The sequence below is a fragment of the Mytilus californianus genome, unplaced genomic scaffold, assembly GCF_021869535.1.
Source record: "Mytilus californianus isolate M0D057914Y unplaced genomic scaffold, xbMytCali1.0.p SCAF_7, whole genome shotgun sequence".
NCBI lineage: Eukaryota > Metazoa > Mollusca > Bivalvia > Mytilida > Mytilidae > Mytilus > Mytilus californianus.
This window is the reverse complement of record NW_026262723.1, coordinates 67,398,889-67,455,169: the sequence shown is the minus strand read 5'-3', so window position 1 is coordinate 67,455,169 and position 56,281 is coordinate 67,398,889. Positions and strand designations below refer to the sequence as shown.

Below are 56,281 nucleotides of genomic sequence, written 5' to 3'. Positions count from 1 at the left end.
CGTAGACAACCACTGAAAAGGTTCCTGGCTTGAAACAGGCACAGGAATATGTGGCAGGGTGAAATACTTTTTTTCTTCAAAACTTTCAAAAGAAAAATTGGCATCTTTTGCAAGTAAGACTATTTCCATAATGGGATTGGATTGTCTCATGGCTGATAACCACAAAATGACTTGTACATACATATTAAAAATGAAATATACATTAGTGCATACATATTCTATAAATGAATCACCAATCCTTACATGACTTTTAAAAAAAGTATTGAGACTTGAACATAACCGAAAAAATTCTAGGAGTGAACTAAGGTGACCTGGATATTTGCTTGCCTTCTTTGTTTTATTGCATCTTATCTCTTGCATTGGAGATATTGTGAGTTGGGAGTTGATAGATAATATTTTTTGTATTGTTTAGGATCAAGAAAGTAAAATATAATGGAAGTATGAACACATAGTCAAGACCAAGAAGAATATTTATATATATCAAAATAGAATGTGTACTAGATTAGCATTAACTTATCTAAAATATGCTCAAATACTGTGAATTTGTGTGATTGATGCTCAATTCACCTTAATTTCATTTTGCCTGTGTATATATAGAGAAAACACATGTATAACGCATGTGTAAGAAAAATGTGTTAGAAATTGCATGCATTGCATCATATTCCATTATTGAAGTGAGATTTGAAAATAAGAGTTTTCCACGGCTGTAAGCTGTAAAGTATATTTCAGATTATTATCCTTACTATTTCCTAAATATAAAAAATACTTATATGGAGTTATGTCCTGTCAGAAAGATGGGTCATTCTATTGACGAAACAACCTGGATAATACCAAGTTGCAATGAACTGTGCCTCAAGGGTTAACATAATGACCTGTTTACGGTCAATTTGTACACCGAATAAAGAGCAAATTATAGTTTGCTAAAACATTTAATTCATTTGATAGTAACCTTGTATTGTTGCCAAATGGGTGTTTTCTGTTTAATTTTCCATTTTGAATATTCTTCAACGGATTGAAAAAAAACCACTTCATTCCTCCATTTAATAGATTGAAATATTAGTACCAGAAGACGTCTCTGACGGACAGTTTAATAGTAGTTTTTGACACACAAAATGTGAAGTTCTGTCAATTTACCGCTTCAAAAAAGGGCCATTATGAGAGATAAAACCATAAAATAGAATATTCTGATTCTTATTTTGCCAGGAAAAAGAAAGACAACAATTATTCGGAATAAACTCCTTTTAAATTGTTGAAAACAAAATTTGCTTTTCCGCGATAAAAAAAGAAATCATGAAACCAGAGAAAAAACTTGTCACCCAATGTTATAATGTTAATATAATAAGTTACAATGTACTTACCAAGTGACTTGTATTTGTCATATACTGAGACAATTGTTTTGTTTCTTGCTTCATGCAATTGAAGTCAAGTTTTGATTTAACTGGACAGTGAATCTAAATCAGTGAGTTTTATTTCATCGTATAATTGAGCAGTTGGGTGTCGTTATATCTATGCGCCTAAGAAAAGAATATCCCACTTTGATGTGATTTACAACTGGTGTCATGATTGGAGTGCGGTATTGCCCAACAGAAAGATATCCATACGGTCGGTCTTTCGTCTGAACACTCTGACACCCCTCGGTGTGTTGTTATACGACAAGAATATTTTTTTAAACCTTAAAATATGCATTATCTGTAATAAAATATTATACGGTGTAAAGCCATGCCAACAGCTTTCAATTCTAAATAACTCACGATGACTTTATTTGTTTAAATTGTTAAAATGATAAGACATTTAGACTAGACGACAGCCGAATATGCATGGATGTAGATAATTAAAACACTAATTTGATGAACTGTAAGAACGAAGTTAAAGTTTGATGCGGTCTTAACGTTTTACTATTCCTATACAAATGAAATGGATTCATAATTGTCAAAACATATATTATATCTGAAAATAATCATAATCAAAAAATCAAATAGTATCCAGCATTGTCTCCCTTAGTAATGTTTATTCATTTTTCCACTTATGTATATCTGATGGAAGTACTTTGACAACACAATGCCAGTTGTATTTACAAGGGCAATGTTTCTTGGAAGACAAATGGTTTCATTTTAGTTAACATGTGCATGTAGAATGAATTACTGTGACTTGACTGTAAGTGTTGCTCTCCACCTATTGCAGTTTATTCAAAATTCTGACCAAATTGCAATTTATTTTATCAAACAAAACTGTTCAGACATTTTAACAAACTGCTGTTGAAAACTACAGTAAAGTCGTGAAAGTACAAGGTGATAAAATAAAGCATAGTTACAATCCTATTAGACATTAATTCCACTTTATTGAAATTATGAAAATGTTTACAAGAATTTCTATAAATTCTTTTATTGTAATTGCCAATCGAAAGGTGGTACATGTAGGTAGTAATTTTTGAACTGCTAACAATATGTCAAAATTTAAGTTTTTGAATTATTTCTTCTATGTATATGTGACAGGGCAAAAGTGGACATCACGTCTTATTAACTTATTTATAAAATTTACAATTAAATTTTATGTCAAATAAATAAATTCAATTATTTAAGGAAAAAATGGGTAAAGAAATAAATGTCTCAATTTTATTAACATGTAACAATTTTTGTTTACAAAGCTTTTTGTGTTTAAGGTTACAAATAAGTGTCAAATATATTTTCAGAAAGACGGAAATAAGACTTTTGATAAATAATAGATAAAGTAACAGCTTTACATAGTCTTAAGATTTCTTATGTAAAGAATAATTAATCCTGTAGTCTTTTCAATTAGCTTTTATTCGGCCTCAAACCCAAGCGACAGATATTTATGATGTAATGAGGCATGAGGACCGTCAAGGGGTCTCAATCAGTTAATTCTTTGTTAAATTGAGAAATAAACTTTCTTGTGCCTCACCTGGAAACAAAGTCACATGACTTTGGTATTTTTGGTAGCGTTTGTGGTCACTTGCAAAGCGACCATCAAAGAATAAAGTATTATATTTCAAATTGTCTGTATTTTTCCAGGTGAGTGCAAATATTAATAGTTATTTAATATTTCAAATGTAAGAAGTTCATTTATATTATGTTTAGAGAAAACTAATATTCTAAATTATTCAGAAACTGATTTTAAAAGATTTCATATCTAAACTTAAAAGAATCAAGTCATTATATAAATCTCTGAAAAGATAAGTAGCGTGGCGTCATCATAAAATCTAAATAATGTTAAATAATCAAAGAAATAATTGTTTCACATTTCTATCTAAGTAATTCAAGTTAAGTCTTTTAAATATTCAATTAAATCAAATGTTTAAATAGAGTTGCAGTCGTAACGTATTTGTTATGTTCAGTCTAGTTTTACATTTAAAAGAATAATTTCAATCTACAGCTAAGGAAGTGTTTCAGTTATTAAATGTACATATGTAATTATTGTTTTATGTGTGTGAAAAGGACAAGCTAATTGTCTTATTTTAGCTTAGTTAGTTTTCTTACTTTATTCAATGTATTTTATTAATGAAAGTATCAGTGCGCTGCTGCAAGGTATAGTCAAGTTTTTAGGCAGTTCAAATATAGAGTTACCTCCCATTTGAAAACAGCGTTTTCAGTCAAATCAGATATTCAGTCAACATGGGATTCCCTTTATTAAGTTCTTATATCATGTATATCATAGACTCTGAAGGTAAATTCAATTTATAATTTAAGCATAATCATGCAATCAATAATCTTGACATGTCGAAAGGTTGAGATGTCTCCTCATCGAGGGTGAACCCAAGTCAAACATATGAAATTGCAGCAAGCCACTGTTTTTGTGTAAATAGCACATGTTTGGTTAATTATTGTAATGTTTTATAGTGTCTTTATTCTTCATTATCACAAGTCACAGTTCCTATATTCATGTTAAAGCTATCAAAGCAAGTTTTATAAAATGTGTATGCAAAATACAGTCAGTCTAAATTGAGCATTGAAACTTATAGTCAAAATTTATATTTGGTATTAAATGAGCTAAAATATATTGGTATCTGTTTTATTAAGTAAGGCAAATAAATTCAGTCATTCTTTTATTATGTTTCGAGTTAGTTTCCCCCGTCGTTCATTAGTCTGCTAGTTTCCCCATTCTATTTCATAAATCAGTCATTAATGATGTCATATCATTATTCAGATTAAATGTGACTTTTGCTTGGCCCAATACAATGTTTCAGTCATTTATTTGTATCCGTATAAAGAATTGTGTGATTGCTATTCATATGTCATTATATTGTGTATTATATTATATATCATTCTATCATGTCTATTGTGTATTGTATAATATATCAACACTTGCAAAGCGACCATCAAAGAATAAAGTATTATATTTCAAATTGTCTGTATTTTTCCAGTTAACCAGTCAGAGGTTATTGTAATCAGAGTCATCAACCAATCAGTGGTTCTCAGTCTTTACATCAGTCAGACAACAATTGGTCGCTCACATTATATATGCACAGTCGCAAGTAGTTCAACAAAGCAATTCCACACATCAAACGAATATGCCAAGTTTAAAGCTCACACATGCTTCAAAGCTTTCTTTAAATTAATCTCTAAAATACTTCGTCAACGAGGGAAGTTTTTAACGATCTTGACTACCCATGAGGGTCTTGCACGGTCGGAAATACATCGTGAAATGTACTTTAAGCTTAAATATGTTCTCTTGAAGTTTTAAATGGAGATAAGAGCAATAGCCAAAACGGTCAATGATTTTGATTTATCTTCCATGGAAACTTATTAACAATTTATCGTAGTTTCAGATATCTTTTACTAAATATAACATGGTTTAATTTAAACTGATGTCTTATTCTTATGAATTTAGAAGATTTTTTATAAGAAAAAACGCATGAAAGCTTAGTTTGGACATTGTTTTAGCAATTTATAAATCAGTACCCATCACCTTTCGAATGACAATTACAACAAGAAATGATTGTAACAGGATGCTGTTACGAAGTCTCCCAAACGAAGCTCCCATAATTCGTAATTCCCAGGGTCGCCTGACATTGGGCAAAGTCCAGTGAAAATTGGTTTGGTCCAGTAAAGTTATATGCAATAATGATGCCTGAGGACTAACCCTGTATATCATTCAAATCATATTGGCATGACAAACCAGAATATATATGGTTTAGGGGTGGGGATCTCAATCATTTACAAGATACAAGAACAATGGGGGTGAGGGAACCCCTGTGGACTGACCCCATACGTCATTCAAATGTTCAAGACATGACAAACAGGAATATATATGGTTTAGGGGTGGGGATCTCGACCATTTACAAGATACTAGAACATTGGGGGTGGGGGGAACCCCTGGTGACTGACCCCATACGTCATACAAATGTTCGAGACATGATGAACAGGAATATATATGGTACAGGGGTGGGGATCTAGACCATTTACAAGATATTAGAACTTTCTCAAATGGCAGGAGGTCGGGATGACCCCTGGGGACTAACCCTGTATATCATTCAAACCATCTTCGCATGACAAACCAGAATATATATGGTTTAGGGGTGGGGATCTCGACCACTTACAAGATATTAGAACTTTCTTAAATGGCAGGGGGTGGGGGTGACCCCTGGGGACTAGCCCTGTATTTCATTTGATGTGCTTTATCATGACAAACCAGAATATATATTGTTTAGGGGTGGGGATCTCGACCATTTGCCCCCTGGGGACTAACCCTGTATATCATTCAAACCATCTTCACATGACAAACCAGAATATATATGGTTTAGAGGTGGGGATCTTGACCACTTACAAGATATTAGAACTTTCTTAAATGGCAGGGGGGTGGGGTGACCCCTGGGGACTAACCCTGTATATCATTCAAACCATCTTCGCATTACAAACCAGAATATATATGGTTTAGGGGTGGGGATATCGACCATTTACAAGATATTAGAACTTTCTCAAATGGCAGGGGTCGGGATGACCCCTAGGTACTAACCCTGTATATCATTCAAACCATCCTTACATGACAAACCAGAATATATATGGTTTAGGGGTGGGGATCTCGACCATTTACAAGATATTAAACCTTTCTCAAATGGCAGGGGGTCGGGATGACCCCTGGGGACTAACCCTGTATATCATTCAAACCATCTACGCATGACAAACCAGAATATATATGGTTTAGGGGTGGGGATCTCGACCACTTACAAGATATTAGAACTTTCTTAAAAGACAGGGGGTGGGGTGACCCCTGGGGACTAACCCTGTATTTCATTTGATGTGCTTTATCATGACAAACCAGAATATATATGGTTTAGGGGTGGGGGATCTCGACCATTTACAAGATATTAGACCTTTCTCAAATGGCAGGGGATCGGGATGACCCCTGGGGACTAACCCTGTATATCATTCAAACCATCTTTGCATGACAAAAGCAGAGTACATATGGTTTAGGGATGGGGATCTGGACCACTTACAAGATATTAGAACTTTCTCAAATGGCAGGGGGTCGGGATGACCCCTGGGGACTAACCCTGTATATCATTCAAACCATCTTCACATGACAAACCAGAGTATATATGGTTTAGGGATGGGGATCTGGACCACTTACAAGATATTAGAACTTTCTCAAATGGCAGGGGGTCGGGATGACCCCTGGGGACTAACCCTGTATATCATTCAAACCATCTTCACATGACAAACCAGAATATATATGGTTTAGGGGTGGGGATCTCGACCATTTACAAGATATTAGACCTTTCTCAAATGGCAGGGGGTCGGGATGACCCCTAGGGACTGACCCTGATTATCTTTCAAACCATCTTAGCATGACAAACCAGAATATATATGGTTTAGGGGTGGGGATCTTGACCACTTACAAGATATTAGAACTTTCTTAAAAGACAGGGGGTGGGGTGACCCCTGGGGACTAACCCTGTTTTTCATTTAATGTGCTTTATCATTTAGACATTCAATTAAAAAGATTGTTTATAATCAATTGAAAATTTTAAAAAATAAAATCCCATAGGGTTCTATAGTAAAACCCTCCTTTCTGTTTGCCCCTCAAAGTACCCCTTTATAAACCCCATTGCACAAAAAAAACCCTGATTGCACCACTAGACATGTTAGTCTAACATATTGTGAAACCCTAAGTTAATCTGACAAGCGGTTTTGGAGAACGGGTGCGGACAAGTTCAAATTTAAAAGCGGCGGAAGAGGAAGAAGAAGAAGAAGAAGAACAATAATAATAATAAGAACTGAGCAAAACCAATAAGTCTTCCCAAACTTCGTTTGGGAGACTTAATAAAAGAATGTATACAAATATTTTCATAATATCAATGAAGTAGAATTACAGTCTTATAGGATTGTAAATATAAATAAGAAGATGTAAGTATGCTTTATTTTATCATTTTGCACTTTCACGACTTGACTGGTTCTCTACAGCAGTTTGGGAAAATTTCTGAGCAGTAGAACAGTTTTGTTTGATAAAACAAGTTGCAATTTGGTCAGAATTATGAATAAACTGCAATAGGTGGAGAACAACACTTACAGTCAAGTCACAGTAAAAACTATCAATAAAAAGGTGACACATAATTAAAATAAAGTAAGACACTGGTTACAGAGGGTCCGCTATTGTAGAATAACTCCCACCAAGAACACTTTTGGCAAATGCTTTGGAAGACACATATAAACGGTTACTCATAAGCACAACGAAATAGCCTGAACAAAAGAACTATACATTGTCTCCGTAAAAACATATATATATATTGGTCTAACAAAGACGTCGGCAAAAAAGTTGTAGTTGATTTGACAATGATGTCAACGAATGCTTTTGTAGTTGATAGTATATTGACAAAGACGCCGATAAAAAAGTGCATGTGGTTGATAGTACACACAGTATATAGTATATTTACAAGGGTACACAAAATGGAAACAAAACTGCACTTAAAAAACCTCTTGTGTCCGAATCATTCCTCAGAACCCACCTGCACCAGGAACGCCCATAGTAAAAAAAACCTATAGTGTGATGCATAAATACCGAGTCACGTCAAAAGTCATAAGTCCAAAAGAAACACAATAGCACGAAGACAAACAAACGGAAAACAGTTACGAAAATAAAAAGACACACAACTATTGCACTCATAATTATAACTCAAGACCACCTTGTATTATGTGTGCAGAAGACATTGAATATCTATTATGTCTTTCCGATGACCTTTTTGAGAAAAAGGACCAGAAGTTCTATGACAAATCCTGGCTCAGACACCGGTGACGTTTTATGATATCTGAGTAGCAGTAAATCAGAATTGATTGCATAAAATAAAGGACATCACTATAAGTACATAATGACTATAACATTTTGTCCACATGAATTTAAAAGGCCAACCTTCCTTTTTTATTGAAAAAAGCTGACTCGTCATTTATAAATATAATAGGATATTTTCATAATTTGTGTATGATACAAATGTTAGCCTGCATCAATCAACACTGCCAATATGTGTACGCTATACTGGAAATTATATGTCGGTTTCAGTAAATTTCGTAACTTAGGATATATTGTATATATAAATAGAAGATGTGGTATGAGTGCCAATGAGACAACTATCCACCCAAGTCACAATGTGTAAAAAAGTAAACAATTATAAGTCAAAGTACGGCCTTCAACATGGAGCCTTGTATAAATATAAATGAGAGCCTAATTGTTTATACCATTTTTGTCGTGTGTAAATAAGTGAGTCGACATTTCTTCTTTTTATTCAAAATACTGAATTTGTCAGTAGTCTTGGTATGTCAGGAAATATTGTATTACTGAGTTTTGTTAATCCCTTCTTCCTATGTCAATGTTGAAGAGCTGATACAAGAAGATTCAAAAGTGCTTCAAAAAATTTATTAATATCTTCTGAATCAGGGCATCATAAAACTTTTGTTTTTGAATATTCCGTCGAAAACATTATCTTAAATCTCAGACAAACAAAGTGAATTACGATGAAACATACATGAATGGCATATAATATATTTAGAAAGAGACTGTGCACAATTGGGAACAAAGCAACATAAAAGAATGTTGTTACTATCCCAACATATACATTTATTTTTTCAATTCGTTGGACAACTTTTATATCCGTCTTCGAATCAAAACAAGAGTTTTCCTTCTACGATGATACCTGCATGTATATATAAAGTGATTAACACAACAATCTGTCTGAAGCGTAATAAAATGGTGAAAAGGCATTGAACAATTGTAGTGTTCATGTTACAATATTTTCACACAAATCAGGACATAACATTTAATAAATAGATTTCAATAGCATTATTGTAGTAGTTTAATGTTAACAATGAGACAAAACTATCTGACGTCAAAAACCAATAACTTCCTGTACATCTGGAAACTTGAATAAACCGACCAACTGTCAGAAAACTGCCCTTTTCATAATGGCATAGCCAGCTACATTTGTAGTTTATACATGTTTATTGTACTTGTTAAAACTTAAAGGTAAATCGAAATAGAGATAAAAAGCAAGTCAGAATAAAATCCTGATCAAAACAAAACAGATCAAAATAAAACGAAACGGAACAAATTAAACTAAAGACACAGTGTGTATCGCTGTTTCAAATTGCAGGCTTGTTTATAGAATTTTAGAAATTAATAACTAATAAAATTGTGTTCCCACGCGGTGATTTATTATCATAAAGTCATAATTCAGCTACATCTTTGAATGTTTTTTTTTAAACTAAAAAAAATGTTTAAAACATCTTAAATGTGCCCTCTTGTTACTGTTTCCCCCATTAGTTAACATGATTGTTTTGTCCTTAGATTCGATATAAGAGATGCCCCCTCCAAAACAAGAAAAATTGTCAGAACATATACAAAGGACTGTGAAAGGTCATTTGAATTTGTTCTTTATTCAGTCGTATCTCATTGTACTCGTACTATGAATTATGAATAATTATAATTGATTTGATAAGTTACCTTCAAGATACTTTAAATATAAAATCAGGAGATGTGGTTTGAATGTCGATGATAAAACTATCTACCAGAGTCCAAATGACGTGGATGTTATAAGAAAATCAAAAGGTACACAGCTTTCGCACACACATTTTTTTTTAAAATTTCGATTAAACTTGAGAACTTAAAATACAATCCAAAATAATACTTACTTGATGATAGTAGTGTGCAACGAAGTAAAACACACATACGAAACCAGAAGTTTACTTCCATTTTCGTCTTTTCAAATATTTCTTCAAACTTTTTTTGTATAACAACTGTTAACATGAATTTTTCGGTTTTTATATCAGTAAAATAATGTGTTTTTTTACGCGAAGTGTTCCGGCATATTACTTATCACTAGTCACAAACTTTTTGTGCAGTTGTCATTGTTATTCATCACGAAATAATTATCTAAGGTGCCTAGGATGATCTCATTTTTGAAATGATCTCTTTTGTTTACTTATTGTACCGTAACTTTTCAAACTGGAGTATGTCTTTAGGTTGTGGTTCTATTTACTAAACTTAATTAAGAATGACACATAAAACACATCCCTTTAAAATCCAGACCCAAAACAGGATCGAGGAAAGCCTCAAGCAATTTTTTTTTTTTTACAATTTCAAGGAAGTAAAGTGCATTGGGTTGATTATATATAGTTAAAACTCAGACGGAGTGGAAATTCAAACTTGTCCGAAAAACGGAAAATGTTTGCTGCAATGGGAATGTGTGTACAACATAAAGACATTTCCTGTTTACCAATAGATGACCGTCATTGCCTTTAAATTCCTTCTCGATTTTTTCGGGTTTTTAATCATTTGTATTCCGTTGAGGAAAAGAAAGGGGTTATACCTTACTTAACGATATGGGTCATAGTTCAGCTTTATTCTTTTAAAGCGTACCTTTTTGAGTTGTGTCACTCTAATTTTGATAACGTTTGATGTCGGTCGACCCTTTCGCATCTGGTTTTAGATATGCATATTTTTTTGTGCAACAATCACTGCTAAATTCATGTACAAGTAGTCTTCTCATTTGAAATATGCAAATTTACACTTGCCTTTCTTCGAATCCCGTTTATTGACTTCAATCAATATCTGTTAAAAGTGTTGTCGGATTACAATAATAACTTTATTTCGTAAGCAATACAGCACATAGAATAGATTATTGTAGTACCATATTTGAATTTCCCTTTGAACAGGGTTTAAATTGTATCATATTTATCCAAACTAGGGGAAGAGGATTGGAACAAATTAAAGGATTGAGGGACAATAACTCCTTTATAGAAGCGAATTACAATCGGAAAAGAAAATATGTGCATTTGTGTTGTCGAAAGATCTTTAATTGGTTTTTATTTTTTTTTCCGCCACTTTCATTTCTTGCGAAATCATTTCGTTTTGCAAGATGTTAATTATATATTTAGTATATGTTTTCAGTTTGTTCGCTTTTGAAACTGACACCGTTTAACTGAACACTTTTCCTTGTAAGAGTGATCTCCCAATTCATTGTTTTCCTTGTGATTGCTACTCTTTTGCAACTGTAAAGGAAACTCAAAATCATTTGAATAAATTGCTCATAACATCCTCAAGACAAATTTGACCGAAGCGATCTGGAGACTACATTTTAGAGTCTTTTACTCTTATGTATTTGATATAAGTAGTATGTATTTGGAACTGGTAAACCAGAAGTGAAAGAGACCTAGGGTTTTGATTTTAGGTCCAGAGTCCACAAAAAAAAAATGGGGTCAAATTCAAAGGGTAAGGTCATGATCGGAATTTAGATTTTTGCTTATTATAGCTTCTCAGAAACCGTGTACGATATCGACAACATATTTGTATTGAATTGTAAGTTGCGACATGTCGTAATACATACATTTTGGTTGAAAAGGTAAGTTTTTTCTCCTCATATTCAAAATTAGCTGTATGGTGACATAACTCATTAACCATATATGGTAGAGACCTAGGGCTTTTTGATTTGAGGTCCTTGCTTTATGATCTTGAAATCTAGGTCAAGGTCAAAGTAAATTTGACAGTTTTAGATTTTGACCTTTGCTATAAATTCATATTTATACATGATAAAGCCATTGGGTGTTATGAACTAGGTTGGAAGACATAAGACGTTAAAAAGGTCAACTAGAAGTGACCTTTTATAAACCGGAAGTAGCCTTTTCCTGCACTGATTTCATTTAAAGGTACCTGATCGGTTGTCAGGTGGAATTTTCGAAAGTTCAAAAATATTTAAAAAAATTCTAATTAAATATTTCGTGGAAGGGCAGACTCAAAATTTTCAGAGGTTGAAGACTAATTACCCTGGATAACACACACAAAAAATGAAGTTTTTTGAAGTTATGCATTTTTAAGATCCACTTGAAAAGTCTGTCGTCAAGTACTTTTAGTAAAAATTTTTAGTACTGTAAATTTTTAATTTAATTATATCAACCTAGAGCCTAAATATATGAAAATAATAGAATCTGAAGCGAGATGATGTATCAAATCAGGGGCGGATTCAGGCGGAGGCGCGGCAGGCGTGCGCACCCCCTAAAATTTGCAAAGCATGGGTTGTCCTTAGCTTAATAAAGAATATTTGGATAATTCTACCTCAAAAAAATTTAAGTTTGCGCCCGTCCCCCCCCCCCCCCCCCCTAAAATCCTGGATCCGCCCCTGCAATATTTTTTCTTTAATACGTTTTCAAGACAGAATAGTCAACTCAATCACGCCTAAACATGAACAGATGTACTCGACTTTTCTCTTTTCGATGAAATTATTGCTAATTTTGGGGATTTTTTCCCAAAAACTGTCGCCGGGGGCAGAGATGCAAATTAATACGTTAAAAAGATCAATCTATTATCTTTCTTTGGAATTTTTTTCGGCGGAATTTATGCTTATGCACAAAAAAGATCCACATGTATTTGCACCTACCACAATCGACTGTTTTGTGAAAATTTGTCTATAATTTAAAAGTTTACAAATATGTCGAAGCTCCATACCATAATTTAAGTAAAAACACAAACATAAGACGCATAAAATCCTAAATTAGGCGCATTCATTTAATTTTTAAAGCCCATAGAAACAGATGTAAACAATTCAAATTTACCAACTTGGTCTTGTTTACCTTCTCTAACAAAGAGTTCCATTTCTTTTGTTTAATTTCAACTGGGTTTCCGCCTGATCAAGGTAAGTAAAAGTATCAAAAATTCTTTCTTTGAGGATTGTTAGCACCAAATTATGTATTGCACGGAAGGAACCATACCATAATTTATTTCCAGCAACCAGAAGTAGACGTTTCCAGTCCTCCGTTTTCTGAAACACTTCTCCCCGGTTTTCCGTGTTGCCGATTTTGAGACTTCATATGCAAGTTTCAGATTAAAAAACTACTTTTGACGATTTTTTCCCGTATTATTTATATAGAAATGAATTCTTATCATGGAATTTTACCAAATGTCAGCATCTTAGACAAAATTTATTGGCTTTATAGTTAATTTTTCATCGAAATGTAATATGTCGCTCTTGGTATCAGATTTTGCGACTCAAGGGGATGAAGCATTTATTAAAACTAGAATAGATTTGCCGATCACTTGGCGTTTTTGTTCACTTTTATAAGAGTTTAGTGCCTTTCCTTGACGTGTTTTATAGTATATTCACAAATAAGGAGATGTGGTATAATTGTCAATAGACAATATCCACAAGAGATCAAAGGACGAGGATGTACGGTACTGCATGACCTTCAACAATGAGCAAAAATCATATTGTATATTATTGTTTCCGTTTGCCACTGCTAGGAGACGTTTCGTCCCCGAAGTCATCACTAGCCTAGTCGTTAGCACTTTTTGTTGACCTGAAGTATCACTGATATTGTAGTTTAGTTGAAATTTTATATGTATACAATTTTAAATTTTGAAACAAAAGGTTTTTCTACCCCCAGATTGCCAAATTTGGCCCATTTTTCGGTGTTGTTTTGTTTGCAATACCTTCGTTACTCATTACCTTCGTATTCAGTTAGTTTGACCTTCCAACTCTTTTTTGTTCGAGCGTCACTGTTGAGTCCTTATGAAGACGAACGCGGGTCTGGTGTAACAAGTCTGGTATCGTTGAAATCATGAAATATTTCACGACATTTAAAAGACTATTTTGGAATTTGAAATGTTTTAGTGTTGTTAAAATAAGACTATTGTCGTAATGTTAACGTATGATACCAATTTAAGTGGACACTTCGTGTATTCCGTCATGTTCTTTCGAATCGGAGAAACTAAAATATATGATGTCATTTCTGAATTATTTCAATATCATAGTTCAATATAAAGCAACTTCCAAGTTTAGCAGAGACATCCTGATGGTTGAAATCAGCGACTCTTTTCACAAAAAAATCTTACAATTAAAATTGATCGTAAGTTATACTGAAATGTGTATGACTATTTATATGAGTATTTTTACTCTTAAGATTTTTTGTGAAAAGAGCCGCAGCTTCTTATCTTTCTGTGAAAAGCATGACTTTTGGTTTGTTCATCCTGTATACACGTAAATGTCTTTATTTAACATTTGCATGTTAATTATAACTTCTTTAAAGCTGTTGCATAAAACTATAACACGATATCGGAATTATATAAAGTAATTTTTTGATTTCGAAACGCTTTCATTGTTACAGTTTACCTTGTTTCTCTGTATTTAAGATATCATCTACCACACAGTCCCTTGTTCCCTGTTTTCCAATGCATCTTTTTTTAATGTGATATAGCATGACCCTCACAAAACAAATACGACACAATAAATTTAAATGCGTTGGACATGTCATCCTTTGGTTAAACAAGCGTATGTTTTGCTCCTACAAAATGTACAATTAAAGATACTGTAAATTTTAGCATTTGTTTTACCCAACACGATGATTACAATGCATATAAAATGTGAAATTCAGATTAAAATTAAACACTGCAAGGGAAAAGGATTGTCGACTCACCTCAAATTATATTAAATAAAAACTTACGTTATGAAAGTTATCGCTAAGCGTCTGGATTCACCATAAGCATGCTATTTTTAAGTCAAATATCAATTTCAACATGTTTATGAAGTCACAGTGTCATCGCAATTGACATTTATGTACTTAAAATTGTTCAGAGCATAGTATCAAATAATCGAAGAATGCTACTATGTTGTTAGTATAATGTCAGGGCCTACGGATATAATCTAGACATACGTTTCAGTAATATGATGTAATAAACAACTCACTAGCGGTCGCAACTTGTCACTTTTTTTAAAAAGTTAAAGCAAATCTTCTAAACGGTGAGTTTTTGCAATAATACATATGTCTAGGAAATCAATTATAATGGAAGTGATGTAGCTTTGTAAAGTTTACACCATAATTTAATAGACATTGACAACAAGGTGAAAGCATTAAATGAAGAAACACTTTAGTACAAAAATATGTTGACCTTTTTATTTGACAAATACTTTTTTGGTTGAAACGTTACATCGCAAAGTAATGTTATTTTCTGATATATCATGGTTTGAACATGGGAAGAAATGTATGTTGTACACGACACAGACAAAAAAAATAAATCGATGTATAACAAGATCATTAGCTAAACAAAATCTTAATTGCTCATCGTAAGTTGATAAAATAATAAGTTGTATTAATTTGACCTAACTGATTGTCATAATTAATGGCTCATCTTATGATTTTCAAACAAAGGCAAGGATGGGAAACAGGTTTATTTTTTATCTACTTTATTTTGTGATGTACTGTGATTGCCAGTTTCCGATAAACCAGAAATTTTCAGATCAATTTGGTTCTGATCCTGGACGGTTGCGAGTTCTTACAGAAGCAACAAACCAAAGAATTCTGAGCCAATTTCAAAATCAGCCAATACTACCAGCACTAGACTCTATAATGAACGGTCTCTTTCCAAATGTGGAGAATTCGGTAGCAGGAAGGTCACCATTTTTTTTGATGAATATGCAAGCAGAATTGGATAGATTAGGAATCAGGAATACCGATTCAATAACAAAGTCGCATGTGCCAGCTGTAACAAGAGGTAGTCTAGGAAATTTTGGAATTACAGATTTATTCAGCGGTCAGAATAGTCAGTTCACATCGTCAATTAAGGACCAGAATCAACAAACCGGGAATGATATACAAAGAGACAGGAAGTCATTTGTAAACCAGCAACAAGATATTCCATTTTTTTCAACAGTGGTAAATCGGCCTAGAATGAATACTACCAATGAAGGCCCAGCACAAAAAATAACACCTATCATGGCGCCAAAAAATCATCAACCGTTTGGAGATTTAAATTCACTTAATGTTCCATCATCTAATAACAACCAAGACGCTAGCGCAGACACCGTGTTATCGGAGGCGGCTCTTCTACAGATGGGAACCGATGAACTAGCGGCTCTTGGAAAACATGGAATTAGTTTAAACTCTATTGTTGACACAAATTCTGACTTTTTTGGGAAACAATCAACATCAAATTCTTCTACAGAAGAACAGTTGATAACAGCATTGCTAGAGAGGCTGATTGAATTGAAAGATAATCGTGCGCGACATCAACAAACAAATATTATGCGTCCACCAAGTTTAGACAATTCAATGTTAAATCATCCCGAATTAAAAGACAATCGTGGTCGACACCAACAAGCAAAAACTATGCGTCAAACAAGTTTAGACAATTCAATGTTACATCGTCCTGAATTAAAAGATAATCGTGGTCGACCCCAACAAGCAAACGCTTTGCGTCAACCAAGTTTAGATACTTCAATGTTACATCACCCAGCAAGTAGATTTGGTGATGTTAATAGTAACCAAAACGCAAAACCAATAGGCGACGCAGAATTGGACAGAACATTTTTCGATAGCCGATCGACTGGAAACACATGGGACCAAACTAACGTTCCAAATTCAGGGAACACTCACGTTCAAAATTTACCGTTTCTATCGTGTCAATACAGGTTAGTCTTTGCTTTTTGTTGTGATCAGTTGTCTTAATACCACAGTTACTTTTTGGTTACAGAAGCTTCAAATAATTTAACCTCTTCTTGTTAGTTGACTAATTCAGTGTATTTCTTTTGTTATGAAATTGGTCTTGTTATTTCAACCTTTTACAACCATTCATCAGCTTTTTATGATATACTTATCAATGTTTGTTAAACTGTTCCTTTTAGATAACAAACATGCACATTTTCTGCTAAGGAATAAGAAGCTATTACTAAATTCTGTAGTTCTGTTTATTGATTATTATTCTATCTGATCTTAGTATCAATATTTTGAGCATTCAAATAATAGGTTTTCATTGTGTATTTTCATAGCTCCTTTCGCATTTTCCAACACACTTGCTGTTTCTTTAGTCATAAGTTATGAGCACAGCATATTGCATGTTGTTTAAATATCTGTTTTTCGTATATATAACAATAAGGAGATGTTGTATGATTGCTAAGGAGACAACTATCCACCAAAGTTGAATTTAAGTGTATGTAGTTCACTGTTAAAAAAGAGGTTTTTAACTTGTTCTATTTAATGAAATACATTTGTTACATTAATTTATTTGTAAATGCATTATTTCAAATGCATTTCTATCAATCCTTCAATTCCAAAAAATAGTTATTAAAATACACATCATTCTGTCCTAAATAACACACGTCACGTGCGAGTCCATTTTAGACAAACTGGTTCCATTTCTATAAAATCACAAATACTTAATATTCTGTGACTGTAACCAATTTTTATTGCACAACGGATAAGTTTGGTGATATGTAGCTTATGTTAAGTGTCGTCTTCTATGTTTTAAAGTTTGATATTAACCTGACAATTGTTCTAATACTTTTATGTACATTTATCTCATTTGTATTCTTACAGAGGATGTAGTGCTGGCCAATATTGTATAACCATGGCTATATCAGAACTATTTGCTGACTTCTGTTATTCCAATACATTAGAACCATGCAAATGCTCACCAGGCAAGTTAAACGTAATCCGATAAATGTTTGGTCGTTTCAGGCTATGCCATAATTTGTTATTGATTTGTCCATAAGCACAATATTTCAATTAAAAGGAACTTTTTTTAGAAGAAATACGTGACGAGTCACTTGAAGACCGTTTATTGACCAAAAGAAGGTTTTTGTACTTTATTGTTCGTGTTGTTGCTATCTCTGATAATTGCTAATAATCATAGTGAATTTACTCGTATATTATCATTCTGTTGTAAACGTGCTTTTAAAACATAAAAGAATCATAAATAACATTGTCAGAAAGATTTCTTATTTTCGTCATTTCTTAAGGATGTCTTCTCTAGCTTCGTAACCTACAAGTCAAAATAAATCAAATATGTCTGATATTGCAAGATATTTCTTACACAAAGAATTACATCTTTTTTTAATAGAAGCGTCCTAAGAAGCTAAACAATTTGTTCTGAATTTAAATTGCATACGTATCAGAGGCAGTTGAACATGTTTCGCATTGAGTTATCTCCCGTTCGCCAAATATACCTTCAACCAAACAATGAACTAAGACATAGCTCTGTTTCAGTTTTCTGTTACATTTATAAAAAGATAGTCTAGTTTGCACAGCCATGAAATTCCAGTAACTTCAAGAGAAAAAAACAACAGGAACCGCATTGTTTCTTTTATAAATTCAATAAAAGAAGATCTGGGTGTATAGGTCTAAAAAAAAAGTGAATGGCAGAACACGCAAAAAAAAAACCCCGTACAGAATATGGATAACAAAATATACAAGTGTCTATATCATATGTCAAGTTTTAACTCGTCACGTGTGTAAAAAAATTGTGAAATAAAAAAAATATGAACAAAATGTAACTGAAAATATATTAAGATATGTCATTAGTACTTAATTCCTCAATGACAAACACATTTATATAAAACAAAAGATAAATGTTGACAAGGTTTATGACATGGGACAAGAACATGCAACGTTTCCATTCTCAATTTTACATATGGTGACGTAAAATCCTCCTCTTCAATGATCTTGGTCCGAGGAATAACAAAATGTACATAAAAGAATGTACAATTAATTTATTACAGGAAAAAAATCTTAATCTTATAAAAATACTGGTACAATAGATAATAAAAAATAAGTACGATCAAAACAATAATAAACAGTTCTGTATTAAATGCTTGGAGTTACTAATAACAAGCTCAAAGTACTTTTATATCGATGACTGTACTTTGGAGTAAAATAGGATCATTATAGCAACGTCATAAATAATGCAGACTGAAGGCAAATAATTTTGTAAAAAATTGAAGAAACATTTTATTCCTGCTTCAAACTATAACTTATCAAACTGATGCTCCTTCCAAAAATTCCCGGGAATGAACAACAATAGTATGATTATAACTTCTCATAATATCTTAGGTTTGCAGTGCTAAGTTGTAGAGATCCAACAAATATATCCCATTTCCATGAATTCAAAGTATAACACATCACTATTAAAAATATGTATTTTTAATTTTGTACAGGTTGTAGTTTTCAAAACAGATTTCTTCCAGAAAATGCAGTAGAGGGTGTTGGTAGATGTCGCAAATGCTTTTGCGAGAATGGAGAGGTATGTGTTTGACAGAAATGACCAGCTTAACAAAAATTTCAATCAAAGATTTCTCGGTTCTGTTGAGGATATGACAATTGTATACTCACAAAGAGAGAAACAAAATCGGTGTTGAAATCTTACGCGGTTAAGAAAATTACTACGGTGGTCGCGTAGTAGCGTGCTCGCCATGAGTGCGGAAGGTCGCGGGTTCGAATCCCGACCGTTTTAAACCAAATTTGAAAATTTGAAAATTTATATATGTTGCTGCTTCTCCGCTAAACATGCGGCAGTTAGGAGTAAGAGGAAAGACTGGTCGACTCGGAGTCGGAATAATATGTCCGGGTGGAGTCCGGGTGGAGTGGCATGTCTTTCTGCGGACTTTTACCTTTTGAAGTAGCACGTTAAACATCCGGCTCAGGGTGACTACAAATGTATCTAGGACATAGAAGGGTTTATATTGTCTTATTATCATGTTCTCGTCCTCAATATGTATTTAATTTGAAACTTGACGTTAAGGGAGCTGCCATTTGATTTTTATTGGGGGGGGGCTAGGATGAAAAATTTTGTCCTGCATTATTTTTTAGTTGTTATCTCTGTCCTGCCTTTTTATTTTTCACTCTATTCGGTCCTGCCTTTTTTTTCAGTTTATCCTGCCTTTTTTTTTTGCAAAGTGTCTCATCCTGCCTTTTTTTTTTACTCAAATCTCCTGTCCTGCCTATTTTTTTCAAATTTCATCCTAGCCCCCCTCCATAAAAATCAAATGGTAGCTCCCTAAACAGCCATCAATCCATCAATCAAATACCTATCAATCCACTAACTGAAAAAGACGTTTATTTTTTTGCAAACATTTCCACAAAGTTAAAAATAATTAAAAACAACTGTAATCTGTTAAAATTGATCCCTTTGGTATCCTTCGTCTCTCTTTTACCCACCTTGTGTGCAACGACAGAATACATATGGTATACACTAATAAACATGAATGTTTTCAAATACATATATATGCAATAAAATAGAATTGAATTTTACGTAAAATTGAGAATGGAAATGGGGAATGTGTCAAAGAGACAACAACCCGACCATAGAACAGACAACACGTGTCTATTTTATACTTGGGTTAATATAGCGTTTTTGGGTTATTAGATATGCGACAGAAATTCAATTGGCATTAGCTGTAGGGTTTACTAACTTTATATGTAGGCCTGTCTATCCTAGAATATAGAATAAGCAGTGGACTGTACTGGTAATGAAATAATAACCATCATGCAAACACGTGGTTTTAATCGAACAACAGACAAATTAATGAATATATTTTAGTATGTTGTAAAATGTTGATAATTAGCCTATGTATTATCTATATATTATTCAATTTAGGTGTATTGTCGATTTACCTGGCGATGTAGAAGTTTATACAGAACAGTTGGACGTCGACGCGGTCTTGACGGATTATCAACACCAATGATTTAACTTGTGATTGCTGGATCTGTGTATGCTTGAGATTGATGAAACCAGGGGAATATAATGCAAAACGATCTAAATCAGTAATCCATTCTGTTAATCTTTACAAATCAAGTATTATTGCTATGAACTACCTTTTTGTAAGAAAATTAAACACACTTCCTCCTTTCCGTACCTCTAATAAACAATTACATTATTGACTTCTTTTAGTTTCCAAAAAATATTTTACAGCTGCTTTATTCACTATTTCCTAAACTAGGGGCCATTTTGAACTTGGCCTAATGCATCGACAATTGTTTAAGAAAAACCAAGTGGGCAATCAAAGGCCGAAAGTCGAAGAATAACATATAAACCAAGGGGAAAAAAACGACATAAAGACAATAAACAATCCATAAAACAATTCACAAAACACTTATAAAGGATTGTGCAACACGATCCCCACCACAAGCTTGGTGTGAACAGTCTGGTGCTCCGGAAGGATAAGACTTTCTTACTCCATGAGTGACATCCGTTGCGATTCTCATGACAAGTACAAATTCTGTAATAAGTCAAATAAATTCATGTCATAATCGAACAAAATAGAACGGGAATGTGGTTACGACAAGTGGGATAAATCCGTGGTAATCTATGACATATATATATATATATAGATATTCCATAACGGTCAACAAAATCATGATGGTGTCATAAAAAATTAGCATAAACCCATACCGTATAATAAGCTAAAAGAGAAAACCAACGGCTTGGTTTATGCTAAAATCAACAAATGAAAAACATAAAAAGGCAGAAATGAACCTACGACAACCACTGAACTACAGGCTCCTGACTCGGAACATGCACATAAAGAATGTGGCGAATTAAACATAATTATATTTGAGCGATCAACCCTTGCCTTACCAGGGACACTAGTGCAATTATAATACGACCGTGCATGTGACATCTTGATCCTAAAATTACATAAGCTACATGTAACAATATTTATATAGCACATCTGTTATGATTCACATTTTTCATGTCGTGGCCTTTAATGGCTGACTTTACGGTATTTTTTTATTGTTGAAGGCCGTACAGGGACCTATAATTGCTCACATCCACGTCATTTGAACTCTGGTGGATAGTTGTCTCATTGGCATTTATACCACATCTCCTTATCTTTATATAGAATTTTTAAGGTTTTTATATCATTCGTTGCTTGTTAAAGTACAAGAAAGTAATAGGATATTAACATCTAATCGTCCTTGGAGTTAGTATTCGTAATTTGCCATCTGTTAGTACTTCAAAATCAGTTTTGCGTTTCTGAAATCGAATAAATATTTGAATTGAATAGAGAGAAAGTTATAATCATTTCTTAATGATTTACAAATTTAGAAACCTATACTTTTGAAAAATATATATAATATAGAAATGGCATATTATCAGTATAGGGGAGGAACGAATAAGACAAATAAATATAATTCTGACATTAACATTATAAATGATGGAATTTGAATTTGATGATAATTAGAATTGCATTATGTATCATTTTCTAGTTGTCAAGGCGAATTGCAATTAAAAGGGAATGTAAAGTTGTTGTCTAGAATAAAACTACCGTGAGAAAAGCGAGGTACGATAGTTTTTGTATTGTTCTTTTATATGTACAGATTTTAGATCTGTCATTACCATCGTGTTGCCAATGGCCTAGAGCATAACTGAAAAGACACTATTTGTCGAAATGCGCATTGTCTGGTGAAACTGGTACCGTTTATTGGTATTCCTCTCTATTTGTTTTATACCAGTTCACATACTAGATGACAGTTCCTCATTGTAATATTAATACCAAAATGTACAATAAATGGGATGACTTTTCCTTACTCGTGCTAGTTTCCCTTTTCTTGATGAGAAAATTTTGTCATGGCGTGTACATTTCTCAGCTGTTTCTGCAAGCGTCTGTTTTGACAACTCATAAACATGGTAAATACGTTTACTAAATTTTATTAGAACATGTTTTTCTCGGACTGTTAATGACGTCTTTACACTAAATCCTTTCGATGTTGGATGTGTACTGATTGATATTCTAGTTTAACATACATGATGTTTTTATTAGTTGTTTGGCTTTTAGTTTTCAGTAACTGCAAGTACTTTCAGATCTGTATTTTGTGTCTTTTGTGTTTTTGTTAGCTTTTTTGTAAAAGTTGCTTTGCATCTATCCAATGAGTTAAGCCCATTTCAACTGATTTTTATAGTTTGTTCTGATGTTGTACCGTTACACCACGTTAGGGGAAGGTTTGGAGCCAACAAACATCTTTCACCCCACCAATTTCTGAATGTGTCTGTCCCAAGTCAGGAGCCTGTAGTTGAGTTGTTGTCCTTTGTTGCTATATATTATATTTGTTTTTCGTTTATTGCTTTCTACATAAATCAGGTCGTTATTTTTCTGGTTTGAATTGTTTAACATACTATGCGGTATGGGTTTTGCTTATTGTTGAAGGCAATGCGGTGACGTATAGTTGTTAACTTTTATATTATTTGGTCTCTGGTGGAGCATAATTTCGTCTCCAGGAATTTAATAGAAATTGTATTTCATACCATTACCGTTAGGTAAAAAATCAAAGCCCAAAAGCTACATCAAACAATTAAATACTGACATGGCAACACGAACCCAACCAAAAACCGGGGGGAGATCTGAGGTACTCCGGAAGGGTAAGCAGATTCTGCTCCACACGAGACACCCGTCGTGTTGAACATGTTAGTACAAACCTAGTGATTAGTCTAATTCAGTAGGTCACATTCGAGGAAAATAGGACGGGAATGTGGTAACGACAATTGGAACATATCTGTCGTCATCTATGAAACAGATATTCCATAACGGTCAACCAACTGATGGCGTCCGTGAAATTTTCAGCTTCAACATTGGGGCAATCAAAATCCATAATTCGAAGAAAGACAGACAACATCATTATCAACTACACACAGAAAAGTAAAGATTTAGCAACCCCTCCCCCCCCCCCCCCCCAAAGAAAAAAACAAAACAAAAAAAACCCCGGCGGAAATAGATAATGACTTGATAGTCTACGGTGTGAACGTTGAAGTATGACGCAATGAAGTCGCAGTAAATTATCTTGATGACTAAATACTCAAAAGTTTTACAATGAACAAAGAGCATACACCTCAAAGTTATATTAACCACAGTATAGAGGGATTAACGCTAATCGTTCTTTCTGACTACTCCTTTCATCACACATGCATATAACTGATATTCGATAAAACAATTACTTTCAATTTTGCCATAGAGCAGGCCAGATATATTAGTATACTCACATTATTGTAAGAAGATACAGTATTTGAATTGATGATGCGGTTATGTAATATACAAAAACAGAGGTGATAAATAACGAAAAGAATAAAGTTTTAATGCATTTAGGATCTTAAACCACAATAAACATCCTACTATTCTGAAAAAGATCATGTGTTGACGAATAAAGTTAATTGAGATGACCTGATTCCAGTTATCGTTTTGTAGTTATTCTACGAAAGACATACTGCATTCATTCTTTTTTGTAGCAGTAAATGTTTTGCCACCTCTCTTTTCTTAGCAGAACCATCCATCCCATTCATTACCTCTCAAAGCAGGTAAGTCAGGAAAGTCGTACTTACTGAAAACGTTTTACATATTTCAATAAACGTAATATAAAGGAAATCATCCAAATGACTGAAAAGAAGATCAAATATTACATGTAAACAGTTTTATTCACGTATGATTTATATTTTGTTACTTTTTTGTCAAAACAGATAATATGATAAATATTATCTTAAGACTCCTATGGTTTATATATCTGAAAGAGAAGCGATAAAAGATAGTGTATGACAGGAATATAGTCACAAGGCTGATCCCATCAGGCAAAAACATGGCTTTATCTATCTAGCATTTATTTATTCCAGACTATTGAAAACTGAATAATGATGGAAACATAACCAAGAATCCCTTTCTTAACCTATCTTAACCAGTATTTGCAGAACAACGGATCCATTATGATGTACTTTACGGGTCCACATGTAGAGCAGTCTTTGCTTACCCTTCCAGAACACCCTAGATCACCCCCGTTTTGGTGGGGTTCGTGTTGCTCTGTTTTTGAGGATACAATGCACTAATTTATAAAAGTAAATCTACGACTAATCTTTTTTTAATATAGTTTAAGAATTGAAAAATATTAAATAGTATATTTCAAGCCATGTGAACAGGCAGAAGCAGACTGGTAATAATAACAGTTCTTACCTGTTTACCGGCATTTACTTCGTTCGTTTCTTTTTAGATTACCGGAACCCGACCAAAACGATAAAGCGATAACTATAATGACAACCAGTTTGCATTGATCGTCCGTTACTGTAACTATTTCCTGAAATTACTGAGCCATGGCAAATTTCGAGAGAATTATTCTAACGTTCTTTGCAATCACAAAGTCTGTTGAAGCCAACCGTTTGTGACTTAGTGCTATGATAAGCCATTTTTGAAATAGGTTCAAATGATTTCTCCCGCCTAAACAGATGGTTACTTTCCGGTGAAATTTCGAATATTTGATAAAATAATTCATTTAACTTATTGAAATTGGTGTTGGCAAGAGTGCCCCTGAAATGAATATACTTTGAAGTTCGAAATTTTCAAAATTTGAGCCGATACCAGACGGTTGACACTATTGAACCCAGCGTTACCCTGTTATTGTGAGTAAATACATAAAAACATTTATAGTTTCAAACCTTCTTGAGGTTTGTTCCATTTTTAGATTCTCTCTGATTTACAACAAATTTTGTCTCATTGTAGGTTTTGCTGCTTTACATGTTCTAAAGTGTGGACTGTCTCATTGTAGGTTTTGCTGCTTTACGTGTTTTAAAGTGTGGAACAGTATTATGAGGGCAAATTAAGTAAGAAGCAAAGAATAAAATTTCATAAAAAACATTTACAGTTTCAAACTTCGAGAGCAGGGTAAAGTAGGACCAAATCACATCACATTTTTCTTTAAATTGAATGTCCCTTTAACCCATCTGATTTGCATGTCAATAAAGGACATCGATTAAATATGTATACTACAATATCTAAAAGAACCTATTTGGACCAAATGTTGATAGTGTGATTCTGTACAGGAAGTGTTTAACTACAGGAAGTGTTTAACTACCTGATGCATAGTTGTACAAGGCGAATGATACCGGCTCGTTGGATGATCTCTGTTATTTTATCTACACATAATATCAATGAGATCTTTTGAATCCTTAATAACTTCTTATATCCTTGACATGGTTGTGATAGAATCATAATCTGTTGCAGTTTTCTCAAGGTGAATTGTATCATGCTCCTCCTGTGGTTTACACCATTTTAAGAAAGTTTATCATATGTTCTTCCTGTGGTTTGTACCATTTTAAGATATTCTTTGATTTACAACAAATTTTATTTCATTGTAACTTTCGCTGCTTTTCGTGTTTTAAAGTGTGGAATAGTAACATGAGGGCAAATTAAGTAGGAAGCAAAGGATAAAATTTCATTATTATGCATTTTAATTTCTCAGTGGTTTATTGGCACTGTCAGTCTACAAATATAACTCATTTAAATTCAAAGTGAAAACAAAACAGAGGAGACTTAATATCCTAGTGCAATTGATAATACATATATATATATATATACATGTCTAAATTGAAAACAACGTTCAAACCTATGATTGCGTTGGATAAAAACCGCAATTTTTATACGTGTGCATGCAAAACAAATTTCTTGTTAGAGGGGTCTAAATACAGCACAAACAACATTTTCCAAAAGACCAAAAAAGTGAAAAAGTATATTTTAACAAAACGCATTTGACTAACAGGTCGAACAACAAATGTTCTTAAACCCTGCTGACTGTCATTGGCGATTGCCAAATAAACGGATCACCGATATTATAAATGGATCTTAATTATAAATTTAATACTAAACAGAAAACAATAAACTTGCGGAAAAGATGGTATACCGCAAACAAAAGGTGCAAAGGTTTTTGTACACCATATCCGGATTTCGACAATTAATGTCTCTTCAGTGATGTTAGGAATCGAAACGGTATTTGGAAAGCCATACAATATATATATATATATATATAATACATCTTGGTAATTAATATTATTATAGTGTCTTGTGTTTAAATAGAAACTCATCAAAGATAACAGGCTTATGATTTGAAAATAAATTTTGTTAACGTCGATCCGGATTGTGTCATTATCGCCGCCATCTTGTTTACATTGGTTACGAAAAGAAGTTCGGTCAACTTCGTCTATCGAAAAATAAACAACGTCAAGAACAACTACCGGAAGTCCTCTCAACCAATCATATCAACGTATTCTCTAATATGCAAATCATATAATAATTATTAATATTTATTTACACTAGTAAAAGTCATACATAAATACAAAATAACATATTTGCTTGCCTTCTTATCATCTAACCATACTTCCGCAAGTTCAGTCTTAACTTTATAGACACATACATATATCAATGTACACGACCAGCGTTTATTGTATACCTTATCTCCTTAATTCTTAAACTTTTGGATTAGGTAAATTTAAAAGTTCATACAGAAGTGCAAAAAAAAAAAGAAATAAAAAAGGCTCAGGTCAACTTTTCTCGCGGGAGTTACATTCCTAATTTTAGTACAATTACATAGACATATTGACTGAACCTTTATAGACAAATGTTTAAATTATTTCATGCCAACACCTAAGCACTGGCTACAGTGTGAATGGTACCCTCGGTTAGTTGACAAGCAGCGGTACCAACCCAATGGTAGTAAAACACATGGGGACATTAAGCAGAACATACTGGATCAGTATTCACGTTCAGTAGAAAGTGTAAAAGTCACATGACAAAACTGGTGAAAATGGCACATAGCTTTTATGGACACGTGGGATCTTTGACAGAGTTGAAATGTTAGTGGTAAATTGTAACGATCAACCAATTAATGATAGCAGCCAAAGAATTTGTAAAATGATTATTTTAGTCGTTCTTATTCATAAGTTTACTTGAGTAGCTTTTGAGTTTAGTCGAGAGTTGAGTATACCTCTGTTAGTGAAATTGCGATAATGAAAACAAGAATTATTATATCTTGTCAATTAAAATATGTTAATGTAATAGGCGGAGACAGATTTTATTTTGCTACTAAAAATGAGAAGTTGACAGTAGGAATATCTAGACCGTCGCGTTTGTCATGAATCTAAGTTTTCAGTTGCCCATCAACATTAATTTCAGAAAAAAATCTAGAAACTGGTTGCTTTCTTGACTGTGTAGAATCCTTAATTTTAAGTTCACAAGGGTTCGTAAATACTGTTCTCACTGCAAATGTCTATATCAGGCCATATAATTATTGTGTCAGTTACGGATCTTTGTATTGATGGCAGATCTCGGGTAGCCTTTCATTTATTTATAAATGGATTGACAGTTTTCTAGACTTTTCTGTCTGTCATATTTGTGATTTTGTTTATTGTTTTGTCATAAATCTGGCCGTTGTTTTTTTTTTCGTTTGAATTGTTTCGTATTTTGTCATGTTGGAGCCTTTAACAGAGAGATTATACAGTATGAGTATTGTAATATGTTAAAGGTCGCTCGTTTACTTATATAGTTGCATATATTCACTGTATTTTGACTCTGTTAGCTCGTTGTCTCATTGACAACCATACCACATCTCTTTATGGTATATTATGAGCTTTAAATACTGGATAGACACCAGTCTATCGTTGAAAACACTATGGCATCCTCTAGATGGCTCTTTGTGTTTATGTCGTTGGGTTACTTTCTCATTGAAGTATTCCTCACTCTTCATTTTATTAATTTTACTAAGCGCCCTTATCTAATTAACTGAGAAGCAAGGCGTTAGCTTTAAACATCATATGGCACCAAGAAGAAATATTGAAATGTCATATTAATTCTTACAATTATCGAAGAATTTATTTATATTTGAAATAAATTGATCACTTTCTGAATATATTGCATTTTAACGAAAGTCTAGACATTCTTTTACCTGATTTAAATTTATTATTCGTGTGTCAAATATTAAATAATTTGATTGAGAACAAATACTGCATAGAAATTGCACGCACAATTGGATTAAGCTTTTTACGTAGCAGAGTAGAAGAACTATTAATTTAGTATAAATTTTATAACAACAAGGCATTAAGGGTTAATTGTAGTTTTGATTGAGAATTTCGTCTGTCAATTTTTCCTATAATCACATCCTGAACATTCCATACATGATTTGAGCAGACGACCAAATGAAAAGCACGAGGTCATCCCCGGATAATTTCGGATTAATATTCCGATCATCAAATCATAACAGATTACTTTAAGGTTGAGAAAGTAACTTACTAATCATTTGAGATCATTTATTCTCAATTAATCGCAGGTTATTTCAGTTTGAATGATTGTGATAACAATAAAACATAGAGCAGTTTTGGACAAATAGCACGTGGGGAAGGCAGGATCCATTTTTCGAAGATCAGCTTCAAGATCAATAATCAGGTTCAAAGTAAAATCAAACTATCAAAACATTATTTTCTCTTTAAAATAGAATTAGTTTTTAATGTTTTTTTTATTTTGCACATTTAATTAGCGGGTTTACAAAAAGCACCAAACCAGTTTTTACAACGGAAATAATTTAAGGTTTGTCGACCTTAAAACCCGGTGCTTTCCTGTAAAATTTGAACTTATATTCTTATATCGTGATGATCGAGCCACGTTGTATCCTGATTTTCCCGTATGCTTCGGCAAACATCGTTGTTTACCAGACGCAAAACAGCAAACAGCAAACAGTTCGGCTGAATTTTAATTACAAAATGTTTCAGACACCTGGATAACTTTTGTTGATTGCATTCCATATGTTGAAAGCTTTTCTTAATTTATTTTACAAAAACTTGTGCTAATTGGCATTTCATTTTTAACTGCAACTTGTTAAAACAGTAAAGTACACGAAAACATGCATGTAGGTCATTTTTGAAAATCCAGACGGTTTGACAAGGCCAAATTTTTAATTAAGAGAATATAGATCAAACTTCAAGCAATCTGCTCCGAAGGTCAGTAAAAATTATATCAATTTCTGAAGAGTGTAAGAAAATATTATTTAAACATAGTTGAATAGTCTTCTAACATTTCTAATTACGATTTATTATTTTTCATAGTCATAGAAACAAAAATCAGTATTCGACATATACACACAAAAAGTCAACTTGTGAGCACAAACTTGAATTAGAAAATATGTCACAAAATTAACTAACAAATGCGTCCGATAAAAGTATAAGAGATGAAAAACGTGTTTCTTTGATGCTGTATGAATAACGGCCTGTTTTATAAGCATGTAACAATCTTCATTTGAATCTTTCTCGATTAAATACCTTAATATGTTTGCATTTGGGATTTTTTAATACCAATTGCTGAAGTATCCATCGATCGGTGATTAGTCCCTCTTACTTTCTGAAATTAAATACCCAGTGATTTATTTTATTTTGACTTACTGTAATTCTGGTGTTACCAAAATGTCAAGAGGTGTCTTAAGCCGATTAATTAGCAATAATTGAAACACTTAGAGATGTCAAACTGGACATTGAATAAAGAATACAAATATTTGGCAGGTGCGCGAACAAACTGCATTCGTATAAACAAGATACTTGAAATAACATTTTAAAAGCCTATAATAATGGTCACACAACAAACGTTCTGTGTCTCGAAATTTCAATTGTTCAAAACCAGACATTCATGGTGACAAATATTTGTTCTTTTGTACAAAAGATTGAAGAAAACCAAAGATAAATAATTGGAAAAAAGCATTAAAATGGGTTTGAACAATTTCAGAAATCGCATGTGCTGATCAATGTTTCATAAAAATGATAAAAAAATGCTTGTACCTCTAGAAGTTTTGGTTATTTGGGTTGTTGGGTTGCTGCTTCATCAACTATATCCATGATATATTTTTGTTCATTTAAACTAAAAGTATTATGACGTAAAATATTGGATATGGAATTCTAATTTACATCCAACAACTTGCGTGCACTTCCGACATATTTTATGCGTGTTTAGTAACGTTACAGATTTCTATGAACATTACATTTAAAAACAAATCTTAACAGGGCTTAAATATCATTAATTGACAAAAACCTTTACTAAATTAAAATCTTATCGCTGATTTAACGAGGAAGCATCCATCTAATAAAAAGTTTTATAAGTTCACACTCAGCTATTGCTGTAATATTATTAATATAGCAAACAAGTTTAAACGTTGTCCTTTAAATCTTTCGTTTTGACGTAAATTGCCTCATTGATGACGGTTATAATTATTTTGTTACTGGTCTATCAATGCCTTTGGTGTATTGGGGATAAACGTGGTTCGCTAATTCTATTGATTTTTTTCTGCTTTTAAATCCAGTGAGCATTGCACAAGATCAGCGCTTCTTTTACTTTTTATGAAGTTGATTATCAAATCCCATCCGAATTACAGCATAGAAGGCTAATATTTCACAACAACAGACTAAGTAGTTTGAGCTTTCTTTCAGTGTTGAGAACTTTAAGTACGGTATTGTTTATTATTGTTATTGTGCTAATATTGGTGGATGTTTTTATACCATGCGTTTTATTTTGATACCAATATTATAGAGATAAATTTACTTTCTGTACTGACTTGTATCGAACGCTCTTTTCGCGAATCTTTCGTTATTCCTCTGCTCTGAAAGAGGTAATAAAGGGGGAGGGTTGAGATGAAAGTTTTTTAAACACTCGGCCACATGTACGGATACCTGTTCCAAGTCAGGAATTTCGCTTTTTGTTATGTTTATTTTTTTTGTCATTTTGGGATATTTGATAGCCTCTGTTAAATGCATCCGCAACTTTACAAGACTCGAAGCGACTAAAAGCATAAAAAATTGACGTTTAAACAGCGTAAGTTGCAACTTAGACTTTATATGAGGATCTGAATAAGGTTTACAGAATAGAGAATAAAGGGAATATAATGCAGAAAAATGGAAAAAAAGATAAAGAATAGAGGAAAATAGGTCAAAAGATAAAGAATAGAGGAAAATAGGTCAAAAGATAAAGAATAGAGGAAAATAGGTCAAAAGATAAAGAATAGAGACTACTGAATGGGCTGCTAAAATATAAAGAACAAATAATAATGGGCGAGATTTGTCTTAAAAATTTATATCCAGAGCCTCTTACATATTGATTTGATTGATAGCAATCAGATCATAGAACGTCTGTCGAGCAATTCCTACATCAATTCAGCAGCAAGTCAAAGTGCTGGTTGACATGATACAGTGACAGACCATACAAAATATATCTACAAATTCAAAGGAAGTAACCAAAACTATCTACAAACTCAAGGGAAATAACAAAAACTATCTACAAATTCAAGGGAAGTTAGAATATAATACCAAACGCAATGTGTTGTATGACATTGGCTCAGTGCTTCGAATAACCACTAGAAATAAATGTAAAAAACACAAAGCAATGGAAAGCTTGGGTATAAAAACTAGAAGATGTGGTATGATTGCCAATGAGACAACTCTCCACCAGAGACCAAATGACGCGAAATTTAACAACTATAGGTCGCCGTAAGTCCTTCAACAATGAACAAACCCATACCATATAACAACCTATAAAAGGCCTGATGTACAAAACAATAAACGAAGAACGAATATGATATACTCCAACACATGGAATCCATTGAATTACAGGCTGCTGACTTGGAACAGGCACATACAGAATGTGATGGGTTTAAGCATGTAAGCGGGCGCCCAACCCTCCCCTAAACTGGGACAATTGTGCAACAGCACAACACAGGAACAAACTTATAGTATACAATATAATACAATACAATACAACTATATGTATTGTTTACCACATTTATATTTATTGTAATACCTGGTTCCTTAAATAATATTCCATATTTTGCATAAAAAAAAGCAATTAGCTTCATTGATTTCTTACTGACCCCATGAGAAAAGTGGGGTCGAAATTTCATACTGATTGAACACCTGATTATTTTCCTTTTACATTACTCTATATATGCAATTTAAAATTCATACTTATATAAATTATATATATGTATGTGTATGCATTATTGTGAAATATTGCTTAAGATTTATCATTCTTTTAAGAATTTGTATTCTGTTCCCACGAACTAACAATTAATTCAACGGTGTCATACCTATGAACAATCTTTCATTTTCCATTTGTAACAACATGCCTTTATTCTACTTGGATGATGAAGACTAGAAAAGATACTTTACATTTCTATCAACATAATATGTAGTCATTGATCCGATCGTTTAAAGAGTATTTAATTGAAACGATTGTACACTTCACATCTTGATAAAGGTACCTAGTAACAGAAAAGTCAGCAAGTATGTATGACTAAAATGATGATTCAAAAAGAGATTTATTCAACGGTTTAAATAATAAGAAATACTAAGACACAAAATTTCCCATAGTTTTACTTCTAATTTATAAACTTGATCAATAGAAACAACACGAAGACTTATGCAAGATTTTTTTTTCATATAACAAAAAGACTAGTGTTACAATGGATTAAGTAGTTTCTCTATCATGTAAATCCTCATGACAAACTGTAGTTAACCTTGTACCCCGATCAAACATACTTCACAGAGATCAAACGCTATCTTGAGATTTTAAGGTTCAATATTATTGACTTCAGCATTTACCCCTGTTGATTATGTCATGTTATTTTCACACGTAGCGCTTTGTTCCAGTCGGCTGTTATAAACTCTCATGTCAACAAATACATACAGTTTGTCATTGTTTCATGGGGATAAGCTTAGAATAGGGATAGTCATGTAATACTTTATTTTTCAACTTCAAACGATTTTTTTTTGCCACAAGATGGTCTTGCCTATCTTTGATTATTCTTTATTTTTCATTTAAACTGTGCAGCACATATAAAAAAAAAACAATTGTTTTTCATTTTCAAGAAATAAATAGGTGGTATAAGCAAATGAGTCATTGTAAGAAAGTAATAATTGAATGATTGTTGTTTGCTTAACATCAAATGACAAAGAAAAGGAGAGAGTGCAAATCGAAAGCATTTTTATGAAGCCCAATTTTCAATGTTTTCCTTTGCATTAATTGTGATAAAAAAATGAATATAACCTTTTACTATTCCGTTTTTAATAACCAAACTGTTGTAAGGAATGACACGTGACTGTAATGTATGTTTTAATAGTAGATAACATGTATTATGAGTGTACAAATCTAAATAAAATAAATGAATAATCTTTATTTCAAGAGGATTACCTAATTAGCTAAAACTATTCTTGATGAACGTCCGCAAAATAAGTGAAATATACATAATGTATATAACATTAAATAATTGTAAACACAAATACGAACATTCTCGTTTTATTATTTACAGCATATCCTTCAACAAAGTGTTCAGAGACTACCGTTAAAAGGTAGTTGTAACATGCATATTACCATTCAACAATTAACAATCTTTTACTTTTAAAGGCAAATTATTCCATATTTGTATGCCCGAGTACATTAATGTTTTCTATATAAAATTAGTCTTTTGTTTTGTCAGGTGTAATTTACAATTTGGAAAAATATGTTCTAATACTGAATTATTGTTATAATAGATATAGGAAGATGTGGTATGAGTGCCAATGAGACAACTCTCCATCCAAGTTACAATTTATAAAAGTAAACCATTATAGGTCAAGGTACGGCCTTCAACACGGAGCTTTGGCTCACACCGAACAGCAAGCTATAAAGGGCCCCAAAAAATTACTAGTGTAAAACCATTCAAACGGAAAAACCAACGGTCTAATCTATATAAAAACGAGAAACGAGAAACACGTATGAACTACATAAACAGACGACAATTACTGCAATCAGATTCCTGACTTAGGACAGGTGCAAACATTTGCAGCGGGATTAACCGTTTTAATGGTACCAAACCTTCTCCCTTTTCTGAAACATATACATTATCTGTACGTTAAAATTTGATTTTTAAAAGACAGTATTACCATTTTGTCGAAAAAATACAACTATGCTGTTAATAAAGTGTAAGTTATAATCTAATGTCTCTTTTTACATATAATATATATTCGTTTAACTTCGATTTTAAAGTATTATGTATGTCTTAATATCGCTTGAGTTGCTGTATGTATGTGCATTTAAGAACTAAATATCCGTACATATGATTACATTATAAATAAAAAAAAGTGTTACAATTAATAATTGTACTCAGAACTAAGTAATAATAAGTAGTAGTCATTGTTGTACATAAAATAACTATTCAATGGATACGTCATTACCAAGAACTAATTTTAAAGTAATGAATCCACACAGAGAACAAACTATAAATATGTTAGTCTGAAAACAGAACTGAACTTACTACAAATGTATGAGTCCATACCAAGAATTTATCATAAAATGCATTAGTCCATACACAGAACTAACTCTAAGTGCGTATTAGCCCATAATCATAATAATTTTAGGCTGGGAGAATACGATTCATTTATTAGTTGTTATTGGCTTTGAACAAGCTTCCAGTATCTGAGAGTACTCCTAGATCGGTACTTCGTGTTTTTGGTCTTTTTGATAGTTGTTTTTTCTTGGTTTTAGTGCAGATCTGATGAGTCAAGCCATTATTAGTAAAAGGCCAAGTGAGCTTTTCTCATCACTTGGCGTCTTTCGTCAATCGTCCGTCGTCGTTAACTTTTACAAAAATCTTCTTCTGTGACACTAGTGGGCCAATTTTAACCAAACTTGGCAACAATCATCATTAGGGTATTTAGTTTGAAAAAATATGCCCCGCCTGCCAACCAACATGGCCGAAATAGCTAAAAATAGAACATAGGGGTAAAATGCAAGTTTGGTCTATTATCTTAATCAAAGAACTGAAAGCTCTGAGGAAAAATGACGCCACTGTCTCTAATATTGTGATATTTTTTATGCAAGTCTTGATTTTCACAAACCGTAATAAGTTTAACATTGCAACATGTCTCGTAAGCATATAATTGATTTTCGTATATGTGTCTGTTTTTTCAGTACAAATGAATAGGTCAAGACTACCTGAATGATCTACAGTATCCAATTACTACTGGCTGTTTTTTGTATAAATAAATAAGTCACGACTACCGGAATGATCTACAATATCCAATGACTACTGGCTGTTCTTTTGTACTAATAAAAAGGTCAAGACTATTTGAATGATCTACAATATCCAATGACTACTGGCTGTTCTTTTGTACATATAAATAAAGACTACCTGAATGATCTAAAGTATTCTAAGTAATGTGATTTTTTTCTTGCAATTACATTTTTCTCAATCAAGAATATAGACTACTAGTATCCTTTTCAAACCAAATGATTATGAAGAGCCTGTTGTTAGCAAGCTCCTATACCCCACATACTCATTAAATAAGTTACTAGTGACCTAGTTATTTCTGTTACTTGAAGCAAATTATATTTCTGTATATTTAGACAATAGTATAATATTGTTTTACTAGTTTTATTTCACATTGAAGATTAGACAAATAGGGATACTCCTTCGATATTTTATTTCATGTCAGTCAGGTCGTTTTATATGAAACTTGAAACCACTTCTCTGCCATATTGTTATTTTATAACAACTCTGCCCTTGACCATGTTGACCCATGTAATTGATATTCATTCTTTAACCACATATCATAGTCAGTTAGTTTTTGATTTTGCACTCCCACACCACCTTTCATGTCTTTCAGGTCAAATGTCTGTCTCCATTTAAGTTATTGACATTGAACAATCATGGTATTAAACACAATTTCCATAGTGATAATGCTGTTCTCGTGGGTCACCATATATTCAACTTGGGTAGCATTCCAGTTATTGAAATTTGTGTCAGATTAGAACAATGATCTAGATCTTTAGGAATGGATCTAGTATGGGACCCCTACACGGTAACAAAAAAAAAACAAGTTTGAAAGGATACAATGTCAAGCGGCAAAATCTATCACCAGAGATTACAAGTCAAAAGAGGATGGACGGGATACGTCTCTAAAATGCATGCTGAACTGGAACTACAGCAAGAGCTCCAGACAAGACGAACAAAGCGTTGAAGCCAGAAGTTAATATTTATGTAAAAAGTAGTTGAGGGGCTGATTCCCGCTATTGAACCATACTGTCATTCTATAATATCATTGCGTAAGTATTTCTGTATTGGCCTTGTTATTGGTCCATGTCTTGGGTGTATTGGTCTGAGGCGAAGCGGAAGGCCAATACTGCTGGCCGAGGACCAATAATAAGGCCAATACAGAAATACACGTAATAGTATCTTTATTAATTAACTACAGTGTTACAATATTTTTTTTATTTCATTTCACAAGAGATAAACATTTTTACCTTGAAGTGGAACTATCCAAATCTCAGTTTCCTTTTATAAGATGCGATATCTAATGATTCGGTGCCTTTTGACTGCTGGCCGAGAACCAATAATAAGGCCAATACAGAAATACACGTTATAGTATCTTTATTAATTAACTACAGTGTTACAATATTTTTTTTATTTCATTTCACAAGAGATAAACATTTTTACCTTGAAGTGGAACTATCCAAATCTCAGTTTCTTTTTATAAGATGCAATATCTAATGATTCGGTGCCGTTTGAAGTATCTTCAGCCTTTTCTCATCTGATGAATTTTTCTACCCTTTCCAGTCACTATAAAGTGTTACAACTTTAATTTAGACACAACACATAAATAGTAATTGGAAAGGTACTGCCATTGCATGTGAAATGCAAATATATTTTTAAAACAAATAATGTAAGAGTTGAAATTGATACAACTATCCATAAGCCAATTGACCAAAGAACGAAGATTTGCACAATTACAGAATGCATATGCCTGGTTCGGGTTTAAAAATAAACGACCGTTTAAATACAAAACATGAGAAGCGACAGTAAACAAAAAAAATCGATTTGTACCATCGACATGATGAAATTATGAGGTCGTCAAGAATGAACTTTGTGATAATTTACTCGTTCCCCAAACCTGAAATAATCACATCGTCTACTTTCAAAATGCTTTTTAAATGAATGGGACCGTCTTTAACCTAAAATATATGCCATACTGAACGTTTCAGCTTGTTTATGGTGAGTAAACCTGCGTCTTACAAACAACTGTTTACTTTCAGTTTGAGTTTATCGTGACTTACGATCTAAAAACTAGAGACGTTCCGAAATCTTGTTTTGTAAACAAAGATTCATACGCACCGCGTGGGTATAACCGTATTACTAATTTCCGATTTTTAAAATCTTCGTAAATCTGGATAAAGACCAGTTTCTATCCAATGGATATCAAAATGATTCCGATTTTCACTTTTTTTAATGATTGCAAAGTTGAAATGGCATGAAAGGCTGACATTATTTAGGAGAACTATTTTGTTTAGCGATTGCTGATCATTGGAGGGTAAAAAGTCCAACACCATAACAAAACGGATCTATTTATCATGTATACATACCGATTGTTTACGATTGTAAGACATGTGCATAAAAGTGAAAGCTCGAGTAAATATGAAAAATATAACAAAGAGATAGCTCCAAGTACCATTTAATAACAAAAAACATATGGACAGGTCAAGATATTTTTTTGGTAAATAAAATAAAGTATGTAAACTGGTTCCCGTCCGACTACAACACTTTGTTCGAGTGTAGCGTAATACAAGCAGATTCCAGTTAGTATGTAAAATAGTAAATATGAAACCGAGTGCAGTAGGCGGAGGCAATAATCGACTTCCGTAAGTTCTGGTCAATGGTATCGGAAACATGCCGCTGATAGCGTCATTTTCCAAAAACCACTATGAATGGAGAAAATCTGTCAGTAGCAAAAATGTCCAGAATGATGAAATCTACATATTGTCTTTTTACTTCAAAACTGTAAGACGACATTTTATATGAGTTATTGCCTTAAATGACGAATTTTTCCGATTATTTTCATGTTTGCCTAATATCTGAAAAACTATAATAGATAGGGAGAAACTTTGTATACCAAAAACGATCAACAAGACAAGATCTACTAATAAGTCCCCCCCATAGTCGAACTACTCAGACGACTCCTCATTGGAGTTATTGCCCTTTAATGACGATTTTTATCATTTTTTTTGCGTTTTTGCCTAATCTCTGAAAAACTATTATAATAGATAGATAGAAACTTGAATAAACTAAAGTGATCAACAAGACAAGATCTACAAATAGGTTAAGTCTTGAAATTGTCTGACGACCCCTCATTGGAGTTCTTGTCCTTTAATGACGATTTTTACCATTTTTTTCTGTGTTTGCCTAATATCTGAAAAAAACTATAATAGATAGATGGAAACATAAACAGCAAGACTTGATCTACAAATAAGTTAAATAGCTGAAATCATCAGTCGACTTCTTGTAGGAGTACTTAAGTTTTGATAGAATTTAAGTCCTGTACTTAAATTCAGGTATCACGGTGCGCTGTACCATTAGGTTGGTTTGGTTATTGGTGAGTTTAAGAAAACTCTAATTATAGGTATTTCCACTTTTCTGTGGAAAGACCTATTGGTTTTGTTCTAATTATTTTTTTTTTCTTCTTCCGCCACTTTTATTTCTTGCGTGTAAATTTTATTTCGCAAGATGTCGCTTTGATGTTTGGTATATGATATCGCACAGTTTATGCGCCTTTGAAATTGACCTCCCCTTAACCGAACACTTTTTTCTGTAGGAGTTATTTCCCAGAACACTGTTTTCCTTGTTATTACATCTCCTCCGTAACAGTAAAAGAAAGCGACAAATTTATTTTACCAAATTGCTCGCTATATCCTCAGGTTTTTTGTCCAATTTTGACGGAAGCGATACGAAGACTCCATATGAAAGTTATTTCCCCTTCTGTATTTGACATAAGTGATACATGAATGTATGGCATGAATGGTAAGTGATAGAGACCTAAGGTATATGTATTTAGGGTCTTTGGTTCATTAAAATGAAATTGAGGTCAAGGTCAAAGGTCAAGGTCATATTCTAAATTTGGACTTTTCCTTGTTTTATGATCTCCTTTGTCATTTTTAAAGATATATATAAAAGAACTAGTGCAAAATGTTTGCCTTTTTATGATGAAGATATGTTTCATTTGTTCTGAAACAATCTAATGACATCTTATAGGAGTTATTGTCCCTGAAATGATTAAATTTAAGGTTAATTGATTATTACTCTAATTTGGTACATGATAAAACCATAAAGTCTTTTGCAAAATGTTGGGTGACTTATGAACTTGAAAAATGTAAACCGAAAGTGACCTTGAGTAATCCGGAAGTAGCCATTTTTGCACTTATCTAATGAAAAAGTACCTAGAAACTATATATTATTTAAATACGTATACATAAACCTATCATTTAAGACCGGAAGTGACCTTCCATAAACCGGAAGTACCTACTTTCTCTCTTATTTCAGGCAAAAGTATACAGAAACCATATATTTTTGGAATCAGTGTAAATATAGCTATCATGTGAGACCGGATGTGACATTTTTAACCGGAAGTTGACAATTATCTCCCTTATTTCAGGCAAAAATATATAGAAACATATATTTATTGAATCAATATGAAGAAAAATATGCTTGGACGCCAATAGTACCTTTGAGTAAACCGGAAGTAGCTTCTCATCAATAATTTAGAAAATTGATGTGGTATGACCTTCTATTTGTGTTGTAAATACAATGCATTGGAATTAGATACTGCTTTGTTGTATTTTATAAATTCAGGTGATCAGATGTTTCAGCTGTCAATTTTTGAATACCTATATTATTTGGCCATTCGGACAGACAGGACATGTGAAGAAGTCAGATCGAAGTTATCAAACTTTCCAACAGAGACTTTGAATTTACTTGGCCTGTGATCTACAGAAGTCGCTGCATCAAAAAACATTTTGTTTTATGAATAGGATCATTTAGTACAGACGAACAATGTAAGGGTTTCGATCCACCACCTGTGTTCCCACGGTGATTTCCAAATTGTTTTAATCCTATCTTCAGTTACCATTATCTGTGGTAGTAATTTATATATATATGTGACAGTACGGTTGCCATAATCAGCGGTCTGCGGGTAACCTCATTTTTCAGTTAGCATCATTTATGTTGTTATGTTTAATTATATATCACTGACAGTTCGGTTGCCAGCAATCTACGGTAACAACATATATTGAATCAGCATATACAATATGTATAAATTTCGAGAATAATAATATTTTATTGACGATTTTTACCAATACATTACGTTTTTGCCTACTATCTTGAAAACTATAAAAGATAGATAGACACTTTAAAATATTTAAAATAATCAGCAAGACAAGATCTTCAAATAAGTAAAATTTTGCCGAAACTGTTGGTTTACTCTTTATAGGAGTGATTGCCTTTATTGATCTTTTTTTACCGTTTTTGTGTTTTGGGCAAAAACTAAAGAAAATAGAGAGGAACCGTAAACAGAAAAATTGATCAACAATAAAAAAAGATTTTTGTCATGAATTCTATTCTAGTCCACAATGTTGAAGAGAGTCCGTTGGTGAACATGCTCTTATACCTAGGAGCGAGACAGGCTCTTTAGAGCCTCTAGTTTTAGTTTTTTCTTTTGCTATACTGCTACACCACTGTTGCGGGTAAGGGGAAGGGTTGAGCGATCAAAAATATGTTTACCCCCGCCACATTCTATATTTGTTTCTCCCAAGTCAGGATATTTCAGTGGTCGGATATTGTTGCTGTCTCTTACATATTTGTTTTTTCGTTTAGTACTTTGTTTTATTTTCTCACTTGAATTGTTTCAAATTATGTCATGTCGATGCCTTTTATAGCTGTTTATACGGTATGTTCTGAACTAACTATTGATGCATTAGTCGATGTACAGAACTAACTATAAATGTTAAAGTCGATTTACTAAACTAACTATTTATGTATAAATCCATACACAGAATTAACAATAAATAAATTAGTCCATGCACTGAAATAAGTACGGTATGAATGTATTAGTCAGTAAACAGAACTGAACTGCCTGTTAATGTATTAGTCCATTCAGAGAGTTAATTATAAATGTATTAGTCCATGCACAAAACTAACTATAATACATAAATTAGCCCATGCACTGAACTAATTATAAACGTTTCAGTCCGTAAACAGAACATAACTACCTGTTAATGACTTTTTGTATTAGTCCTAACACATAACTAACTTTAATGTTTTAGTCCATACATATAAATATATATAAATGTATCAGTCCATACACATATGTATTAAATAAAAATAAATGAATTATTCCATGCACAGAACTAACTATTAGAGTATTAGTCCATACACAAAACTAACTATAAATGTACACACACAGAACTACAATGTAACTATACATGTATACAGATATAAGAAGATGTGGTATGAGTGCCAATGAGACAACTCTCCATCCAAGTCAAAATTTATAAAAGTAAACCATTATAGGTCAAAGTACGGTCTTCAACACGGAGCCTTGGCTCACACCGAACAGCAAGCTATAAAGGGCCCCAAAAGATTACTAGTGTAAAACCATTCAAACGGGAAAACCAACGGTCTAATCTCTATAAAAAACGAGAAACGAGAAACACTTATGAACCACATCAACAAACGACAACTACTGAACATCAGATTCCTGACTTAGGACAGGTGCAAACAAATGCAGCGGGTTTAAACGTTTTAATGGTACCAAACCTTCACCCTTTTTCTGAAACAATAGTGTAACATCGAAACATAGAAAGACACACTATAAAATATCAACTGAAATAGCTTAACTCAATCAAAGGACATATTAACACCATTGAACATACACTGAACAAATAAATTTGACCTATGACACAATGTAAATACAAAATAAATAAACTAAGGGAAGAATAATAAAAGTAACATGTTATGTATTTTTCCACACACAAGACTATCTATCAATAAAATATTTAATACACAAAACAAACTATAAATTATAAGTCCATGTATAAACTTAAAATGTATAATATAGATATAAGAAGATGTGGTATGAGTGCCAATGAGACAACTCTCCATCCAAGTCAAAATTTATAAAAGTAAACCATTATAGGTCAAAGTACGGTCTTCAACACGGAGCCTTGGCTCATACCGAACAGCAAGCTATTAAGGGCCCCAAAAATTACTAGTGTAAAACCACTCAAACGGGAAAACTAACGGTCCTACCCACACAAAAAACGAGAAACGAAAAACACCCATGAACCACACCAACAAACGACAACCACTGAACACCAGACCCCCGACTCAGGACAGGTGCAAACAACTGCAGCGGATCTAAACGTTTTAATGGTACCAAACCTTCACCCTTATCTAAAACAATAGTGTAACATCACAACATAGAAAGACACACTATAAAATATCAATTGAAATGGCTTAAATCAATCAAAAGACATATTAACACCAGTGAACATACACTGAACAAATAAATTTGACCTATGATACAAAGTAAATACAAAATAAAAAAACTAAGGGAAGAATAATTATATGTAATTTAGTCCATGTTCACCCCTAACAATATATGTATTTGTCCATTATACACAAAATTAACAGTCCATTATACACATTACTACCTATAAATGCATTAGTCCATTATTCAAAGAACTACATATAAATGTTTTAGTCCATTATACTCAGAACTATATATAAATGCATTAGTCCATTATACACAGAACTACCTATAGCTGCATTAGTCCATTATACACAGAACTTCTTACAATTGCATTAGTTCATTATACAAAAAAACTACATATAATTGCATGTTCATTATACAAAGAACCACCTATAGCTGCATAAGCCCGTTATACACACAAATACTTATAATTACATTAGTCCATTATACACAGAAGTGCCTATAAATGCATTAATCCATTATACACAGAACTGTTTATAAATGCATTACTAGCCCATTATAAACAGAACTACCCATAGCTGCATAAGTCCATTATACACAGAACTAATTATAAATGTCTATGTCAAGTAAGATTCAAAAACATTATTGATTATTTTAGATGCAATTATTGAAATACAATATACATTGTAGTATTCTTTCTATTTGCAGATGGAATCAGAAGGTAAATGCTAAATGCAAGTTGGGGTTAAAAAAAACATTTTGCTTGGGGATAAGGTGATGAAATAAGAATCAATATTTTCTCGAATCGCACTTTGTCAGCAGGTGTATCAATATATTTTTTTCACGTATGAATTTATTTTTGAATGGAGACATCTATGTTATTTTAACTTATTTAACAAAAAAAGATAAGTTTGATTTGCTAAAAAGATTTTTTTTTAATGCATCGCCAGGTGTAGAATAGACATTTATAAAAATAAAAATTGCAACGACAAAATTAATTTAACTATATTCTTTTTTGTAATTTGCCATTCAACAAGTAAACAAGAGTGGTGAGACAATTTCTTCTTAAAGTATACACAGAAACATACTTTTATTCTTTTGTTTCAAAAGTTTTCTTCTGTTCTCAAACGTATCTTTTTCCTACACACTTATATTATTTGTACAATAATTGTATAACCTGTATTCCTGCATTTGTGAAAAATTATAAATGATGTGTACATTTTATTTTATTTGCTATTTTAATTATTTTAGCATTTTAGAATACTGGATGAACAGTAATCGAAAAGTAGTCGGTGGTATATGATATACTGATATTCAAATTGATACTTATGATAACACGATTGAAGAAAAAAGCGTTAATGAGACAACAACCTAACAAAACAATACAAATTACCAATCTGATCTGAACTGCTTAGGGTGTGGAGAATATTGAAAAACATGGTTATTTTTTGTTTTCTTCTATTGATTTTATTATGTATTTAATTTACTTTTTTTCGTCTAAAATGATATTGCAAAGTTCTCCGTTCTAACAATGCATAGAATATTTGCCACTAGACGTTAAGCAAACAGTCAAATCGATTGATTGACAAGTAAAATGTACAAATTCTTCCTTGCTAACTATTGAAGTGCTGCTTATTTTATTTCACTTTTATATTCTTATATTGACTTAAATGAACACCAAAACACATATATTGCATCCAGACCTATAATAAAAACTCACCATAGATACCAGTACTGAAATTTGTAAGCAAGACGCGCGTTTCGTCTCCAAAAGACTCATCAGTGACGCTCGAATCAAAGAAGTCAAGAGACCAAAATTAAGTACGATGTTAAAGAGCATTGAAGACCAAAAATTCCGAAAGGTACCATTCTAAACAATGGCGTCACAGTCCTTTTCCGATGTCATGATCTCCCGCGGCGCCGAACCTTGTAAATAAAATGGCTGCAATTTTCAAAAAGTGAAAATGTTTGATGATTGTATAAATTTAGCATTTACCTGAACAAACAGATATGTCAACCACAATCGCTTAGTTTTAAGTAGTTATGTAAATATACTGCTACATGAAATGTTTTTATGTTACATAAAGATGAATCGAATCAACAGGGAAAATTGGTTGCATAATTTTTTTATTTAGTCGTTCAATATAAACTCGTGTACTAATATCAACCTAGCATTTAAAAAGTATCGCTTCAAAAGTTTGGCAATTAGTTGATTTTTTTAGAAACTTCGGTATATATCTATTATATTTCTAATTTGATTATTATTTCTTATCATTTATATGGGTTGTTTTGTCTACCGTAATCCGCTTGTCTTAAGTTTATCATTCTTACAAACTCTCTTACACAGTCGGATCTCCTTAATACCTTAATATATCTGTTTGGAATTCCAATAAACAATATTTCTAAATAATAAATGTTTGTCAATTATTACGGTGTGAATCTTTATTGCATGATATAGCTCATAATGGGATACCATTTAATTTCATCTTATCTTTTAAGAGTGTAGCGTGGAAATTAAGTGTCTGGAAACTCGAACTGATGTTTAAATTTGACACTGTTCGTATATTTTAGACGTCAGTTAATATATTACGTGCTCCAAACCCAACACGTAAAATAATTTCTCCACCCATGTTGTCTCGCTCTTTGAGTGAAAAAGGATTTAAGTAGAGGTGGGGTTAAAGCAAAAAAGACAACACAACACTAGTTGATCAAAATAGACATACACCGTATCTAAAACAATACCTGGCACCCTATTTATAACATATTTGATTTCTTGAATATCTCAAAAAAGAGAAGGAAAAAAAAAAGGATTCGGAAAAATGGCTCTTGCAGAACTTTATTTTAATTGTTCTTCTTCGTTTTCAAATCTTAAACATATAACATAAGATTTTCTGTGTAAAATACATAAATTTATTATTGTAATGCAGTTAGAAAATTAATATAGACCGACCTAGTGCCCTCTAACATATTCAAAGTAGATGATATTCCCCATTTATTTTTCTTTATACGCAATTTTAAATGATGTATGGAAATTGAAAGATGAAAGATTCACAGGAAATGTGAAAAGCCAACAGGAACTAATATTGGTAAATTACTGATCTAAATATCAGTTTACAAATGTACCTTCTTGCACTATCATTTGCAATACTTAAGTTAAACTTTACGCACTACGAGTTTTGTGCCAGTACAGAAAGAAATAACAGGCTTGAAATTTATGAAATAAAATAAGAATGTGTCTGAGGAAACGAATGCCCCCGCTCAAGCTTCAAACAAACGAAAATGGGACGGACGGACTGAAAGACGGAAGGAAGAACAGTCAAGGGTAACACTTAATATCCCCTTCGCCTTCGATGGGGGGGGGGGGGGGGGCATACAAATAGGACTGATGATCTGTACACAACGTACTTGATTTAGGGTTAAGATTTGTAAAGCATGAACATCATGGAGAAAATCAACTCACATGACAAGAAAAATAGGAGTGTCACATTTTCACAGTGTAGGTATGTTTGCAAAGACATTATGCTTACATAAAGTCAAGTCATTTTGAATGGTGACTTCGTACTGCAAAAATGGAATGTAAGATTTATGGGGGGAAAGATTCGGAATCATCAAGGGAGATAACAGAGAAAGGAGTACATCTCTCTACAGATGATATTCAGATACTAATCTAACTTATGAGATCGATTTGCCTATGGATGCATTATGTTAAATCTTTAGAAACCAGTATTTTCAGAAACGTCTGATCTGTAATTTTACAGATTATATCCTATTCCCGATTGGGACATTTTGACTGAGTGTGGATTCGTATGGCGGTGACGCATTCATAACAGGAGACGCTTACCCTGTCAACTCATCCGGTCTCGCTCACTTTGGAGTTCATCAGATTCCCTCAGTTAATTTTGTTTGATACCTTGATTTGTCTCTTTTTCTTCGATTTGCGAGATTGGAACATTGGTAAATGAGAGACGAAGATACCAAAGGGATATTCAACCTCATAAGTCGAAAACAAACTGACAACGCCATGGCAAAAAACGAAGAACAACGAAAAGACAAGCAACAGTATTCAAAACTCAACATAGAAAACTAAAGACCGAGCAACACGAACGACACCAAAAACCGGGGGTGATATCAGGTGCTCCGGAAGGGTTAGCAGATTAAGCTTCAAATATGGCACCCGTCATGTTGCTCATGTAAGACAGTACGATCTGGTGATAAGTCTAATTCGGCAAGTCACATTCGAGGAAAAAAGACGGTATTATGGTTACAACCATTGGAACATATCTGTGAAACAGATATTCCACAACGGTCAACCAACTCGTGATAGCGTCCGTAAAGTTTTCGAAGGGATGATTTCAACTTCACCACTTGGAACTCTTGGTTCAATAGAATCCTTGTTAGCATTAATCCTCTATCATGGAAATCGTGATATGAAATGCAAGCTCTCGAATATCGTATCAACTGGGAGATATTATATAATGTACTCCATATACAGGTGCTGCTGGAATTTAGCTACATAGAAATGGAAAGTTCACAATTGGGAAATCATCTCTTTTGTCGTAAAGTTTTATTATCAACCGACCCTTTTGTTTCAAGTTCGAAGGGATAGATGCGTTCAACATAGTCACCTAACTCTGAATTATTTAGTGAGATGCCATCATCTTTATAGCTGAACCTGAAGTTAAAGGATACTGCTAGCTTCTTTTAATTCGTCCTAAGAAGATCCTTTATGAGGTCAGTCTCATATAGATAAAAGAACAATTCGGCAAGAAGAGGAGCACAGTTGGTTCAAATGTAATTGTAATGTATTTTTGATGGTAAACTACGGTCGCCTTTATTCTTCTACAGATACAATAAAATTTCAACAATTACAGCACATTATCTGAACATAATTGTTGAAAATAAATTGATAATTTCATGATGTACATGTTTTTTCAGCTATGACTAATGAATAAAAAATGACAAAAACCCATAATTTACATGTTCATTGCACAAAGTAAATAAGTTCTCTATTGTCACTTTTTGTATGATATAGTAAAATCTACGCATTCAATCAGTATAAATGATTTCATAGTTTTATGCCAATCAATGCTTATATGTGATGAAAATGGTAGTAAACATAAAATATTCATGAACGCTGGTTTGAATAACAATAGAAGGCAAATGATGTGCTTTAAAATAAACAATTTCCATACGATCTGAAATATTGTTATCATATTTACACTCGAAAACCTATTAAAATGCTATATGCATGTAGTAAAGTTTCAAGAAATGACATATTCAAAGACTAAATTAAATGATTGCCAAAACATTATAATTTCAAGACTAGGTATTGCCAGGGACGCCTTTTTTTGCGTAATCACGAGAAATGACAAAGTGTTTAAAAAAAACTGTGAAAATATGATAAAGTTAAATTGTTCATTGTTTTCAAACATGAAAAAAACTAAAATAACAAAAATACTGAACTCCAAGGAAATTTCAAATAGGAATGTCCCTTATCAAATGGCAAAATAAAAAGCCCAAACACATCAAACGAATAGAAAACAACTGTCATATTCCTGACTTGGTACAGGCAATCCATCCAAATATTATCTTTGCGTGGTGGAATAATTCAATTTCGTCGAAAATTTCACTTTCAAGTTGACTTACTTTGATCTGTTAACACCATAAAAAACCTTCAATATGGCAACTATCCAGCATATATATATGCCAGCAAACGTACACGAACAAAATACGAAATTAAAATTAGGCAACAGACCAGTTTATAATAATAATTATTCTAACTTGTACAGTTTTGTATGGAATAGTTTCTGTAAATATGTGTTAAGCAACAGTACCCCATATCGTTGAAAAAATAAATGAGTTTCAGGATCAGCATTCTTGGTAATATTTTGCAATGCGTTCATCTTTATATTTTAAAAACTTACATACTCTCTAAACATTGAATCTTAACCAATGATATTTTCATTCCATTATACGCATGCAATTTGATAAATCCATTATATACTTACTGTTTTAATTAGTTGATGGATTGGAGAAGCCAACCGTGTCAGATCCAACTTCTTTATTGAAATAGATATTAATTTGTATTATTCTGTACATATTTGTGTCTCATTGTTGGAAATCAAATCTACTGAACGCACTACCGAAATGCTGAGAAAAAAAATACATCACAAAAACAGGTAAATATTTCATTAATTTTTGTTTGTGATTATCATAACGTATGAATTTGTATATTTAGCGTCGTGCTTATAAACGAAATATTGTAGATTTTTATCAGTTTTATCCATGGTTAAGATGTTTATTGACACGAATCAACTGTCAGCAACTTTCAATACTTACGTTCTAATGTACGTTCTAATGTTATATTGCAGAAAATTCAAGAATAATTGAAAATATTACTTCTACACACAGCTAATGAGAGGAAAACGTAAGTTTTAACAAATGAATACATTTAAACAAATAAATAAGCAGTAATGTGGTAAATATATATTGACAGAAATGCTAGAAAAAACTTTTGTGGAGTATAGTGTGTGTTTTATCATAAATTCGGGTTTTTAAACTTCCATTTTTTAATTATTCCCTTTAAAGTTTTTGAAAGTAAAATTTGTAAATAACACATTATCTTTGGGTATTTTACAATTACTGATAAACATATGAATCGGCATTATGTAGTATAATTTCAATTTTAAAATACGCAAAACTTGAAGACAATCAAATAAAAAAGGGACTAAACATCAAAGCCAAAATCGTAAATAAAAAAAACAACTTAACCTTAACCTTAGAACAGAGCATGATAATTAAAAAAATTAAGTACAAAAGCACTGACTGTTGGTATTGCCTGTACCTACCGAACCTGACTATCCAGACTCTATGCATGTATATATATTCACCTTTGAGATGAATTATTTGAAATATGTTTTGACCTACAAAATGTCACGAAAACTACCGTAATATTCATGTCTAAGTAAAAATAAATCTATTCTTATCATTTATTTCTATGGTCTGATTTTTAAGTGTGTCTAACTGTACATTTATGTTATTTATGTGCATTTGCAAATTGGAAATGATGCTTACGACTAATAAAACCCTATGATATGATAAGAATTAAACATAGAAACTGAACATTATACAACCAAGAAGTCTTTAGTTGTAATCGTTTTATTTTTATCCCTTGATACCTTTGTACTTTGGGAATTCTTATAGTTTACACAAAATTTAGAAAATATTTTAATGTTTTTTCATGACGTCTATGTGACGATTTCATCTTTCAGCAAAACGTATTCATTCATCAAATAATTGTGTTTTGTTATATTTATATGCGGTCTTCTAATTCGGTTGTTAATAAGAAAAATACATGAATTCATCGGAATTTATTTCACACCAGGGTAATAGATATTCAAAAGATGTTAAATATTAACTTAAATTAAAATTAATCTTTATTTAGTAACCTTATATTGCGTATTTCTGAACACAAAATTCAGAGACAATTATTGTTCAATAAATGACCATAGCTGTAGATAGTTTTAATCATTATATACTAGGGCGTAATTATGAGGATATAACCCAATTGAAAATAGTAAAAAGTCGCTACAAACTGTAATTTTGGTATATTTCTGCAAGTACAATGTATTTAGTGTCTACAAGGAAAATTTACACGGTTTGCATGCTTAATTTTCTTATGAAACAGATTTATTCATAAAGTGTATTATTCAGATTCTCATTTATTTACGATGCAGTATGTTTGAATATTTGATTTCGACCCTGCGAGTTAAAAAAAAAATACACAAGAACTTGGTCATACCTATTTTCTTATGACGCAATGATTGGTGTATTATGGTAAAATTGTGCTTGAAAGTCACCCATAATTTTAATGAAATTGTATAAGTTATTACCTATAAATTTTAAAAATTCACGAGTTTCTGTTATTTTAGAATATTTACATTTTCTGTTCTTACATTGGACTGTTTCAAAACGCCTTTCGATTCGGTATGTCACATTCGAGGAAAAGAGGACGGGATTTTGGTTACGACAATTGGAACATATCCGTTGTCATCTGTGAAAAGGATATTACATAACGGTCAACCAACTCGCCATGGCGTCTGTAAACTTTTCGAAGGGATAATTTCAACTTCACCAATTGGAACACTTGGTAAAATAGCTTCCTTGTAAGCAGCAACCCACAATCAAGGAAACCATGATTTTGTGTTTTTAAGCAAATACAATATATTTAAACTAAACTTTGATTCGTCGCTATATAGCCTTTTGTGCTGATGCGGCGTTTAGCAAACATCAATCAATCAATAAGTACTCTGTTTGAGTAGTTATTGAGCTGTTTTTTTGTAGAACTGACAGCTGTTAATAAAGATAAAGAAGAGCTTACAACTGTCCGTTTTCGATCTAGCATTCCTGGTTCTTGTTCCTTGAGACATCATTATTTACTATGTGCTTTTGCTCAAAGTGTAATCCCGACTTTCATTAGTCCTGATATCGGATCGATAAAACAAATTACAAGTAACTTGTATTACATAATAGAATTTATTCCATATTGATTGAATTTTAGTAGGTTTTTCTATATGAATTGGATTTTGAATAAAACAGTTTATTCACCTGCGACTGTCTTTTGTTTCGGTAAATATGTTGTTTAATTGACCTTTGGAAAAATGATATTCACTTCGGCCGTTGGCCTCTCTGAATATCAGTTTTTCAAAAGTCAATAAAACCACATATTTACCTCATCAAAAGACAATAATTGTATAATATTTACTCTGAACATAAGTGAAAATTTGCGGATTAAAGCATTGTATACACATCATTGATTATATCCCTATCCTTTATCATGTAATTTGTATCATCGTGTACATGTAACATTGCCTTCAGAGTCAAAAGTAAAATAACAAAAATACCGAACTCAAAGGAAAATTCAAAACGGAAAGTTCCTTATCGAATGGCAAAATCAAAAGCTCAATCACATCAAACGAATGGAAAACATCTGTCATATTCATGACTTGGTACAGGCATTTTCTTATGGTTTTATAGCTAGCTAAGCCTCTCACTTGTATGATAGTCGCATCAAATTCAATTATATTGACAACAATGTGTGAACAAAATTAACAGAAATAATAGTCAAACAAGAGAATTATTTGAAATCAATATAATAAATTGGATATATAAAACATGAATGAAAAAAACTCATAAAAATACCAAGCTGTATTAAGGAACATCAGACGCTGGTTTCGTCTACATAGGACTCATCAGTGGCGCTAGAACCATCTCAGTTACAAAGTTGAAGAGCAGTGATAACTGAAAACATTTTCAAAGTTATATCCAGTTTGACTAAGGCGATCTCTTTCTGGAAGTAGAAATACTTAAGTGTTTTAAATGATTTAACATTTTATCAGTAAACATACAGACAACGACTGTATCAATTAATAACATTACATGTCAGCACACGAACAGAAACTACTGGGCTGGGGATACCCTGCAGGAACGAAACATCCAGTGGCATTAACCCAGTGTTGAACATAAATTCTTCAAAGATACCATGGTTTTTTAATAGTTTGAACCAGTATGCCAAAAAAAAAAAGAACAGTCTGCATTCTTATCGAAAACATTACTGCCTTTACTTCTATCCCTTCACACTTTAACCATTTATATTTCAAAAACAATATGCATTTTAAAATATCATCGAGTTACCAGTTTATTTAAGTTTAAAACTAAGAAATGGGTATAACTGTCGAGACCGGTACATTTATCTTGGCATGGTATCATGGTTTTTCTAAACACTCCATACATACCAGACAAGGTGATTCGGTTACCAATCGTACTGCATAAACTCCTGCTTACAACAGTGTCCGTCAAAAACGTATTCTGTATATCTCTTAATTAAAATTTAATGTGTTAAATTTCAACATTTTTGAGTCATTGTTTTAAGGAGAGAGCTATAGACATATGAGCCAAAACAGACTAACCGCATATTAGTCTTTCCATTTCCCCCACTTACACAATCCCTATCAATTTAGCGGAATCTTTTAAACTATCATAAAGCCCAACACATATTTACAGATTTATTATGTTCTAAGAAAGATTTATAACAATGCTTGTCATACTATCTAATAAAAACAAATAAATATACCAATTTCTCACCACTTACAGCACTTAAAACATAACATTGAAACATCAAAGCGAAGATATTGCTAAAATTCAACAACTTCCAGGTGTTGTATAAAATGGATTATTGATACCAGACATCCCACCAACACTCTGACAAGTACTATGTGAATCTCAGTTTACAAAAACTTTGTGCACAAGATTAATGATTCTTTAATGATCATATTCTCTGTGATTTCTTGATCACAATCTTGATTGCTATTCTGTTATATTTCTTTTTTAAGAGAAAAAAAATGAAAACATCCAAAAGTAAAAATACTGCCAAAAACAAACGAAGTTTAAACATATAAACTTAATAAAAAAACGAAATCTTAACCAAAGTTTGACATAAAACGCTTTATCTTACTACATATCTTTGTAAGGAACGCTCGTATCTAAATGTTCGGCCGATATAAACTGTGCTACATAACAAATACGATGTCAACAAAGTGCAGTCTGAAGAAATGTGAACTCTTCAGTTTTTACATTTAAGGATTATGATCCAAGACTGGCACTCTTTGTATTTCCAGGTCATGTATAGAGTCATGGCGAACAAACATCTCTCAGGTCAATGTCAATGATCGTTTGTATGACGAACTATCATTTGTACAGTGCATATTCTTTATCGGTGTAACAACTTTTTCTAATAGTTTGACATTGCATTTTGGAGTATTGATGACGACATAGTAGATGATCAAAGAGTTGCAAAATGGAAAATGCTGTAGCCAGGAGGTATGTCTATTTTTCACATCTCACGAAACGTTTGAATATTTTGTCTTGATCTACAACGTGTTAATGGCATGAATGAAATAGATTTATTTTTGCTTTGAATTGTCATACAATCATGCACAGTGCTGATAACAGTTAGAATGGAGATTTATTTCCCTTTCCTTTTAAAGTGTTCTAGCATTTTAATTATGCAGTCACGTTAACCACTTATATAGGAATAGAAAAAGTAGCCTGTATCGAAAGGAAAGTTAAAGAATATTATCAATGGTAGTCATCATTAGGTTCCCATGATAGAATTATATGTGGTCAGTCCTTATAGAGAAGCACTAATAGGGAAAGACAGATCATGCCTTCGAAGTAGTGAGATTTTATACAACGACTGGATAAACTTTACTTCCAGTAGATGTGTTATTTTGTGATAATTCCAATATTGATAACTGAGTCAGCTATTGAATATTGTTTATCTTATTGGAAACTAAAAATAGAATATTGAACAAAATACTTTTCTTATCCAATAGCTCTTGTACATATTCTGCTAAAGGGTGCATGCTTAAGTAATCAAGAAAGGGCAGAGTTAAACTTGGTATAATTCAATGATTTCAAGTAGCACGGTCACCATAAAAACGTGTTTCAAAATAAATCTGAGCTATGAGATATTTTGCTGTACTGAAGAAGAAAACCCAACCAAACATAAATCAATTTTCTATATTGTTCCTGAAATTATGTTTTCCGTAATGTTCAGATAATTATTTCAAGAGTTTAAGTGTTTTTATCATGCTTTTTCATTGACATATGGTAATCTGGAGATTATTTAATTAGCAGAATTGGCACATGAGAAACCTACACAAGCTATTACTATAAGTGCAAACATTATTATCAGGAGGGATAAAATATGGAACTCAGATGTTTATAGGAAACTTCTGGTAGATATAATTTCACACGTTGAAATCATGACGTATACAACAAATAGTTAATGAGGAAATAATCGGCATGCTACCCACGTATAATTGTTGAAAAATGATCATATCATTTCATATCATATCATATCATCTATTCCTCCTACAATTAAATCAAACTGAAAAATGATTTTGCTCTTCGTAACACTAGCTATACCATGTACCATATCAATTGCAAACTATAAGAAGATCCTAGCAAAAATATAAATAAAATTCGTGGCGCAGATAACAATTAAAAAAATAGAACAGAAATACAAACTAAATGACAATTTTTATTATTTTAGGGCACAATGGTTAACAGAATGCACGTACGAATGGTAGAACGAATGCACGAACGCACAAACCGATGACTTAATAGTCTTTGCTTCATTAATCGGAGTATTGAAAAATTTAGTGTTTCAAGACTCAATATATTGTGATCAATCATAAGGTTTTAGGTGGTATTTTTTTTTTACTGTTGTTGCCATTCCGAATTCTTTGTTCTGTTCATAGTGATATATGTCTTTTTATAAAAATTTTGCATCTTCTAATGTTCTTCTGACTATGAATAATACGTCTTTAAAATGATAAATCAAATTTTTAAATCCAAAGATATTTTTTGTGAACCTACCAATTTGTTTAAACATTACATCTCATTGATGATTGAAATGTTAATCCATTAGGCCTAATTTTTATCTGAAAATAAAGGCAGATAAATGGTAACCAGAAAGTACTCTACTACATTTTGTCACATATAGTACAGACATCCGATGTACTTCTCGTCATGCTTAAGTGTAAACATTGTTGATTTTCCTACTCATTTTACAAGTATTCCTCATTTGAAACGGGGAAAACAGATTGAAAAAAAACAAATAGTTCAAGTTTCATAAAACGAATGATCACCGAAGAAACCTATATCTGGTTTGTCCTATACTATCGTATGGCGTTTACATATCTCAATAAAAATTATAAGTCAAAAACAAAATGACGATATTAAGAAAAACAACAATAACAAAACATTACAGAAAACTAAACATTCAACAACAGGCATCCCATCATTGACAGGGCCGTGTTCCTAACGCAAAAATGCCAGAGCAGGGTTATAAGGAAACCAATTTGAAAATAGACACTACATAAGTTCATCA

General features: G+C 32.5%; 1 long non-coding RNA gene across 1 annotated transcript; it reads left to right on the top strand.

Annotated features, from left to right (window-relative positions):
* Positions 1-49,694: 49,694 nt before the first annotated feature.
* On the top strand, positions 49,695-55,849 carry LOC127708797 (uncharacterized). Its single transcript, XR_007985391.1, has 3 exons — positions 49,695-49,753; positions 54,003-54,204; positions 55,442-55,849. It is a non-coding gene; the product is annotated as an uncharacterized LOC127708797 (long non-coding RNA).
* Positions 55,850-56,281: the final 432 nt, after the last annotated feature.